Genomic DNA, 72,089 nt, shown 5'->3' with positions numbered 1-72,089 from the left:
TCTTACTCTTATTGCAAAATGATCAATTTCAAGTTCTTTCACTTGATAAACTGATGATCATGTCCACAAAGGAACTGAAATACATCCACTATTTGTTAAGAGTTGAAGATAGAACTTCAAGAGAATGGTCAAACATGATTCTTTCAAATATCAGAAAAAGGATACTGGATGATGGTCGATATTACTTTGGATCATATATTCCTACATACATAAATTTCAGAGGGCAAGAAGTCAACATGAAGAAAGGAGGAGCTATTATTGAAAATATTCTTACTCAGAGGCATATAACCATGAATCCTGATGGAAGAAAAACTTGTTATATGTCACTAGAAGACATGATGACAGAAAGAGATCAAATCAGAAATCTAAGAGCTGATATCTGTCATTTATCCGAAAATAGAGTATGAGAAGAATTTGAAGATCAAGCTTGAAGATATTTTATTGAAAAAGATTGATGACAGAGTTAAAGCTTTTGTTCAGAAATACTGCAGAATTTATCAAGAATATGAAGATCAAAGTCTAAAACAAAGTATGCTTTACACTACTTATTTTTGTCTATCTAGTTTTTGGCACTAGACAATTCTATTAGAATTTATGCTTATTCTGCAAAGCATAAATCGGGGAAGATGTTGAGAATTGGCTAAGTCGAGAATCAGGATATGTCTAACAATCAGGATATGATCAACTGTCAGGATATGATTATCAGTTGAAAGCTTCATTATCATCTATTGACAATCTATTCAGTTATCCGTTGATATCTATATATGAATATCCGTTGAAGCTACAGTATATATCCGTTGGTCAGCTTATCCGTTGAGAATGACTTGAATGACAAGTCAGAGCTGCGAGATAAATCAGAAGGTGCTGATTTATAGGATCGTAGTTGATTTAGATATGTATTGAAAGTAGTAGAGTTATATTATAACATATCTTGTAAATGATAGTGATTGATTGTAGTTGTGTAGTATATAAACACAGAATAGGTTATCACATAAGTGTGGAACTTGAGTATTCGCATAACCTAGCAGCTCTTAAGAATATTGTTCTTGAGAGAGTTTTGTAACAGTTTATTAAAGATTAATATAAACTGTTATTTGATTCATCTGTTCTTACTTTACTTTCATAATACATCGATTTTTTAAGTAATAGTATCCATCCCCCTTAAACAATTACTTAATTGGGCAACATATGCTTTTCTCATTGCTATTATAATTATGCTAGTGTGTGAATCTTCTCAGAATTTGCATATTATATCAATGAGACTACTCTCCTTAGGAACACTTGAGCTATTAATCTTTGTCAAGCCAACGGTGGATAGACATTTGCAGTTGATCAGTTTGATGAATTAATGAAGATCAAGATGATCAACCAACTATCACTTTTATTACCCAGAAGTAAATAACTTGACCTTAAATAAGTAACTTTTAGGGATCCCACTAATTATTAACCACCTTCTAATTTTAATTTCCAAAACTTAAGTGATCGAATTACAAAGAAAATAGTTAGAAAAACAAATCTTGTGAGTTGAGTGAAATAGAAGCCTTTATGAGACAAAACAACGGCACAAAACAACTGCCCTGTAATTCTTGAGTGCATCGCCTGGTTATCTTCCTCAAAGATACTAGAGTCTTGAATGAATATGTGAACTTGCCTCAAAGAATCACCTCACATACCAGTGAAGTTCAATGTGAAATAGTTATTTGCAATTGAGAAGCTCATCACTTGAAACGTTTTCTTTCCTTCAAAGAATGTTGTCAAAACTCAGTTTTGACTAAAACATTCTTTAAAGTTCAATACTTTCTTTGTAATCAAGTAGCTCAACTTTTTTGAGATTGCTTGCATTAAAATTAGCAATAAACCAGGTTCATTGTTAACACAAACATTCATAAAACACAATGCCTGCATTGTGCTTTCTAACTTATTACCCCCTTTTAGATTTGCCTAGAAGCTACCTGCTGAGATAGACCTTTATGATGCCACATCAAAATCAAAGGTTTCATCAATCTTTAGTGAAGACCTTGGATATCTAGCACATTTTACGTGCAAGTAGACCTGCAATGGCTACATGGTTTGAGAATGATATTTCTGAGGGAAAATCATTCAAATCCACTATTATTCAAATGGAGGTTCAGTTTAACTAAACAACAACCCTCATAACTATTGCCTATGATATACTTCACTGAAGTATTGAGACAATAAGTTCAACTAACTTGATTTATCAAGTTGGGTAATCCACATATGTGGTGGTCCCTCTCAAAGGGAACTAGCGTTTGAGAATGTTATTTAAGTGGAAGATACATTCAAATCCCCTCTAGTGTACTGCAGCTTCATGAAACTGAATCCACAACCACATGAATGCCTTGATTCTGAATCATTCCTCCTGTGAGTACAACTGTTCATTTTAGAATATGAGGCATTTCATTTTTTTGAGACAATGCCTCTCTTAAATTTAGATTGATGTGATGCTTGTTAATGAAGAGTCACAGCCCAAACTCATCAAATCTGAAAACATCTCCTCAAATACACCCAAAACAGCTCATCCAGTCTTCTCCTGAATGTTGGTTATCTACCAAGACCTCAAAATTAATGATGTAAATCTTAAATTCATGGTGAAGACATATTTTAAAACTGGTGTTCATTATCCACGAGATGATATATTGGAACATCAGTCTTTCATTTCAGTCATAAACAGAAACTGTGTTTTTCAAATGCTAATCAGTTCTTACAGTTTTTTAACTACAATGACATTCTCAACTGCTATCTCTTCTCTTCATCAATGACTATCGTTCAGTTGTTGAAAATTGTTGGTTCATAAATGGCTAATCTTCTGGAATAGCCATTTACTAGTAAAATTGTGTATCAACAGTTATCTTATGAGAGTTGATAATAGTACAATATGTAAATCTTGTACAGTTTTCTAAACACAATCAATTTAAACACTCTTAGGTATGACGGAAGGGAGTGAAAACACTGAGACTAGGAGACTTCTTTTTAAAGAAGGCAAAGAAGAGGAGTAAATGAGAGGCAGAACAATTCTTTCAGCTCTGCAAGTAAGAGATGAGTGTTTCACCTTAGAAGGTGATGGTAAGGGTGTGAGATGTGTGAGTCAGGGGAAGCCCCTGATGCAAGAAAATAGCGAACATGAGTGAAATATAGGTACAGCCGAATACTATATGAAGATCTTTTGACATTACATCAGAAGGCTGATACAAAGTACAAGCCAGGATGTCATACTCTACCTGCACAAGCCCATCCTCTACTTGAGAATGCTAACAAAAGGGGGGAAGTAAAGTTGAGTAGTTTAAGCTTAATATTTATTAAGTTAAAAAATTGAGAAAATTAGAAATATATAATGAGACGATTTGAGAGTCGTCACTTAAACGCTACTGTCTTTTCCTTTATATAGGTATATTGATTCTTTATTTTATAAGATTGAACTGCTATGAATAATTTGTTTAAAGATGTAACGATCCTTTTTTGTTGCTTTTTTGAGGAATAAGTTTTTCGTTATTTTAAATATAGTGTTTTAATTTTTAGGTGGAAGTCATGGATTTTTATTTATTGTATATCTGATTTTATATTCCAACCACTAGGATGTTATCTTTTGTGACCCAACGGTTGATATTGTTTTGGCGGTACCAGGACCATAATATTTGGATAAGATCCCATTATGCATATATTATATAATAAAGATATAATGTTATAGAAAAATCAAACTTAATAAATTTTTTAATATTTCATTTTTGTTATTGTTTACTTCTTTTTATTTTATTTAATTGTATAGAATATATTTTATATATATATAATTATTATTTTTTCCTTCTGTCTTGTTATGGATTAAAACTAATATATATGATTGCTGTATCTAATAATAAGGAACGTGAGCTTCAAGGCTCGATTTGGCTGCTCACGTGTTTCGTAGCTTAACTCTGCCTTTACGAGATGCCTACGTATCTCTGTGAATTAGAGAATCAAGCCAAAAAATGTAGTTCTGATCTGTGGGGTAAGGCCCCTTATATAGATGTTGAGAGTCCTTGAATTGGACTTGGTATAGGAGACTTGGTGGGCAAGTCTCATAATTAGAATGGACTTTGGAGTCCTAGATAGTAGGAAACTGATTCCTTATCCTTTTAGGTCCCCTTGAGGCCAATCTACAACGATTTATATCCCCACTAGGACTTATCTTAATAGCTGTTTTTCTCCCTTATTTATTAATTACGAATTTAATAAATAATCAGGGTTTTTGGGCCTTCTTTGTCTCATCAGGCCTGATCCGGTCCATCAGGCCTGATCAACATGTTAACCTTTCTGGTCTGAATGTCATACATCTTCTTATTGGGCCTTGGAGCCCAAACTGTAATAACTAATTATACAATCAGGGTTTATTCATCCCTATCATTTACCCCCCAACTTTTGGGAAATATTGATTAGGTTTTGCAGAAGTTAAGTCTATTCATTCCCTTACAGGGTTTCGCTTTTGCGTAAAGTGTGGAGCGACCTACACGTTTACAACGATTGTTCCTTTTATCCAGGAATTATCTTAATTTCCGGGAATTTTTCCCTTACTTCCGAGATTTTTCCCTAATTTTCTGGATTTTTCCCTTAACTTCTAGGATTTATCCTTAATTTTTGGATTTTTCCCTAATTTTCCGGGATTTATCCTTAATTTTCCGGGATTTATCCTTATTTTTGGGGATTTTTCAGATTTTCAGCCCTTTTTCGACCAGGATCCTAGTCGAAATTTCGACTTGGATCCTAGTCGAAGTAGGGGGCAGCCTTGCAATCCTGGTCGAAGAAGTTCGATTAGGATCCACGACCTAGAATTCGACCAGGATCCTAGTCGAACTTTCGACCTGGATCTAGGTCGAATACTCACCCCTTTTTTTATTCCTAGACTTGAGCCTATCGACTAGAACTCTAGTCAATATTTCGACCTGGATCCTGTTCGAGAACTCTTTGATTCTTATGCTTCCTGGTCGAAGGATTTCGACTAGGATCCACGACCTGGCTTTCGACCAGGATCCTAGTCGATCTTCGATCAGGGTTTTTATCTGGATTTTTTAATCCCCATTTTTGAAAAATGCTTGATTCCTTCGACCTCGTTCCTGGTTGAGGTTTCGACCTCAATTCAGTCCTGCTATTCCAGTAATTTTCGGGTGTCTGCTCGAAAAATTTTGGGCAGGATTCACGACCTGAATTTTGACCTGGATTCTGGTCTTTTTTACCCGTTATTTTCGGGTGTCTGCTCGAATGATTTCGGGCAGGATTCACGACCTGGATTTTGACCTGGATTCTGGTCTTCCACTAGCCTTCTTCATTGGGCTTTACATCTTTTAGGGTTTTAATTTAGGGTATTGTATTTTCCAAATCCTAATTGGATTTGGGCATGGCCTTCTTTTATTGGGCTTTATCAAATCCTACTGGGCCTCTTTATTGGGCTTCACTTCTTTTAGGGCTTTAATTTAGGGTATTGTATTTTCCAAATCCTAATTGGATTTGGGCCTGGCCTTCTTTTATTGGGCTTATTATACCCTGTTTAGAATCCCTTAGAATTCCCAGGAATATTCTGGAATATTCCTTTTTATGGGTTTTTTCCTTTGGGCCTTTGTCCCTAATGGGCTTTTGTCCCTTCAACTTCCCTTTTCCTCTTATATAAAGGACTGAGGAGAGGCTACTACTCCTCACTTTCTCATTTCTAAGTTCCTCTTCTTTCTCCTCCTGCTAAGATTCTCAGAGCAATAACAGCAAGTCGGAGCTCAAAGCCTTTTTTTTTAGGAGCGCTTCTTCAGGTAAAATCCTTCCCTTTACTTTTCGTGTCTATTTTTCCATTGTGTGCCCTTTTAAGATAGCCTGTCTACGTGCCCTTTTTTTTCAGATGGCTGACAAGAAAATGACTCGCTTGGCCAAGATGAACGTGGCTAGAAAGTCCAATGAATTTCCTATTCGATCGAGGTACACTTCCTTAATCGACATGATCAACACTCGAGGGGATGAGTACCCGTCTGATGCGCATCTGGACGCGCACGACCATATTAGTGCTTTGCGGGATCCCAAGGAGCTGGAAAAGTTGAGGAGCTGCTTCAAAATCAAGGAACCTTTCAAGCTGGTTCTTGCAGGTTCGGCCGATAGGGCCTGCCAGTGGAGGAAGGACGCATTATGCGTTTATAGGGATACTCTAAGGGCAGGTATCAGACTCCCTTTTCATCCGTTCATTCCTCTTTTACTGGCTGATGTGGACATCAGCCCTTGCCAACTTCCCCCTAATTCTTGGAGGCTTATTCTGTGCTATCTGTCACAATGTGCCAAGCACAATGTCCCCACTTCCGTTGCCGTTTTCAGAAAGATTTTCCAGTTCAAAAACAGCCCTGATAAAAGTCCGGGTTGGGTTTCTCTAAACCAGCGCCCTACTATTCCCCACATTGTAAACGGGAAGTCCATCCCTGATAACAACTTGGGGTGGAAGAAAGATTTTTTGTTCGTCGTTTGGGAGGGTGGCGATTAGGGCACCCTGTTTCGATCGTCCTTTGGGCTTGCCGTCGATGGGAGCCCAAATGACATAACTTTGTCTGAGGAGGAGGCTAGAGCTTTCAACCTCCTCACACAAGATAATGGGACTTCCCATTCTTGGGATCTTATCCGGGAGACCGTTCTTGTAGAACGCGGCCTCTCTCCCGTCCCCAAGAAAAGTAAGTTTCCTTCCTTATATCTCTTTTTTATTTTCTTCATTTTCTATTCCGCTGATTCTTCAACTTATCTCACTTGTTTGCAGTGGCTGAGAAGATTGAGGAGGCTACCAAGCCTAAAGACCTGGAGACAACCAGGATGAAGTGGGCTGGGAAGGTCTTTAAAGACCCGCGTCTTGGTGATCGCTTCCCTGAGTTCCTACTCCAAGCAATGGAACCAGGCGAGGAAGGCCCCAGCCAAGTTATGCGCACCAAGCAGAGGCCAGGGGCCTATTTTCAACCTGCTTGGGGAATCCGGGGCAAGGATTCAATCATTGGCAGCATGGCGCTTGCCAAGGAATGGTCTAAGCATTCCATCTCCCCGGTGGATTATCAAGACTTTGTCCTTCAACAGGACTTAGAGGGGAACGAGTTTTTCGGAGCCCAGGCTTTGGCGACGGTACGTTTTTTTTTTTTATGTCCTTCATACTTGCCCTTTTCGATTTTCTTATCTCATATTTTTGCTGCTTCTCTTGTAGGCTAACACCCATTTTCAAGGGGCGATTTACCAAGCCAAGGCTTGGAAGGTTGGCCTGGAGGACGCTAACAAGAAGTTGGAGGAGGCCAACCAGATAATAGAGGCCCTTGAAGCTCAACTTTCCTCTTCCACTTCTGACTTGGAAACGGCCCGGGCTGAGAATGTTATCCTGAAGGCTCAGAAGGATAAAGCCTTTGATGGCTGAATGGACACTCAGGAGTTCAAGGACTTGATGGTGGAGCACGATGCTCTCCTACATCCAGTTAGCTATAGAGAAGGCTGGGATGCTGCTGTGGAGGCCATACAAGATGAATTTCCAGAAGTCCTCGAGCAGTCCTCCTTTCCTTGCCCTGTGCGAGTTCCAGAGCTTGGGGGTGTTACTGAGAAGCTTGCTGATATGATCAAGGACGGCCCTTCAGGGAGCCAAGGCCACAAGAGAAAAGAGCTTGGGTCCAGCTCCAGAGAGGAGGAAAATTCTTCTGAAGAGGAGTTTGAGCCTGTCACTAAGAAGGTCAGGGTGGAAGAGCCTTCAAGAGCAGCGCCTCAGCAACCAACATCTCCCGCAGAGGGAACCTCTACAGGGACTTCGGAGGGGACGACCGAGACGTCCGAAGGGACGACTGAGACATCCGAGGAGACTTCGGATAGTGGTTCCGAGGAATCCCAGCCTTCCAAGGCCTAAGTTTTTTTTATGTATATCTTCTTTTTGAACTTTATTCATATCAGAACTTGTTACCCTTCGGGGTTATATTTCATATGCTGCTTTTCTTACTCGCCTTTCTTTCCAATACTTAATACGCGTTTAGGCATGAATTTTTGTTATACCCACACAAGGTATTATCATAACTTAAACATCCAAAGGTTGAAATAATTTCAAACTCTTAATCATGAAGTCTGGCTTTTCAAAACCTTACATGGTATGGGTTCGACCCTAATCAATAATAACTTAGACAATGTAAATTCTACTGGAATATAAAATCCTACGCAAGGAAAGCTTCAAGGTGCTTTTAAACCTAATTGTCACAATGACAAGTGAGAATCGTACTTCAACTATCTTACACGTAGTAAACCTTCAGGTTTTGTGTGTGTCAGGTTCTCGGGACTTCAAAACAATCCATAGTCTCCAGCTTGTAGGTTCCTCTACCCTGAACGCTCTTGACTCTGTACGGCCCTTCCCAATTTGGGGCAAGTTTTCCTTTCTGTCCTACACCAGAAGCTTCCACTTTCCTTAATACCAAATCTCCTTGCTTGAAGAATCTCTCTTTAACCCTTAGGTTGTAATAAAATGAAGCTTTTTTCTGGTATTCCACTATCTTTGCATGTGCCTCATCTCGCACTTCATCAATTAGATCCAGGGATAACCTCTGCCCTTCCTCATTTTCTTCTGCATTGAAAGCCCGAATCCTTGGAGAGGAATGTGATATCTTCACTGGAACTACTGCTTCTGCCCCATATGCCAACATGAAGGGCGTCGCTCCTGTCGTGACTCTACAGGTAGTCTTATAGGCCCATAATATGGGAAGTATCTCATCCACCCAATTATTTTTTCACTTCTCGATCCTCTTTTTTAGTCCATCCAGGATTATTCGATTTGCTACTTCCGCTTGCCCATTGACTTATGGGTGAGCCACAGAGGTGAACCGTAACTCAATTTCAATTTCTTCATAATACTTCTTGAATTCCTCATTGTTGAATTGTGTTCCATTGTCAGTGACGAGGATACGGGGAATTCCATATCGGCACATAATGTTTTCCCACAGGAATTGTGCAACCTGCTTAGTTGTGATCTTGGCCAAGGGTTTGGCTTCGATCCACTTGGTGAAATAATCAATGGCTACAATCAGAAACTTCCTTTGTGCTGTGGCCATGGGAAAAGGCCCCAAAATATCCATTCCCCACATAGCAAAAGGAATGGGCGAGTTGATAGAGGTCAGCATCTCGGGGGGTTGTCTAACAACAGGTGCATGCTTCTGATAGCGGTCATATTTCTTCACGTATTCTTTGGCATCAGCCATCATTTCTGGCCAATAAAAGCCTAAACGAGTTACCTTATGACCCAAGGCCCTGCCCCCCAAGTGTTGTCCACAAATACCTTCATGCACTTCTTCAAGAGCCAAGCGTGCCTCATCAGGCCTGAGACACCTCAAGTAGGGAACCACGAAAGATCTTTTGTAAAGAATCCCATCTATCAAAGAGTACCTTAGTGCTCGAACAGTTAACTTCCGTGCTTCAGTTGCATCACTTGGTAACCATCCGGTTTGAATGTGAGCCTTGATAGGATCAATCCATGACGTCCCCAGGCCTATGGGAGCCACAAGCTTAACATTTATGCTTCGTGTCTTCAAAACACGGAAGTTCACACTTCCTGAACTTTCTTCTATCTCAGATGAAGCAAACTTTGATAGCGCATCTGCCTTAGTATTTTCTTCCCTTGGAATGTGTTCAACATGGCATTCATTAAATTGGGTCATCACAGCCCTTACTAGGCGGACATACTTAGCCATCGTATCATCCCTTGCCTCAAACTCTCCCTTTACCTGGGATATGATCAGCTTCGAGTCTCCACGAACCTTTAAGTTTTTGACTCTAAGTGTCCCAGCTAGACCAAGGCCAGCTATCAGGGCTTCATACTCTGCCTCATTGTTTGTGGTTGGGAAGTCTAGCTTCATAGCATACTCAATTAAGAACCCATCAGGGCTTTGCAAAACCAACCCTGCTCCACTGGAATTTGTTTTTGATGCTCCATCAAAATAGAGAACCCAATATTCTTTCTCCTTATCATCATTCTCTCTGTGCCCATTATCGACTCCCTTGTCTTGAGGTATGGTATCTTCCTGCCCCCCGACTTCTTGGTTGGGTATGGTACATTCCACCACGAAGTCAGCTAGTGCCTGGGCTTTTATGGCCGTACATGGCTTATACTTGAGATCGAACTCTCCCAACTCTATTGCCCACTTAATCAATCTCCCACTTGCCTTGGGACTGTGAATGATATTTCTCAGTGGCTGATTCGTTAGCACCTCAATCTGATGAGCCTGAAAGTAAGAACGCAGTTTTCTCGAAGCCTTTACCAAGGCTAGAGCAAATTTCTCAATAGTTGAATAATTCAATTCAGCATCATGCAGAATTTCGCTGACATAATATACGGGTTTCTGGACTTTTAGCTCCTCCTTTACCAACACCGCGCTCAAGGCGCTCTCTGAAACAGCCAAGTACAAGAATAAAACTTCATTCAAAGATGGTTTGGCCAACAACGGGGCCTGAGCCATATATTTCTTTAACTCTTCGAATGCCTTCTGGCTTTCCTCATTCCATACAAAGTCTTTGATATTCTTTAGTGACTTGAAGAATGACAAGCACTTGTCTCCTGACTTGGAGATGAATCGTCCTAGCGCAACGACCCTTCCTGTGAGCTTCTGAACATCCTTGACAGTTTTTGGTGGTTCCATGTCCAGGATTGCCTTTATTTTATCGGGGTTAGCCTCAATTCCTCTCTTTGAGACCATCAATCCCAATAATTTTCCAGATCCTACTCCGAAAGCGCATTTCGTAGGATTCAACATCATCTTGTGGTACCTCAGGATCTCAAAAGCTTCCCTCAGATGGGTTATATGATCAGTCTTTACTAGACTCTTGACTAACATGTCATCAACATAGACTTCCATAGTCTTACCAATAAGATCCTTAAAAATTTTATTTACCAACCTTTGATAGGTGGCTCCCGCATTCTTAAGACCAAACGCCATAACAAGATAACAATAAACACCAAAGTCTGTGATAAATGATACCTTTGGAATGTCATCCTTGTGCATCTTAATCTGATTATATTCGCTAAATCCATCCGTGAAAATCAGCATCTCATGCCTAGCAGTGGCATCAATCAAAGTATCAATCCTTGGCAATAGAAAACAGTCTTTAGGGCATGCATCATTCAGATCAGTGAAGTCTATACACATCCTCCACTTTTCATTAGCCTTCTTCACCATTACAGGGTTTGCTAACCACTCCGGAAATTGAATCTTCTCAATGAAACCAGCCTCTAAGAGCTTCTCTACTTCCTGTTTTATAGCCTCTTGTCTTTCCGGGACAAAACTGTCTTCCGGCTTGGATCCACGTTTAGCTTGTGAGTAATCAACTCCGGGTCTATGCCTGGCATATCAGCTGCTGACCATGCAAATACATCACTATTTTCTTGCAAAAATCTCACCAACTTCCCCCTAAGGGGCTCCTCTAGTGTGGCTCCAATAAAAGTCATCCTCTCAGGATTCTCGGGGTCTAAAGGAACCGAAACCAAGTCTTCTGCTGGCTTTCCTCTCTTCTCGTCATTTTCTCGGACATCCGTATCTTCAATAGGAAGAACCTGCCCCCCCCCGACTTCATCTGCCCTCAAAGAGGCCATATAATAGTTTCTTGCCATTTTTGATCTCCTCTTTCTTCTCCAATCCCATCTCGAGTTGGAAATTTCATAACTGAATGATAAGAAGAAGGGACTGCCTTAAAGGCATGTATCCTTGTTCTTCCCATGATAGCATTGTAGGTCGAACTAGCCTTTACTACCACAAAGTCCAACATCTGTGTTGCTTGCCTTGGTTCCGTACCTATGGTGGTTGGCAACTTGATTATCCCTTCTACAGGACATTCTACTCCAGCAAATCCATATATCGGCATATCGGTTGGCGTCAACTGAGAGTCGTTATACCCCATCCTTAGAAAGGTATCGTGGAGCAAGATATCCACAGAAGCACCATTATCCACAAGGACCCTTTTAACTGGGCTATTTCCTATTATCGGTGTTATGACCAGGGGGTCGTCATGAGGAAACTTTACACCCTCTAGGTCAGAATCATCAAAAGCCAATGTTACTTCTGTCCTGGCCCTCTTCGGGGCTTCTCCTACAATATGCATAACCTCTCTAGTATATGCCTTTCTGGAATTTTTGGACAATCCAGCAGCAGTTGGACCTCCAAAGATCGTGTTTATCACAGGCCCTCGAGGTCGCTGCCCTCCAAAAATTGCATTTATAACCGGCCCTCTAGGTTGGGGATTCCGCCCCTGATCGTCTTGGTCCCTCCTACGATCTTCAAAGTTCTTCCTTCCATTATTATTCATGTCCCCTCCTTCTCTAGTATATTTGTTCAATCTTCCTTTTCGAATCAAAAACTCAATTTCGTCTTTCAATTGCCTACACTCATCGGTGTCATGGCCAACATCTTTGTGAAATCTGCAATACTTGCTCTTATCTAGTTTGGCGAGATCAGCCTTCAAGGGCTTAGGCCAGCGAATATCTCTATCTTTCTCAATCTCCATCAAAATCTGGCTTCTAGGAGCATTCAGCTTAGCATATTCAGTGAACTTTTGCCCAGGTCCTCCCTTCTTGGGGGTTGAATCAAAATTTTGTTCGGTTCTAGGATACTTGTCCTTTGCAATATATTCTAAATCAGTTTTCCTCTTCTTGTTTCCAGTGGGCTCATTACTTACTATGATCTTCCTCATACTTTCTTCAACCTTGATATACTTCCCTGCCCTCTCTTGGAGCTGCAACATGCTTTCAGGGGGACGTTTAGCCAAGGACATCTTGAAAAACTCATCCCTAGTTCCTTGTTGCAATGCTATCATGGCCACCTTATCATCAAGGTCCGGGACTTTTAAAGCCTCCTTTGTGAAACGATTCAGGTAATCTCTCAAGGATTCCTTAGCTCCCTGCACAATACTCATAAGAGATGCTAAACTTTTCTCATGGACTCTCCCACTGATGAACTGCTTAATAAAAGCCTGACTTAACTCTCTGAACGATCCAATAGAGTTTGGGGCAAGCGACTGTACCATCTTTGAGCCATACCTGACAGGGTTTGAGGGAAGGCCCGACACTTATAGCATCATTCACGGGTTGCAGCAGCAGTGCATTAGAGAATGTCCTAACATGATTAGCGGGGTCTCCCGTGCCATCATAGGCTTTGATAGTGGGCATCTTGAATTTCCTTGAGATATGGGCATTCATTATCTCTTCTATGAAAGGTGGAGTTGGATCATCAGGATCTCCAAGGGGAAGGAGATTGCTTGGATCAGTTCTTGGGGCGACAGCCCTTCTTCGTACCGGACCATCCAGGTCTATGACAGGAGGAGGATTCCTCCCCCTAGGAGGTATCTGGGGTCTGGTGGCCTGGTGAGCTTCCAAGTCACTCCTCAGCCTTTGGATCTCAGCCTCATGAGCCCTGATCCTTTCCTGCACTTCCTGGGGATTCGCCCCTTGGGTGCTTCGAGGGCGTTGCCTTCCATCGGCCATCGGCTCTTTGCCAGGACGTCTCCTTCTTGGGGCCACTTCATCATCCGAAGATTCGGAGTCTCTCTCAGTGTAAGGACCAGAAAATTCTCGATCCTCGGGGATAGGAGCCAAACCTCGTATATAGGGGGGCGATTGCCCTCGTGCTTCACTTCACCCAGCATATCCACTTCCTCCAACCTCGGGGTGAAGGGGCATCCCATAAGGGGGGTTAGTAGTAACAACAGTTGAGTATTCATACCCGACGGGTCGGGAATTCACAGGCATATGTACTTGTTGAACTTGAGGATTCGTACCTTGAATAGTCGAGGGAGTTGTCCCTTGTGGCTGAGGTTGAGTTGCCCCTATCTGGGTTTCCTCTTGAGGAAATGCATAAGTTGAGTGGGGAGGTATCTCCACGGTGGACGAAATCATCTTGGTTATTCCCGACGGTGTTCCTTCCTCCAGAGCTCTAGTTGTTCTCCGTGTTCTTGCCATGGTTATTGTTGTGCTTTCCCACAGACGGTGCCAAATGTTATGGATTAAAACTAATATATATGATTATTGTATCTAATAATAAGGAACGTGAGCTTCAAGGCTCGATTTGGCTGCTCTCGTGTTTCGTAGCTTAACTCTGCCTTTACGAGATGCCTACGTATCTCTGTGAATTAGAGAATCAAGCCAAAAAACGTAGTTCTGATCTGTGGGGTGAGGCCCCTTATATAGATGTTGAGAGTCCTTGAATTGGACTTGGTATAGGAGACTTGGTGGGTAAGTCTCATAATTAGAATGGACTTTGGAGTCCTAGATAGTAGGAAACTGATTCCTTATCCTTTTAGGTCCCCTGAGGCCAATCTACAAGGATTTATATCCCCACTAGGACTTATCTTAATAGCTGTTTTTCTCACTTATTTATTAATTACGAATTTAATAAATAATCAGGGTTTTTGGGCCTTCTTTGTCTCATCAGGCCTGATCCGGTCCATCAGGCCTGATCCGGTCCATCAGGCCTGATCAACATGTTAACCTTTCTGGTCTGAATGTCATACATCTTCTTATTGGGCCTTGGAGCCCAAACTGTAATAACTAATTATGCAATCAGGATTTATTCATCCCTATCAAGTCTCGGAAAAATAACATGTAAAATGACATGTTCATTAATATTCCTTGTGTCATTTATGGTTTTCACATGCTATGTTACGATTTTAACCAAATAATTAAATTGCTTTTGGGATTATTTTAATTTTTTAAAATCTTATTTTAACTATATCATGTGTTTTATATATTTTCATATTTTCTTACAAAAAAAATTATTAGAATATTATTATGCTATAATTGAATATTTTTTGTTAAACCATTTTCCAATTTTAATCAGGAGAAATGAAAGTAATACACACACAGATATAGATATATATATATATATGTGTGTGTGTGTATGTGTGTAAGTATTTTCCTTTATTACCTATATTTTATTGTGTCGTACAACATTAAATTACTTATTGGATATATTTTAGTTTTTATTTTTATATCTGATTTTAACTACATGTGTTTATGAATTTTTATATTTACTAAATTTTTTTTTCAGTTTATAAGAATATTATAATGCTATAATTGAATATTTGTTGTTAAACAATTTCCCATTTTTTATCGGGAAAATGGAAGTAGTGTATATATATTATTCCATTTATTACCCAATTTTATATTTTTTACCGACTCTTGTGCCTTACAACATTGTGTAAACTCTATTCTACCAAATACAAGTAGAATATATAATTAAGAGTAGTATTGTACAATATTATTGTGTCCGAAATACATGTAAAATATAATTATGAGTAGTGATAACTCCTGGTGGCTGGGCCGCTCCTTCGACGTCGTGCCTGGATCCTTCGCCGCTGTGGAGGTGTAGTTGTGGTGGGGTCCCTACAAAACAACACCGGAAGGGGGGTTTGAGTCCCGCGGCTCCTCCAGCGTGAGAGTAAGAACTCGCTTTTGGGGAAGATGAAGATAGATATGAATGAAGGTTGTTGTGTGTGTATATGAGTGTGAGAGAGTGATTAACCCCAAAACCTCACCTTCTTGGGCTATTTATAGCCCAAGGGTAGGGTTTTGGGGTTGGTACATTTAGATCATAGCCATTGGTTCTGGGAGCGGAGGACACCTGGCTGGAGTGGATGCTTTACACGTGTCAGTGCGGGACTGGCTGAGGAATGTTCTGAGGATCCTCTGACACGTGCCCTGATTATTCCCATGATTGATGTATGACAGTTGCCCCCATCACGTGCCTGGGTCAACGTCTCACGTGCTGGAATTTACCAAGGTTAGGCTTGCGGGACTGAGCTGGTTAGGAGTGGTAGTGTGTGGGACTACTCCTCCCAGGAGCTGCGTGGAGCTAGGAGCCTAGGAGTAGCCCTCCCAAGAGCTATATGGAGTTAGGAGCCTAGGAGTAGTCCTTCTAGGAGCTATATAGAGTTGAAAGCCTAGAAGTAGTCCTCCCATGAGCTATATGTACTATCATGTGCCCCCCACTCCCTTATGCAGATTTTCTGGATGGGGGAGTGAATTTGGGTTTGTTTGTAGAACATGAGTTTTTTATTGTTTTGTTAGAAGGATTTGAGCTTTTCTTGCCCCGAGTCCTGATTGCGGTGAGTTCAGCGAATCAGGACTAAGGTGTTTGCCTTTGGAAGGAGATGAGCTTTTCTTGCCCCTAGTCCGGATTGCGATGAGTTCGGAGAATCAGGGCTAAGGTGGTTATCTTTAGCAGGAGTTGAGCTTTTCTTGCCCCCCAGTCCGGATGGTGCTGAGTTCGGCGAATCAGGACTAAGGTGGTTGTCTTCGGATGGAGTTTAGCTTTTCTTGCCCCCCAGTTCGGATTGCGCTGAGTTCGGTGAATCAGGACTAAGGTGGTTGCCTTTGAAAGGAGTTGAGCTTTTCTTGCCCCCCAGTCCGGATTGCGCTGAGTTCGGCGAATCAGGACTAAGGTGGTTGCCTTTGGAAGGAGTTGAGCTTTTCTTGCCCCCCAGTCCGGATTGCGCTGAGTTCGGCGAATCAGGACTAAGGTGGTTGTCTTTGGATGGAGTTGAGCTTTTCTTTCCCCCAGTCTGTAGTGTGCTGAGTTCGGCGAATCAGGAACAAGGTGGTTGCCTTTGGAAGGAGTTGAGATTTTCTTGCCCCCCGGTCCGGATTGCGCTGAGTTCGGCGAATCAGGACTAAGGTGGTTGTCTTTAGCAGGAGTTAAACTTTTCTTTCCCCCCAGTCCGGATTGCACTGAGTTCGGAGAATCAGGACTAAGGTGGTTGTCTTTAGCAGGAGTTCAGTTTTTCTTGCCCCTAGTCCAGATTGCGCTGAGTTCTGCGAATCAGGACTAAGGTGGTTGTCTTTAGCAGAAGTTGAGCTTTTCTTGCCCCCCAGTCCGGATTGAGCTGAGTTCGGCGAATCAGGACTTAGGTGGTTGCCTATGGAAGGAGTTGAGCTTTTCTTGTCCCCCAGTCCGGATTGCTGAGTACGAAGGAGTCCGGACTTGAAAGTTGAAACGGTTTTGGGGATTTCCCCCCCCCCAATTATTTGAATTGTTACAGCTGTAAGAGTGTGGAGAGACGTGCCCCATTATTAGTTTTATTAATTACGGTTTTGATGGGCCGTTCAGATGTTGCCACGTGGCATGGCTGTTGGTATTTCACCGTGCCTATAAAAGGCACTCCTCCCCTCCTACTTCTTTTTTTACTTTCTCTTCTTTTCTTCTCTCGTTTTTTCTTCGTATTTCCTTCTTTTTCTTGCCGTCGCCGCCGTTTGGTGAGGATAGTTCTTGGAGGTTGCTTGTTTTTGCTTGGTTGTCCCCAACCGCTTCTTGATCTCGATATTGTAAGTATTGTTCTCCTTCTTTGTTTTTGATTTTGCCTATGTATTAAATTTTTGCCTCCTGTTTTCTTTTGTATCGCTTTGTTTCGTAGGGTTTTTGTGTTTCTTGTTTATAAATATGTATGTATACGTTTTTTGGCATATTTTGGTGTTTTGATTTTGTTGAATCGTGTTTCTGGGATTAGGGTTTTTTGTTAAGTCCGGACTTGATTTGTTAGTCCGGACTAATGACTTGTCTGTTTTTGTGCTATTTTGCCCTTTGTGTTTGGGGTAATAGGCTAGTTTTGAGTCCGGAGTGGCTTTTAGGTTTTGGGTTTTGGGTCTCCGGACTGTTTGCTTTTGACTTGTAATAAAATTGAACATAGGGTAGTCCGGACCATGTAGCTTTCAAGATAAATAAACTGTAGGGTTTTTAGACTAACCTTTATCACTTGTTTTAGGTTTATGGTCCGGACTAAGGCGCATGCCAAAGCTTACATAACTTGATATCTGGGGCCATCTGGTTCGGATCTTGAGTCTTCTGTTGATTCTGAACGAGCTGGGATGGGGAAGAAGGCTTCCACTTCAGACTCTGAAGCCATAATGAAGCTTTCAGTTGCTAAGATTTCTTCCAGAAAGGTACCTTGCAGTCCGGAGGGTCTTTGGGTGGAGAATCTATGGTACTTTATTAGTAAGAGTGAGGAGATAAAAGATAGCTTTTATTATAAGAGCATTAGGTCCGGATATGCTAGGCAGTCTAATGCGGGTCTGGGGCATTACGATAGGGAAGCATTCGACAGGAAGTTTGCTGATAGCATAGTGTCAAAGGAGCACTATGAGCTCAAGGATGAGTACGTTGCTTTAGATCATGCGGCTCAGGATTCTGCAGTCCGGACCGCTTTTCAACTAGACCCCCGGATCGAGTGGAGATGGCCGACTCCGGATGAGCGGGTTCATCATAGGCCGACTGATGGGTTTGTTCCAGTGTGGCTGGAGCATCTCCGGTCTGGATGGAATCCATATTGGCATTTGTTCTTGAAGCATTTGTGCAAGTACGTGTACAAGCTCTCTCCGATGCAGATAACACCAAATGGTATAAAGTGGATGACCTGGTTTATTGCTACTTGCAATCAGTTCAAGGTGCAGCCCACGTTCAAGCTATGACATCATATCTTTCACCTGGTCCGGTCCAGTCAGTTTCCTCTCTATGAACTTCGGTTCAGGGCTGCGGAGTGCGGGTATGGTGACTCCTACAGGCCTGTAATCCAACAATCTTCTTTGAAGTATTGGAATGGGGAGTTGATCATGCTCCGGGGATTAGACTTATACTATCTTCCCCATATTGCTTCGGATGGAGTCCGGACTCGCTTCCGTAGGGATGTACTCCGGGGTGAAGCTATCCGGTTGATGTTTGCGTTTTGTGAGTGTCTGGGTTTCCAAATGACCTGGGACACTTTCATGAATCATAGAACTATGCATAGACTAGGCTGTAAGTAGTTTTCCTTTTTGTCCGGACTTCTTATATGTTTCTTATATGTCTTCATTTGCCTTGATTCTTTATTGGTTTTGACTTGTGTTGTTGCTTTGTTCGTTTGCAGGTTTGCCGCAGTACAATCCGGATATGTCGTCTTCGGCATACAGTGCTTGTATAAGGAATTGTGTTTTAAAACCGTAAGGTAAATAATCTTATTTTTTTTAAAAAAATACTTAAATGATTATACTTTTGTAAATTATTTCAAAAATATCATTTTTGAAAAAAGAATATCTTAATGATGTTACTTTTGAAAGAACCTCATATAATCAAAGAAAGGGTATTGACGAATAATCTCCATGCGGATTTTTCTGCCTTCAACTTTATCATGTAGAGAATAAATTACTCTTTCTTTTTGTTTTTTTCTAAATAGATAGAATACATTAAAAAACAAACAGAATGGTACAAAGGACGTACAAGCAGGATTCAACTATTTAAAATCAATCTCTAGAGAAGAGATTGCGACTAGGAAGCATGCCTAATATGGGCAGAACAATCCAAAGACAAATAGAACTAAGCAATATAAAAGTACATAATAGGTCTCTATTACATAAATAACTAGGGAACCAAGCGTAGTCACAACCATAAAACCAACTGTTCCGCAATTATACAGGTTTTCTCTATGGGCCAGTACTGATAACTAATAGTAACATAATTGTAGTGTTGTATAAAGCTACAAACTGGACTCAAATGAGAATATAATTGTAATAATTCCAAATAACCGATCAGGGGTTTGCATATTACACACCACAGGAAAGCAAGAAAAATAAATCAATGACATATCTTCACATATGCATATGCTTGTAAAGTGGGATGGAATGAGCTGTCACTAACACTGCGTCAAAATCTCAACACCATCCTCGGTTATCAAAAGGGTGTGCTCGAACTGTGCAGACCAGCTTCCATCCTCTGTAACCACTGTCCAATTGTCATCCCACATTACGGGATTTATACTACCTATTGTCAACATAGGTTCTGCAATAACATCATGTCATCATACTTACAGAAAAAAAAACTAATAATTCCAACTCAAAATATGAAGCATAGACTGTTGGTTCAAAAGATTTGAGAGTCAAGCAAGTATCTGATTCTCAAAACAACAACACAAGTTGCACTTTATTATTTTTTCCTACAGTAAATTGCAGTTGCATCATTTACATGGATACTTCTCGTGTTTGCAGACTCATCAACCTGCTTTCAAACACAAGAAAGTAGAAAGAGCATGCGTTGCACATAAATTAATATAATAACTTTCTACCCAGTCTTTCTATTCTGAAAAATCCAAAACAGCAATCAGATCCCTTCCCGATGTATCCCCTCCCATCTTTCATTCCCTCCCTTACTATAGTCCTCAAACCCATCACCTGTGGAAGTTCTACAGCAATTAACTTCCAAGGCCTTAAGTGTACACCTGACTACCTGAGCGAAGTTGATGCTAAGTGGATAAAACCAAAAACATTGAAAAAAACAGACACAAACAAAATTGGGGGCAATTTTTTATTTCTGTCATAAATATTTGAAAATTGCACTTTACACCCTAGAACAATCAATTAAAAACAATATTGTACCATAACTTTGAGAAAAGTAGTTTGCTACCCTAAAATGCAACATTCACCCTCTAAAAACTATACCTATCGATTTTGCAGAATACGAGACTATGAAAAAGTAAAGAGTTCTCAAACAGCAGCAATTCTCAATGCAGTTGAAGTGGATGGCTCCTTAACGCTATTTACATGAACACTTCACTAACTTTTGCAATATAAATATTGCTCAACTGATTGCAAGATTTTCAATAAATATGAGGTATTAATCCCACAAGGGGTGTCCCACCAGTATCGAAGAATTAAAAAATGCCAGTTCATGGCATCAAAAATTACACCTATCGATTTTGCAAAACGAGACTATGAAAAAGTAGAGAAGTTCATAAAACAAAAGCAAAAAAAATTCAGTGCAGTTGAATTGGATAGCTCCTGAACGGTAATTACATGAACACTCATAAAATGTCGCAGAAATTACTAAAGGGAGAATGTGGTAGTAGCCAACAACCCTCCCTCCCTCTCTTGCGTAGTACAGTTGAACCGGATGGTTCCTCAACGGTTTTTAGCATGAACAATTCATGAATTGTTGCACAAATTACAACAGGGAGAATGTGGTACTAGCCAAAATCCAAACCCTAAAATAATAAAATAAAATCCGAATTTCAAAAGGAAAAATCAATTTTTTTATCACTAAACTATTAGTTCTTTATAAACCTACCACCCAACTTACATTTTTTTTGTCACACATTACATTTCCTTTTCATTTTAATCCATTTCGTTAATTTTGTATAAAAAACGTTAATTTTAGAATTTTATTTTGGTTAATTGTTTAAAAATTTTGAAGTTATGAATATAAAGATCGTCTGGTTTTGAATTTGCATGTATTTATTTCTTGATTTTTGGGTTATAATTTTGTGTTCAGATGAAAAGTTGGCGACACTTGTGTTCTTCATTTTTTTGACCGATTAAGTGATTAATCGTTAGTATAAGTTTGTGTAATAGTCTTGTATGTATTAAGTTTTTTTTGAGTTTTTAATCATTTTTGCTATGACAGGATTTTAGGATTTTAAACTCATCAGAATTTTTTATTAGAACTCGACCGAATCATTGAGAAACACTTTGGTTGTGATTGTTGTTACTAGATATGAATTGTTGAGTTTTTATAGAGTGATTTGGACTGAAAAGTTATAGAAAACAGAGTCGATTTGACCATGAATTCGCTTGGCCGGAAAAATGATAGTTCACCAGAACGGTGCCGATTTCTGGACTGCCCAGATTCTGGCAACTGTTTCTTCATTTTCCGGTTATTTTAATGGAAATCAGTCAGCCTTAACGGAATGTGGTAAAATTCAATACAAAAGTAACGTTAGTTACAAAAAAAATAAAAATGTAAGTTGGCTGGTAGGTTTCTATAGAAATAAATAGTTGAGTAATAAAAAAGTTGATTTTCCCATTTCAAAAAGAACAATATATTTAATTTTAGTATTACTTGATAATGATATACATCTATATATCAAATTCTTACTTCTAATTAAATTCATTGGTACTTAAATGAAATCTACTTCTAAATTTAATACGTTTTAATTGTGTCACCTATAGTTTATTATCACTTTATCAATAATTCTTAAATCATATATGGAAAGAAAAAACACTACACGACATCTAGTAATAAATGACTGCTAGCCCAGTACATGCTTCATCATCTTCAAAGTTTAATTTTCCCTACTGATAACTCCATGGCTGCGTATAGCCTCTTCTCTAGATCATCAAGGATAATTCGATTTATCCTCTCTACTTGAGGGGAGTCCAAGGTAAACCTTAGGTCGGTTTTGGGTTCGGGGATCGGGGATTAGCACTCCCCGGCCCCGAAGTGACCCGATGGCCATCCCTATCGACAGATTTATTTCAAAACACTTTAATAACTCATATTATATAGTAAAGGACTAAAGTACCCTTAGTACATAAACTATAATACTATTACTAGCTTATCATATTAGCCCATCTGACATACATACAACTCTAGTTTGTCTCAAAACAAATTTAAAATGAATAATATCACAAATTGATTGGTCACATTCGTGATAGATCCTGCATCTATACATATGAGCCCACAAATCAAAACTTGTCAACTCATGTTTTGTGGTTAAAAAATGGGATACCTAATGAAAATTACAATTGTATCTATAGATATCCCAATAATTGGAAACAAGATTCTAAATACAAGTAAAACAACCATAAGATAACTGTAACTGAATATTTATCTCCTGCCATAATCAATTAACGAAATTATTATCTAATCCTATTATATGTATACAAATACTAAATTCATTACAACTCTTTGATCCTTATAATAATAATTTATAAACAATTGATTGCATAATACTCCGAATCATTATCTTCACCATTAAAGAAACTTGTCCTGCAATTTATATATAAATTAAGAATCAAAATATCACGAGTGACGAAGAATATCCCAATTGCAATTGTGTAGCCCAAGCATAGAGTGCATAAGCATTATTATCGGAAAAGGCATAGCCAAAAACTTTGAAACCATTGTGGACTCGAAAATTTAATCTGGAATAATAAAATCAATGACCTGCCAAATACATTTATCATCAATTTCTTCTTCACAAAGAAAGAGAATGCTTCATTTTTGGCTCGGTTTCAATATTCCTTTCAAAAAGCAAAGAATTTAATCCAAAATCGTGCACTTGTGCTTTTTGGTAATGCCTTTAAAACAATATAGTCACAACTTTGCTGCAATTTTCCACAAAAAAAAATCAGGAAGAATTGGGCAGTTTTGCAGTTTAAGGATTTACAAGTTTCTGAATATTCAAGGGTTGTATAGTATTGCAAGTAACAATACAAATGGATTACTGGTTGCTGTTGATAACGGCTGTTTGGCGGCTCTTCTGAATACGCTGCTGGGTAGAATACGGGGAGTATTGTGGTTAAATTTTAAGGCTGTGATACCAATTGATTTAGGACAAGGGTGAAGGAAAGGATAATAGAAGGGGATATTGTCCTATATCCGCAAATAATTACTTAAACACAAAATCCTTGGATTTATGTCAAAGCATTTTTCATTACAAATATTCAACTATTACTAATAATGTTGATTACAATTGTATATATAGATATCTTAAAACTTGAAAAACAAGATCCAAAATAAAAGAAGAATAATCATAATTGAAAGCCATATCTGGATAAATATTTACTACCATTGTTAGGAAATTTATATCTAATCTTATAATACATACACTAAAATTTCTTACAACTAATTTACCCTGCAAACATATATAAATAATAAACAATAAATTGCATAGTTTCGTAATCGTAGTTCTGCATAACACTTATATACTGTTTGGTTGGGGTGAATGGAATAAAATTACTACTAATTTATGGGTAGACATTCCTAAGTTTCATTCCTTCCTCCATGTAAACTAAAGCACAAACCTTCACTATCTCAATCCTAGTAATGTTTAACAAATCTCATCATTGAAAATTTGCAGCATCTCCTTTTTCTTCCACTCTTCGGTCCTAACTCCATTTTTCTTCGGTAATTTTTTCTAATAATTTTTCAATCCATTCCGTTCTCCCAAACAACAGGCATTAAAAATATCTAAAATTTGGTTGACAACTGAGTGGCTATTGTAAGAAATATTTTCGCAAGGTCCACAACAAAAGACATAGCTCTACATCTCTATATTTCTACCTTCAATTCAAAGAACCCGCGTAACAAGATTCAACAGACAAAATATAGTACGTGCAGCTCATAAATGGAATTGTATCAGTTACCAGGGACATTTTTAATTTCGGAAATAAAAGTTTAAGTCATGAGCAGAAAAGAATGGTAAGGTGCAAAAAAAGGAGAGGAAGAGAAAAGCTTATTTTAACAAGGGAATTGCTCAAATGAGAACTCTTACTATTGGTGAGAACTGAGATCCAATCTCAGCCACACATTTTTTACCTAAATTAAATCAGAACCACACAATTTATATTTTAAATTCTATTCTCTATATTTCATCCCTCATCCACACCCCCACCCCCACCCCCACCCCTCAACCCCACACCCACCCAGCAGCCTCTGTCACCATCCAGCCGCCACCTCCTCGTCGCCTGAAAGGTGAAAACGACATATCTGTACATTTTTATCTCTCTCTCCCTCTTCCTTCACCATCACTCTCCTTCTCTCTCCCTCTCTCTCCTCCCTCTCCTCACCAGACTCCAACTCTCAATTCCGACAAGCCCGGGAAACAGATCGTAAACTACTATTTCGATTTCATATTACACATATTTTTTCCCATTTTTGTTGATTTTATACAATCTAGTATTACTTGATTATTCTCCAATGGTGATATTTAATATATTAGTGATCCCGGTGGTGTTGGTGTGTGCTGGTGATGAAGACGATGTGATCTAATTGTAGTGGTGAAAATTGTAGGATGTGGTTGGAGTGATTAATAATTTGATTTTTGTGTTGATTGTTTGTGATTGGTGATGATTAATGATGACGTTGCGATGATTATATTGGTATAGTGGTCGGAGTTGGTGACTAGATCTGTTAGGAAAAGATAATAGCTGAATCTAGTAATTTTTTATTGTCGACGGTGGTTTTTCATTTTTTGGTGGTGATTTTTCATTTTCTGAAGATGATTTTTGGTTTGACGAAGGTGATTTTATGTTTGACGGTGGTGATTTTCTGGTGGTCGCCAGAGGTGGTGGTGGCCAGAAATAGTGGACGCTGAAGGTAATGGTGGTTGATGGGTGGTTGAATTAGATAGAAGATAATGAAACATTAAAATATTAAAACATTAAATATTAAATAACTGGTGAGGGATCAATATTCAATATGATGTATTAAATGAGTGGATAAGATTAAATCTCATCTCACAATAGTGAGGTTCTCATTGGAGTAAGACCCATTTTAATAATTTCCACGCAACGTGAAAGAAATTAATTAATGAAATAATTACCCTAAAATAGATGTTAGTGATTTTTGTTGGAAGGTTTGTAAAGTAAAATGGAATTAAATAATAAAAATGCAAATTTTGCTAAATTTCAAAGTACAATGTAAGAACTTAAAATGAGAATGGATCAGATACAAACAGCAAGTTACTATTTAAGTGCCTATACACTACAATGCATGTAAGTAGTTAATATGACACTAAATATGCATGACTATAGAACAATATTATTACTTGGGCATTTCATGAGTACAGACCACTAGAGAGAAGTCAAAGGGAAATACTAAAGTTCATCTGTAATTCTATATCCTCCAAACGCACTGCATTATGTGAATATAAGCATATAAAGTACTTCTAACAGGTTATAGAAATTGCTTTACCGATGGTGAAGGTCTGGTTTAAAACCATGCTTCCACGATCATTGTTCCCTGCAAAGAACCCAGAACACACAGAAATAAATTGTGTGAAGGTGGAGCTTTCTAGAAATTGCACACATCGATGCAATTCTGAAGAAGATGATAACAAACACAAAATATAAAATTTTGGGAGGAGTATTACTGAAGTGTAGTATAACTGGATCAGAGTGGAAAACACGTCCAACTCCATGGCCTACGAACTGTTGGACAACCCCGTAATGGTGTCTATCAGCATGGTCACTGGAGTAAAACAAGATTACAAGAAAATATTAGTTTCGAGTTTCTTTACATACATGAGACATCAAACCTATTACATAAATAACATTAATAAAATTGGGGAAAAATAATTGATGAGGAAAGAGTCCCCATAAGTTTTACGTACTGAATTGTTTTGCCAATCTTCTTGAACTCCACACCAGGTGCACAGATTGATATCGCTTTGTCTAGGCTCTCTTTAGTTACCTAGGACATAAATGCAAAAAGTCATTCTTCTTCATCCTGATTTTTCTATCAAGTTTTTTGAAAAAAAAATCGAAGGAACTTAGAAGGAAAGCTTCACATATGCATTTGACATACCGAGGGAAACAGGGTAGACCAAAATTCAACATGCAGTTCTTCATAAGAAATTTGAATTTTCAATTTAGATATAGGAAGCTAAAGATGTGTATTGCTAAAATTAGTCTAAAGTCAATATATTTATATTGGTAATATGTCCTACCAGGACTGTCCAGATAGTCACATTCAACTACCTTTTCAGATAACAAGATGTTAGTTTTCTGTTACTTTTCGTCTTGAGTCTGTCAGAAAATTCTGCACCCTTCCATTTAACTTGTTTTAGCTTTTTCTTGTCTGATATATTTTAACAAATAAAACTAAAACTAAAATGCACCAAGTGTTATACTCACCACGATCAAATTTTGGTTCAAGAAGAGATGGTCATCAGCAGTGGCGGAACCAGAAAATGACGATAGGAGGGGCGAATTTGAGGCAATTTTTTTAAAAGAAAATCATTAAAATAATTATTAAATATAAATATTTGTTTTATTAATAACTATACCACTAAATTCACCAATTTTCAGTGGTATCACAAATTTTTATTTGAAAATTGACATAAACTAAATATTACTCCCTCAGTCCCTTCCACTTGTTTACATTTCTGAGCAAGTGTCCGACACGACACGCATTGTAAGGTACATAAAAAATATAGTTATGTAACTTATTTTTATAATTTTCTTTTTCTGAATAAAAGTTAAATATTTTAATTTGTATTAAAAAAAACAAAATTGTAAAAAAAATTACAGAACTATACTTTATATGCACTGCTGACGGAGGAATTTGGTATCAACAAAGCTTGAGGTTCGTCACCGGAATCAAGATCTACGATGGTGGTTCTTCCCCTAAAAAGTGAGCGGAGTGTGGTGGTTGTGATGAATTGGGGCTGAGATTGCTTAGGGTTGCTGGTGGCTCCTTATGGCTCTCGCTTCCGACCCCTTACAATTTGCCTACGTATCTCTATTTATAGGGAATCAAGCCCATGTAGTTCTTGGGGAACAAGAAATCTAATGGGCTTAGACTTCTTATTCCCAGACCCGGTCCAGAATCCATCTTCCGCTAGCTTTAGGAATGTCCAACTATGAGGCCCAACCGCGATGGCCCAAGGCTCGTTTGTAATCGCAGGACTTCACGGATAATGCATCTCCCTGCGCAAGGATAACATTCCGCTACAGCTATCTCCCTTGAATTACGAACGCAGGTATAGCTACGGTTCACCCCAAATGCCAGACACGTCCCTGTCCCCCGAATGAAGATAACCCACCAGATAGCAGGACAGGTGATCCCAAGCTCTTGGGTGCAAAGTGCAGGATGACTCCAAAGTTCTCCAACGAGGACACCCGTTGAATACAAGAACAGAGTTCCCAAAGCACACACCAAAGTTAACCCCGCATCCCCAACGAGGACACCCGTTCAATACAGGAGAAGGCCTTCAATCATCAGGCATACCCCTGGAGGCCTTCAAGCTTTTCATGGACATCCCCCTCCTTAACCGTCTCAACAGGAGGGAATTCTTCAAAGAGTACCTGCAACAAATACGTTAGTGAAAATAATCCTCCATTGCTCCTTCCACGCTTGTATTGCTTTAAACTTACTCTTGATCATGCATTCTTCACACATAGGACGTGTCCTGAACGATTGGGCGCGTCCTGACCCTACGAACTCCACATATTGCTATATCTTCCAAGTATCTCTATTTGCTTTGTCTTGAATGAGAACAAACTCAACCATCCTAAAGTGTGCATCTCCAGGAGGCAGGACTCGTCCTCCCCTTGTAAAATACACATATTCTCCTTGCATGGCAACCTTATTACATGTACAGCTCATCCCATTATTTTTACTTATCAAGGCGCGTCCTGCGCCTTGGGCGCATCCTGCGCCTTGGGCGCGTCCTGTGCCTTTGGCGCGTCCTGCGCCTTGGGCGCGTCCTCCTCCTTTCAATATCTTTCTCACCATCTCTTAACATGCCAACCCAAAGTACAGCCTACACAATCATGGACTCATCCTACATATACAGGGCGCGTCTTCGCTTCATACAATGCAGACCAAAACCTAATTATTCATCTTCTTGCCCCAATTCAATTCCAATTGACCCGTATTTGATCCGAGATGATCCAATACCAAATTTTGGCTATAACAACTACCCCCGAATTCCATATGAAGTTGGAAACAAAATTGGAATTCTAATATCTACATCCAAGCAAAAATTTGTGTCATCCCCCACTCGTATGAGTATGCGTCTTCTGCATCTTCCTCTATGAGGCGCATTCTCAATTAAGGCTGCGTCTTCGGAATCCTATCCTCCTTATTGACCATGACGGTGTGCCCTCACTCTTTGCCGCGTTCACAAGTGTCATTCACATATCTTTCCGCCTTCACCTATAAATACTCCTTCTCTTTTTGACAACTTTAACCTTGATTTTTCCAGAGAGGCTTACCACTTATGAACCACATCTCTAAGCTAACATGAGCTAACTCGGCGTAAGAAACAAGAGATATTATACAAAAGTGTGCACTTCGCATACCTTGAAAAAGCATAATCAATTAACAAAGATTTGAGAGTTTTCTCTAACTTTTTCATCCCAATATTGGTCTCCTATGGACGCGCCTTAAACTGAAAAGGTCATCATAAGAGGGCTCTCTCTGAGGGAAGGCACAACCAGAATAAAAGACTAGCTCTCTGATCTTCAAGTAATAAATAATCTTTGACGCAAGGAGGACGTGCCTTGTCGGTGATAGTGATCCTTCCACCGATGACACAATACCATTCTATATTTGATTTCTTGCTTCTTTCCAAATCATGACTCCAAACCGTTGATCTCACCTTTTCCACAAATAGTGTGATTCATTTATTCAAATCAAAGTCAAAACTTTTACGATATTCTTCAATCATCTATTTTTAGAAGGCGCGCCCTTTAAAGTGGCGACGTCTTCCTCAAATAATTAAACATCATTAGAGGGCGCGTCCTCTTTACGAGGAGCGTCTTGCTCGAAAAATTTAACATTCTTAGAGGACGCATCCTCAATGAGATGAGCGTCCACGTCGACAAGGGTATCATTCTTGGAGGGCGCGTCCTCTATGAGAGGAGCGTCCACCTCCACAAGGGGAATCATTTTTGGAAGGCGCGTCTTCTCTAAGAGGAGCGTTTACCTCGACAAGCTAACATCCTTGGAGGGCGTGTCCTCTCTAAGAGGAGCGGCTTATCTCGACAAGGTCTTCATCCTTGGAGGGCGCGTCCTCTCTAAGAGGAGTGGCTTATCTCGACAAGGTCTTCATCCTTGGAGGGCGCGTCCTCTCTAAGAGGAGCGGCTTATCTCGACAAGGTAACATCCTTGGAGGGCGCGTCCTCTCTAAGAGAAGCGACTTATCTCGACATGGTAACATCTTTGGAGGGCGCGTCCTCTCTAAGAGGAGCGACTTATCTCGACAAGGTAACATCTTTGGAGGGCGCGTCCTCTGTCAAAGACGCATCCACCTCGACAAGGGAAATCATCCTTGGAGGGTGCGTCCTCTGTCAGAGACGCATCCACCTCGACAAGGGTATTCATCCTTGGAGGGCGCGTCCTCTGTCAGAGACGCATCCACCTCAACAAGACAAATCATCCTTGGAGGGCGCGTCCTCTGTCAGAGATGCATCCACCTCGACAAGGGTATTCATCCTTGGAGGGCGCGTCCTCTGTCAGAGACGCATCCATCTCGACAAGGGAAATCATCCTTGGAGGGTGCGTCCTCAGTAAGAGATGCATTCACCTCGACAAGGGAAATCATTCTTTGAGGGCGCGTCCTCTGTCAGCGGCGCGTCTACCTCGACAAGCTAACATCCTTGGAGGGCGCGTCCTCTCTAAGAGGAGCGTCTTATCTCGACAAGGGTATTCATCCTTGGAGGGCGCGTCCTCTGTCAGAGACGCATCCACCTCGACAAGGAAAACCATCCTTGGAGGGCGCGTCCTCTGTTAAAGACGCATCCACCTCGACAAAGGAAATCATCCTTGGAGGGCGCGCCCTTAGTAAGAGACGCATCCACCTCTTATAGAGGAGCATCTACCTCGACAAGGGTCTTCTACAGAATCTTCATGTAACAAAACTAAATCAAATATCAATATTTTTAGAAGGCTTTTATCTTCAACAAAGCTCAAGCGATGCAGAAACTATCTCTTCTTGAAACATCTCCCAACGAGGCATCTCACGAAGTGGCATCTGATAAAGGGCATCTCATTCTCAGAGACATTTTCTTGAAGTTGAGCGTTTCCTTAAACATGAGTATTTTTCCGACCTTAAGCATCTCTCTTATTTTTAGGAAAAGCCATGTACCTTACTCATGTGGCAATATGTAACACCACAGAACTAATGAGAGGTAACCTACCCCCGAGCATGCACCTTGTCAAAAGTACTTTGTAGCCTCATCTTCCTCATCTGAACTAATGCAACTCCCACATTCCCTTTTTGCTAAAGACAACCAGATGACCTTGGTAATCATATCGAAAGAAGAAGCCTTAACATATGAGCCAGATATGCTCAGGGCGCGTCCTGAAAACTCACTAAGATTATTAAGGATGTGAGGGCGCGTTCGCTGAAACTAAACTCTCGACATACTAGAAAGATCATTGTACTTCATTTGCTTCTTTATAAATCATGTATGTAATGTCGAGGAAGATCACATGGGTATTTCAATGAAGGCACGCCTTGAGAGAGATAGCCTTGGAGAGTTTACTTATAACTGTTGAGGATATAACATTACATCCTTAGATGGATGAGCTCATTCATGTCCTGGGGCCTCACCTTAACAATCAAGGGGCGCGTCCTAGGACTCATGGTACCTCTACTCTGATAGATTCTTTTCTCCTGAAGTTCCAATATTATGATTCTCCTTGTAATCAATAAAGTTAACCTTACCATTAATATTATTTTGAGGGCGCGCCTTAACGAAAGGGCGCGTCTTGAAAGACGAGGAAGTGGTTCCACCCGAGCCATTCTTGAAGCAGTGATTATAACTCATGATCATCAAGACATATTCATTGAAAACTTCCATAGGCTTTCTCTTGTGGGGGCGCGCCCTGGGAGGGCAATTCTCCACTGAATGTTTCACATGCAGAGGGCGTGCCTTAATATATTGTGACGCAGCGCTTGGTAATTCATGAGGTTTTTTCCTGATAAGATTTCCTACAAGCAATAAACACAATTAATATGAAACTTGGAATGTTACCTGGAGGACGCGTCCTAGAGGGACGAACGTGTCCAGTCGGTGAATTCTCCTGGAATTTGTTGGAAGTCGTCTGGCCCCAAATTTCTTAATCAAGGCGCGTCATAAGAGTTTGTGGGGATTTTCTCCATGCCAAGTCTCTTTCCCAATCCTCTTCCTGCACAAGTCCCAGAAACGAGTAACGAAAAATATAACGAAACTAGTTGAGTGTTTCCTTGAGGGATAGTCTTAGAGGCGGTGACTAGCTCATGATAGTAATGCCTTCTTCTTGGAGTGTTCTCCTCCCGATCGTCCTCATATTTGCGCCTGATTAAGTCTTCTGATCTGAATATTGTTCTCAAATGTTCTAAATCAAATAGGATTGTTCAGTCTTCTTGTTAGAATAGGATTCTCCAATCTTCTAAATGGAATAGGATTTTCCCATCTTCCAGATCGAATAGAATTCTTCAATCTTCCAATTATAATATGATTCTCCAATATTCTATACCATATAGGTTTCTCCCAATCTTCTTAATGGAATGGGTTTCTTGCAATCTTCTAAACCAAATAGGATTTTTTGGTAAAAATTCGCAGCTGCAGTTTTCCTCTGTTTCGGGGTGCTCAACTTGGATTCTCGTAGCCAAATCATCTCTGAATTAAAGAGAATTCAATAAGCTTCGCGTAGGATGTAAGATCGTCCAAATCTGACTTACGGAACTCAAGATAAGGCCCAAACAGTGTAAGTGAATCGCTTAACCCATTAAATCCGAATTTCGCATCCAACTTCGCTCCTTCATGGCTATGGCTATGGCTGAAAACTTCAACCCCCATGGCTGGAAATCATCATCCATGAATCTCCGTCATAGTCGTGGATACTACATTCAAATCTCCTTCGACCCCACTAACCGAAAATAGTTATTCACGGATCTCCTTCGTGACCGTTGTTTACAAACTCCTCCGTGGCTTTCCTTCAATTCCTGCGTAAAGAACCTTCATCGTGATGAGACATCTCTTCCTCCTGAGATTATGATCTTGATCAGCACCCCTCCTTCTAGCGCCAATTTGTTGACGGAGGAATTTGGTATCAACAAAGTTTGAGGTTCGTCGCCGGAATGAAGATCCACGATGGTGGTTCTTCGCTGAAAAAGTGAGCGGAGTGTGGTGGTTGTGATGAATTGGGGGCTGAGATTGCTTAGGGTTGCTGGTGGCTCCTTATGGCTCTCGCTGCCGACCCCTTACAATTTGCCTACGTATCCCTATTTATAGGGAATCAAGCCCACGTAGTTCTTGGGGAACAAGAAATCTAATGGGCTTAAGACTTCTTATTCCCATGCCCGGTCCAGAATCCATCTTCCGCTAGCTTTAGGAATGTCCAACTATGAGGCCCAACCGCGATGGCCCAAGGCTCGTTTGTAATCGCAGGACTTCACGGATAATGCATCTCCCTGCGCAAGGATAACATTCCGCTACAGCTATCTCCCTTGAATTACGAACGCAGGTATAGCCACGGTTCACCCCAAATGTCAGACACGTCCCTGTCCCCCGAATGAGGATAACCCACCAGATAGCAGGACAGGTGATCCCAAGCTCTTGGGTGCAAAGTGCAGGATGACTCCAAAGTTCTCCAACGAGAACACCCGTTGAATACAAGAACAAAGTTCCCAAAGCACATCCCAAAGTTAACCCCGCATCCCCAACGAGGACACCCGTTGAATACAGGAGGAGGCCTTCAATTATAAGGCATACCCCTGGAGGCCTTCAAGCTTTTCACGGACATCCCCCTCCTTAACCGTCTCAACAGGAGGGAATTCTTCAAAGAGTACCTGTAACAAATATGTTAGTGAAAATAATCCTCCATTGCTCCTTCCACGCTTGTCTTGCTTTAAACTTACTCTTGATCATGCATTCTTCACACATAGGACGCGTCCTGAACGATTGGGCGCGTCCTGACCCTACGAACTCCACATATTGCTATATCTTCCAAGTATCTCTATTTGCTTTGTCTTGAATGAGAACAAGCTCAACCATCCCAAAGTGTGCATCTCCAGGAGGCAGGACGCGTCCTCCCATTGTAAAATACACATATTCTCCTTGCATGGCAACCTTATTACCTGTACAGCTCATCCCATTATTTTTACTTATCAGGGCGCGTCCTGCACCTTGGGCGCGTCCTCCTCCTTTCAATATCTTCCTCCCCATCTCTTAACATGACAACCCAAAGTACAGCCTACACAATCATGGACGCATCCTACATATACAGGGCGCGTCTTCGCTTCATACAATGTAGACCAAAACCTAATTATTCATCTTCTTACCCCAATTCAATTCCAATTGACCCGTATTTGATCCGAGATGATCCAATACCAAATTTTGGCTATAACATGCACCTTAAAATGTGTGTCGGACACTCTCTAAAAAATGTAAACAATTGAAAGGGACGGAGGGAGTAATCATTATTTTGCATTTTTTATGTTAATAAAAATGACAGAAAGTTTTAGTTATGCATTTACTTATCAAAATTAATGTTCTAAAAAAGTTGTTTAGCAGACAATTATATAAATGGTAGGTGATCTTATATCCTCTAGTGAACTTTAAAATAAAATGTCAAAGCCCGAACAAGGCCCACCGAACTTATCTTTTCCTTTCCCTTAACTTTGAAAGTGAAACTTTGATAAAAGTAGCATATAAAGATTTACACTTAATTTTTAAAGATTAAAATTGTATCTAAAAATATGCAGAAGAGTATATAATATTCAGTAAAAATTTGGGTGGGCAAAAAGAATCAAAGAAAACCAATTTTCCAACTTCGCTTATTTATCACAGGACACCAGAAAAAGTTTTCCAGCCCCCCTGAGGTTCCGCCAGTGTGGATAATATAATTTAGGATTTCATATTGTATATACAGTACTGTGTGGTTAACCAATTTAATTTATTAAATAAGGAGCTTGGTTAACCAAAAAAGGGAGGACCGAGGACTAATAGAGATTCTCCTCCCGAATTTAGATGTTTACTAACTCAATGATTAGGTTCAATGGAATATTTTCTTCCCATCATCATATCGGCACTGCAATCAACATTGAATGCTACTGTCTAGGACACAATCAGAAAATTTTAAATGTCTGTGCCAAATAACTTCATTAGTCTTGGTCAATTAACAAGTACAACATCAGTGTTTTATTAATCACGTATATTAATATACAGAGTAATATATTTTATAAGACACTCATACACCTACTTTGTCTTCAACAAGGTTTAACCCTCGACCTCACCTAAAAGGGAGGAAGGAAAATACCGCTAGACTTAGAGGTCTCTGGTACAGAGAGCATATTTATCCTTCAGTGTTTTATATTTACTGAAACAAGCCGAATCTGGTATATGTTCCAAGTTAGCACATCTCAAGCTTCTCACTTTAGCAAATCCCAAGCTAAAGTATGTAATGAACCTAGTTGATGCAAAACATTTGATAATGTATTTGAGAAAGAAGCGTAAAGAAACATACGTCAACAAGTCAACAGGAGATAAAAGAGAGGTCAGTAAACAGGGAACATCAAGTAAAATCTGGGGCATATCAGTAAATGCAGGACGTAAGGGTATAAGGGTATAAGGGAGGAGTAAGGAGAACATTAGGGTTATTCTGAATTGTGTAATTTTTTCATATTTTCTTGGGAGAGAATTGGCCTCTCGAAAGCCAATTGCTGTATTGATACTGATTCAGTGTTATAATTAGTAAGTTCATAACAAGTGGTATCAGAGCATTGATCGTAGATGGGGCCGCCGATGGTGCCTAAAAGGGTGGAACAACTTGAAGAGAAGTTTACGGATCTGGAGAAGGAGATTTCGGAGATGGTCTCTTAGGCAATAGATAGAGCAGTAGAAGCGATGCATCATTCGCTTTCGGAGATGTTCAGGAACGTTGATAAAGCTGGGGATTCTCAGACAAGGGAGTTGCCTTCAAATCAAGTAAGTCAATCTTCGGATACTCCTCCTACTCGTGCTTTAGTTGTTGATAAGCTGGGTAGAGTGGAGAAAACAGTTGGTGATAATAGTAAGGATTTAGAACAACCACATGTGTTAACACCTGCAAAAAATGTCATTTAATTGTTTGATTTAAGTTCCCAGACTAATTTTATTGTTTTCACTGTTGAATCAAGTAAAAAACTATTAATAGAGAATTTGTGTATCCTTTTACCGGGTATAAATCGATTCAAGTTTATAAGCTTCATGAGAATAAATATGGTAAGTATCATGTGAAAGCAAGATCTAAGTAAAATGAGTAATGTTCAGTTTCATGAAAATAAGTGGCCTGATAACATTATCCCTTATGGAAAATCTTATAATCTTTATCCAAATAGTGTGATGGGGATTGTAATGAAGAAACAGGAAGATGTGAGTAAAAACCAACTTCTTTACGTAGATCTTTGTCAATGAGAATGAATCTGTAGCAACCGAAGATTATGGGAAATGAGGATTACGAGAATGGAAATTTCGAAGAAGCAATACCTTTGTATGATGTTGCTATAGCTATTGATCCAAAATAGGTTGCATATACGAGCAACAAAAGTGCCGCGTTGACGGCACCAGGGAGGCTTGTTGAGGCTATTTTCGAATGCAGGGAAGCAATAAAAATTGACCTCACTATCAAAAAGCTCATATAATCGTTTAACCTCAGATTAGGAGAGGCAGAAAAGGCGATGTATCATTTCAAATGTGTAGGTGCAGAAGCTGACCCGGATGTTTTGACTAAAGTAAGAAATGTGCAAGTTCATCTCAACAGGTGCCCTGATGCTAAAAGGCAACGCGATTGGAATGGTCTGCTAAAAGAAAGCAATCTTGCTATATCTGCCGTTGCAGATACTGCACCATTGATATTTGCTCTAAAAGCAGAGGCCTTACTGAAGCTGAATAGGCACCAAGAAGGTGTGATAAAGTCTTGAGAAAGGGCCTTAATTTCAATGTCAACGAAAGTACAAAATATTTTGGTCCTATTGTCCAGGCAAGTTTATTGGTAATCCGGGCTCAGGTGGAAATGACAACTGGAAGATTTGAAGATGTTGCTGCTGCAGCTCAACGTGCAACAAGGCTTGATGTAAACAACAATGAAGAAAACACAGTTAGTAGAAAAACTAGAGCAGTGGTTGCAGCGAGATCCAAAGGTAATGAACTCTTCAAAGCATCACGACACACAGAAGCATATAATGCATATGGGGAGGGACTTGATTATGATCCTTACAATGCGAGCAACAGAGCTGCCTGCAGATCAAAACTTGCAGATCAAAACTTGAAAAACTTGAGAAAGCAATTGATGACTGCAATGCAACCCTCAGGGACCGACCTTCATATAGAAAGGCTATGCTACGAAGAGCATATTGTTATACCAAGTGTGGAAAATTAGAAGATTTGTTACAAGATTACGAGATATTATATAAAGAAAATCCTGATAATGAGGAGGCGGCCAAGGCCACAAAGGATCTTCAGGCCAACCTCAAGAGACAACATGGAGGAAGCCTTGACATAAATAATAGTAATATCAGTTGTGATAGTGATCGTAAAGATACTCCAACTTCATGCGAAGAACAATTCAGAAATTGCATTGCGGCCTCTGGTGTATCAGTGGTTTTATTCTATGATGAAGAAGAGAATCATATATTGCGGTTCATGGAGCAACTTAAAAAGAGATATCAAGCATCAGTCAATGTTTTCCAGATGAATATGGAGCCTAAAAAACTTGTAGAAGCAAGAAACGTACAGGAGGGAAACCAAGTTCAAGGGGAAGTACTAGTCAAATGGAAGGGTTTACCTAGAAATGAGGCTACCTGTGAGGATGCTTTGATTCTCAAACACCAATATCCATCCTTACACATTGAGGACAAGGTGTCTTTTGGGGCAGGGGGTACTGTAATGAACCTAGTTGATGCAAAACATTTGATAATGTATTTGAGAAAGAAGCGTAAAGAGACATCCCTCAACAAGTCAACAGGAGATAAAAGAGAGGTCAATAACACAAGTCCAGGGGTAAACAGGGAACATCAAGTAAAATCTGGGGCATATCAGTAAATGCAGGACGTAAGGGTATAAGGGAGGGAGGAGTAAGGAGAACATTAGGGTTATTCTGAATTGTGTAATTGTTTCATATTTTCTTGGGAGAGAATTGGCCTCTCGAAAGCCAACTGCTGTATTGATACTGATTGAGTGTTATAACTAGTAAGTTCATAACAAAGTACCTAATGTAATTGCTTAATTGCATCAAGTATAAGACTACTCGGCATACACAGTAAAGGATAACAGGACACTTTTTTAAGTACAAAAAAAATTGAAGACAAAAAAACAGATACCGTCCGCAAAACTAGCACAAATGGTTCAGGTAGAAAGACAGCTTTTAAATTCCTCTTTACAAGGATGCAAAGTAATTTATACCTAACAGACTTGCATCACAAAAAAAACTAATGTGTATATTAGTTTAATATAATAGACTGCCTAAACCCGTCCATATCTGTACCTCAACCAAAAAGGGAGGAAGGAAAATACCGCTAGACCTAGAGGTCTTTGGTACAGAGAGCATATTTATCCTTCAGTGTTTCATATTTACTAAAACACACTGAAGCTGGTATATGTAGCAAGTTAGCACATCACATCTCAAGGTTCAAATTTGAGCAAATCCCAAGCTAAAGTACCTAACCTAATTGCTTACTTGCATCAAGGATAATACTACTCGGTGTACACAGTAAAAGATAACAGGAAACATCTTTTTGTACAAAATAATTGAAGATTTAAAAGCAGATACCCTCCGCATAACTAACAGTCTAACACAAATGATTCAGGTAGAAAGAAAAAAGCTTTTAAATTCCTATTTACAAGGATGCATAGTAATTAATAGCTTAGAGACTTGCGTCACAAAAAAACAATGTGTATGTTAGTATAATTTATTAGACTGCCTAAAGCTGTCCATACCTGTACCAATTTTTTGGCTTCATCGTCAACTTCTCCACACAAGAAGGTAGCTGATGTATCACCATGGTAACCCTGCATATAACAAAGCAGATGAATTCATAAATGTGCTGAAACCAAAAATAAGAACTACATGTTTATATATCGGTGCCCAAAGATGGTGTTTTCAATTGTTAGCTAGCCTACAAAACATTTCTTTGTTTTAACCTCTTAAATCATGGATATCTAAAATTAAAGAACATGATTATTAACGTCACATTTATACTAAATTTTTTATTCATATATTAACTTGTTGATGCAATTGATTTGTGTAGAGTGTAGAAATCAACTCTATAGATTATAGATAGGAAGTAAAGAACGTCAGGAATCTTAAAATTAATTTACGATAATCTATATATATGGTATGCCAATACTGAAAATTGTAAATTTATATAAGTTATGAAACATTGAAAGTTAATGAAGACAGATCCAAATACCATCAATTAGATACTGACAGAAACCACTAAACTGCATCATATACAGATAACATTTCCATCAATTAATGGATGCCAATTATAAATACGAAGAGAATGTTTGTTGTATAATAAAAATAATCTAAAACATTGCTTACATTTAGATATACTGTTACATCAATATTGATAATATCACCATCCTGAAAATTTTTTAAAAAAAGGGTATCAGCTAGTTTATAATTAAAAAAAAAAAAAAGAGGATTGGGTGATAGAAAACCAGTATTTGTGGTTGAGTAATCCAAACCTCAAGTGCACGTGAATCAGGGATTCCATGGCAAATGCATTCATTAACTGATGTACAGACACTCTTAGGGAATCCACCATAACCAAGAGGTGAAGGATAGGCTCCATTAGCAACAATCATTTGGTGAACTGCTTGGTCAATTTCATCGGTTGTAATGCCTGGCTGCGAATAAGGGGTTATACGAAGAGTCAGGTTGAGAGAATTAATAGTAAAAAGGAAAACAAGGAAGCATAGTAGGAAAGTGAGGAAATAAAAAGAGGGAGGAGGAAGAAGAAAGCATAATATAATATAATGAGGAAGCATAGTGACCATGACTAAAGTCCCGGCATGCTGTAGAACATGAGCAGCAAGCCTCCCTGAAGCTCGCATACAGTGTATTCCGTAGTTGTCATGTAATTGTGGTCCAGAAGAAATTCCAGGGGGGATGTTAAGATTAACATAAGGTGGAAATAGTATGTGATCTGGAACAGGTCGAGGAGGAGACAAAGTTCCTTGTCTTAAACGTTTGGTGGACAGATGTTGTGTTTTTCTGGTAACAAACAGATTAACATGGGTCCAATCCTATTCAATTGGATACGCAAGTAGAATTAATACAAACACAGAAAATAGCAACATTCTTACCTGGTGGTAGTGTTCAAAAACAAATCACGCAAGTTGTTGGTGGTGGTGCGGAGGGGAAGACGAGAGCTTCGGGGAACAAGAGAGGAGCAGCAGCGGCGAGTGGCAGTGGTAATAATCATATTCTTAATATTATTATTCATAAATTATATCTATTATTTATATTCATAGATCATCCTCCTAATAATTCTATCACTCTCCCTCCTTTTTTTCCTTTGTCCGCAGCTCAATCTCTTATCTCTTCCTTCCGTCCCATTCAATTGTTTACATTTTTTAGAGAGTATTCGACACGCATTTTAAGGTCTATATAAAGTATAGTTATGTAAAAAAAATTTACAATTTTATTTTTTAAATAAAAATTAAGACATTCAACTTTTATTCAAAAAAATAAAATTGTAAAAATAAGTTACATAACTATACTTTTTATGCACCTTGTGCCGGACACTTACTCAGAAATGTAAACTATTCAAGGGAGTATAATATATGGCAACCAAGGGTAAAAAGAGTAATTTTAATGGCTACAAAATCTCGATTTTGCCCTTTTATATTGAAAAATTATAGAAATGTCATTATTACATAATTTTTATTAAAAAAAATAAGTAGAATTGGCATATCATAGGAATCAAACCCCTTACCTTCTACTCACAAATTTCATATCACTACCGCCATGCTATGTAACTTTTTGAGTGCAAATTTAAATTCTTATGATATATATATTTAATAAAATTAAATACTTTTTAATTTTTTTTTGGATTTCTTTTCAAAAAAATCGTAATTCCATTTAATTCAGTGTGACTTGTGTTTATCAAGTCAAAAGTATTCGGTTTAATCCGGGAGTGCTTGAAATGAGTATTACGATAAAAGAATCAAATATATTAAAAAGTTAACTTTAGAAACTAATTCATTAGCTCATCTCCAAGAGTCATTTTAATGGCTATTAAAACACGACTTTGCCCTTTTGTGTTCAAAAATTATAAAAGCGTCAACCTTGCACAATTTTTATTAAAAATAAGGAGAATTTGGTTATCGAATAGGAATCGAACCTTTTACCTCATACTTACAAATTTCATGTAACTGCCATCATGCGGCATTACTTTTTGAGTGCAAATTAAAATTCTCATTAGATAAGCCACTCCATCTCCTTTTATCAAATTCTATTTTTTTACTTTAACTTTTGATTAAATAAAATGTTGGTTTATATAATTTATGTGACTCCGCTTTTTTAGTTTTTGTAGTTTTATTCTATAATTTCGAAAATGCCACTACTTTGTTATTTAAGCAAAAAATATATTAAAATGTGTTGGTATGAGGAATTGAACCCATGACTGAATTTTCATCTTAAAACCATGGTACTATAATGAATTTTGAATTTATTATAAATTTTTTATTAAAATATTATGTTAGGTCACACAACACTGTAGAAGGGGGTTGAATGCAGTGTTATTACAATCAAATCGATCTTGAACACAAGTAACAGTAAACAAATATATTCAATATAATAAACCCTGTTACAATGGAACTGTTCTCTCTTGGTGATAAACAAATATCACTAAGAGCTTCTAGGTTACAATGTATAATCTTCTCGATAATGATAACACATATAGTGTAAACCCGAAATCTGTGTTTATATAGTACACAGTTACAAGATAACTTCTAATTGATATGGAATATAATTTTGTCTCCTAAAATATATCAATCAGATATCTTCTACAAGTCTTCCAGTCTTCTAACTCTTTCCATGCATATCTTATTTTGTTTTAGTATCAATCTTCTACTGTAAATCAGCTTCCTTCCTTAACTGTAAGTCCTCTCGCACTTAAGTTCTGATATGACCTTAAGTTCTGATATGAAGTTCTGACTTCCAGTAAGTCCTATTTCCAGTAAGTCCTGATTTGTCCTGTTGTTAATTTTTAAAAACTAAACACAAATCATATTAGACATGACATCTCAAATATATCTAACAATCTCCCCCAACTTGTAAATTATACAAAATATACAAGTTAATAGATTTGATGATGTCAAAAATATTTAAGTACAAATGCAATGAGAGTTTAACTAGAGAACTAACTACAACTTACAGTCCTTGTAGCTTTTACCAATCTCACTGAGTCAATCTGAAACCATGATGATTCTTAACAAAGTGTGATATCAGCTTTTCTTCTTTAATCCTCAGGACTTGAGAGAGTGTAGTCTTGACTTGCTTCATCTCTCCATTTTGTCTTCCAATTTGGTAGATTGCAGTCCTCAAAGCAGAGATATGGTTTCTTTTTAAATCATCATTCAGTCTTATTACCCTAGGATGAGAAGAATCTTCATTGTAACAAAGACATTTCTCTTTCAGTATCTCTTCAAGCTTAGCAGAATTCTTCTTCATTGGAATTTCACTTCCATCATTTTCAACAATATTAGGAACAAATTTTGTAACTCTTGAACCAGAAATTCTTGCTTTATCTCTGATGGTCTTCAATATGAACTTTGACCATCTCCTGGTAATATCAGACTTTACCTCTAAAAGGTAATGAAAGAATTGAAGTTCTTTTAGTGATTTGTTTAGCACATCTGATTCTATCATTTGATATGTCCTTCCATCTTCAAGAAATAGGATCAGATTTTCCTTAACATAGTGCTTGTTATGAACATCCAGTACCACTTGAACAGATATAACTTTATCAAGATGTTTCTGTCTAACATCTTCAAGAGGTCTGTCAGTCAATAAAAATGGATCTCTAGTAGCAACTTCAACTCCTGTTTTAATCTTTGCTTCATTAGAACCTAGTCCAGCCCTGTCTCTTGGTTCTCTAGCATTTAACCCGATAGTCATGAAAGTAGACAGCAGTTGGCTTTGCTTTGGATCTGATGGTTTAACATTTTTCCACAAAAGTTTCTTTTTATCAGCTACTTCCATTTTGTCTAAATCAACTTGAGCACTGTCTGAGGTTGACTTGATGACTTTATCAGAACTTGTTGTTTCTTGCTGTTCTTCACTCTGAACAACTTGAGCCTTGTCAGAGGTTGTCTTTGATTCTTCATAAATCTTCTTTCTTTTCAAGGTTTGAACATCTTTATCTTCAGCAAGAATATCATCAGTACTTTGAACAATTTTGCACACCGGCTTTATCAGAATTTGAGGAATTTTCATCTCCAGCGGCTTGGTTGGTTCATCAACTTTTCCTTTCCTTTTGTCTTTGGGATCAATCTCAGATTGTGATCTAGTCTTGGCTTTAGATGCCTTAGTTTATGACTTCTCCTTGATCAAAATGCCTTTTTCCTTAGGCCTTGGAGGTTTCTTTGCAACAGAAGCTTTTGGCTTTAGATTATTTTTTTCAACTTTAAATCTAGCTTCTTCCTCCTTAAGATTTTTTAAATCCATTCCTGGATTATGCTTCAGAAATAATCTTCTAGCAATATCCTCATCAAGTGTTTGAATCTTGGGATGCTTGTAGTAGACAGTAGTCTGCTTTCCCTTGAGCTTCAGATTTTGCATGAACTTTTGAGAATCTTGACTTCCACCTTGTATCAGAATATCAAGTTTTGTCAGACTTTGCTCATCAGAACTTGATATCAGATTTTGAGTTTCAGTACTTGCTATCAGATTTTGAGTTTGAGCAGCTTCAGAACTTGTCTTCTTTTGAGTAGAAGATTTGCTTGCATCAGTACTTAGTTTCCTTAAAGAAACTTTAATGCTCTGCCCTTTACTTTGAACTTGACTTCCACCCTTGCTAGGGTTTCCCTGGTCATCCGCTTCATCATCTTTCTTCTTCTGTAATTGATCATTTGATCATTTGGACTTAACTATCTTCTCCCCCTTTTTGGCATCATCTGATAGTAGGAGTGAGAGAAGAAGTTTTACTGAAGATTGAATACCATTCAATTGAGCCTGTTGAGAAGCTTGATTTTCCAGAACCTCAGAAATTTGGGCCTGTTGCTTCTCTTGAGTTTTCTCAATTGCTTCTACCTTTTCAGAAATAGGTCTGATAAACCTCTTTTTGTCAAGCTTGGTCTCCATTTCTAGCTTATCAGCTTTTTCTAGAAGCTTATCAACCTTTTCTTGAGTTTTACAGTGTAGACCTTGAAGATTCTTGGTAGATAGAGCAGTGATCTTGAACTGTGTCTTGACAACAGAATTTATCACAAGCTCATCAGCTTTAGCAATGTGCTCTGTCAAAACTTTAGAGCTTGGAATGAAATCAGTTTCATTCCACTTCTTGGTCCACTCTACACCTCTGTGAGTATCCTCCCAAGGAACAGGTGTAGCTTGCTCAACAAACTTCTTAACCAATGCTTCCTTTCCCAGAATGGGAGCTGGAGTATCAACAGAAAACTGTCTTCAGAACTTGAAGAAGATTCATTATGTTCTGACAGCACTAGAGTGTGTGATGCAACTGGAGATTCAACAACAACTTTATCTAAATTCTGAGCATCAGAATTTATTTCCAGATTTGATGTAGATGGTATAGATGGTATCTCGGCATCAGCATTTAAGATAGGAGAATGAGTTGGAGATTGATGAGTTTATGTTGGTGGAGCTTCCAGATAAAGAACATTGGGTATATTCAGATCATGAATATGTATTTCAAATTTTGTAGCTTGTTCTTCAACATCATCTGTAGCTTCAATAGGAGAGACAGGAGGTGTTACCACTGTATCAGGAACAGTGTCTTGGTCTTTAGCTATAGGTGGAAGAGATTCAATGATAATTGGCTCTTTTGAGATCAGAGATTCATGATCTCCTTCCTCAGCTTCAGTTGTATCCTCAGATGTAGGCTTAGCATTATACCTCTTTGCCCTCATTTTCTTCAATCTCCTTGCCAGTGAAGGAGTTGCTTTAGCAGAAGAATTTACTGATCTATTTCTCTTCAAAGTATCAGAACTTTGAGCTGCAGTTTCTTTCTGAGAAGTAACATTCTCAGCTTCAATTGTCACAGGTTCTGATGTATGAACCTGTGCTTCCTTTTCAAATGTAACTCAGGATATGTCAATTCAAATTCAATATTTGTTTGTCAAATCAGCATAAAGTATTAGTAACCACAATTTTAAATTTCCCTACCCCGATTATATGTATATATATAACATATTTATATATTAAATTTAATTAATTATTATAAAAAATATGATTTAAAATATTATATTATTTTTAATATAATCAAAAATTAGGTTGATCAATTTTCTTACATTATAATTTTTAAGTATTTTTTTTTAATTTTTCATTTCATTATATTGTAAATCAAATTTAATATGATTTTCTATAAAAAAAAATATGAGATATTATTAATGTTTTTGTATAATACGAATTAGAAGATTGTGTTATTTTGGAAAGAACTTATTAAAAATACAAAATTATTATTTTTAATTATATCCTGAATTCCCACGGGATTCCCCATTCAAGTGAGTATCGGAAATAAAAAGAATCTCCGTTCGGGGATCGAGGATAACACTTCCTGACCTCTAAGTGACCCTATGCACATCCCTACAAACAAACTACAAATATTTTTTGTTATAATAATATAGTTTTAATTTTTTTTAGTAATTAGGTTTATATACCTTAAACTAAGTGTCTAATTTCAAAATTTTCGGAGTGAGCGAAAATCAGATTTTATGATAAAAATAAGTTTTCAGCACTTAAGTTACCTATATGTACGACGAGAAAAAAAACGACAATACAATGATAACTTTTATGTCATCTCATTTTTATTGCATATTTATTCATTTAAAATTTTACGAAATGTAATTGAATTTTTAAAAACATATTATTCATTATTATGTAATTGCTGTATAAATATTAAATAAAGTTAAAATAATCATTTACCGTATTTGAAAATTAATTTTTATAAGCACAAATTCGTCCGAGATAATATTTCAATATAACTACAGGTCGTGCCTCGCACGGGCTTTTACGCTAGTATCCTAATTTATAAAATGACACATGTTTTAAAATAAAATATATTTTCATCACTTTACAGGAAGTGTCAATTAGATTTCTAAAAACTATTAATGCATATAGATAGATGCATACACGTACGTGAAGTTATTGCTCACACACGTATTTAATTTTACATACGCAGTTTTTACAAAATATCAAAAAGAGGAAGATTGTGAGATACAGTCTTTTTCGTAGGTTTTGATTATTTTGTTTAAAATAATTATGTGGGAAATTAAATTAGAAATCTAGGAATTTTACTAAATCAGATAGTAATCCTTCCCTAGGTTTGTATTTGTGGCATTTTATTAGAATGAAGTCAATATCGGTATATCCGGAATTTTATCCCTAAAACATTTTTCGACGAAACTTAAATGACATAATTTTGGATAGATATATCAACTTGATGATATGATTTAATCTAAGTTAATTTTGTCAAAAAAGAACAGGCAACGGCTAAATGCATAAACATCGAGAATTTTCAAAACACCCCTTTGACGAGCTTCAACTATCAAAATTATTTAAAAGCATGTCGATCATAAATTTTTTATTCTCAAAAATACTTATATATTTATTTGAATATAAATATCAAAGTATCTTGGCAAAAGCCATGCAAACAGATTAAATACATAGTTTATTCCGAAAAACCCTGATATGCTCATTTATCCGAATAAAATCAATATAAATTCAAAGATAATTATTCCTTCGACCTCATAGTCATTATTATTAATGGAATATTATGTTTGAACATTTATCAAGTCAAAACTTTTGCCTGAATTGTCGGTAAAGACAAATGATCTTTTCGGTCGTTCTAGAAGGTTGTTTTAACGTTCGAAAAATCCAAAATGATACTTAAAAATATCTTTTTGACTTGAAACTTGGGATTTAATATAAATATATTTATTTCTGATATTGGTTGGAATTTCATTATTTCTAGAGAATCCCTCAAGTTTCATATTTTTTAAATGATTTTTTTAATTTAATAGAAAAATACATTTTTATTCGTCATTCTCGTATTTATTCGCTTTATTTTTGGGATGTTTAAATATGGAATAAGTGAGGAACGTTTTGTATGATAAAATAAGTTGTACAACAGCTCATGGATGTGTGCAAATGTCAACCAACAATTTTCCTTGATTTATTTAAACACACTTCCTCACATGCATTTTTTAAGCCATTTTAAGCAAGAAAAATTCTGGAGTTTTGCCATCCCAAACTCTCTCTTTTGCATTAGCAAAAGTCTCTCCAAAGTCTAGCAAGCAAGTCTTTTTATTTCTTAAGTTTCATATCTTTAAAATCTTGTTTTTGCCCCTTTCTTGCTCAAATCTCTCACACCGTGTAACACTTACTTAGGCAACTTAAATACCACTTTCTTGCAGCCTTTAAGTGTCCCAAGAACCTCCCAAAAGTTCATTTTTATTGTTCTTACTCCGGCCACTTTACGGTAACTTTTCGGGTTTGTTTTGGTGTATTTTCGGCTTCGATCCTAACTTGTATCTCTAGTGTTAGGTAATGAATAACACACAGAGGGGGTGAATGTATTTTAGTGTTTTTATGCATTTCTTGATTTATATTTGGTAATGAACAAAGTAAATTGAATCTTGTAGTGAAATGTGCTAAGACTGAAGTTTAAATATAAAACAGTTATAACACAGATCTTTCACAACTCACTTAATTTTATATTAAAATTAAGAATGTCTTGCTACAAAATTTCTAGGCTCTTTGTAAATAAAGAGCTTAGTGTTATGGATAAAAAACTAAGGTTATTATTTGTTGTATTTATTACTAAGATTCGGGAGCTCAAGGCCTTTAATGGCTGCTCTCGTGTTTCGTGGCTCGATCTGCCTTTACGAGATGCCTACGTATCTCTGTGAATTAGAGAATCAAGCCAAAAAACGTAGTTCTGATCTGTGGGGTGAGACCCCTTATATAGATGTTGGGAGTCCTTGAATTGGACTTAGTATATGAGACTTGATGGGCAAGTCTCATAATTAGAATGGACTTTGGAGTCCTAGATAGTAGGAAACTGATTCCTTATCCTTTTAGGTCCCCTTGAGGCTAATCTATAAGGATTTATATCCTTATCGGGACTCTTCTCTATAGCTGATTTTTCCCTTATTAATTAATTACGAAATTAATTAATAATCAGGGCTTTTGGGCCTTCTTTAATCCATCAGGCCTGATCTGGTCCATTAGGCTTAACCTTTCCGGTCTGAGTATCATATATCTTTTTATTGGGCCTAGCAGCCCATACCTTGCAGTATTTAATTATACTATCATAATTTATTTATCCCTATCATTTGCCCCCCAACTTTTGGGAAACATTGATTAGGTTTCGCAGAAGTTAAATCTATTCGTTCCCTTACAGGGTTTCATTTTTGCGTAAAGTGTGGAGCGACCTACACATTTACAATGAATCTTCCTTTTATTCAGGAATTATCTTAATTTCCAGGAATTTTTCCCTAATTTTCTAGGATTTTCCCTAATTTTCTGGATTTTTCCTTAATTTTCTGGGATTTATCCTTAATTTCTGGATTTTCCCTAATTTCCTGGGATTTATCCTTAATTTCTGGATTTTTCCCTAGTTTCCTGGGATTTATCCTTAATTTCTGGATTTTTCCCTAATTTTCTGGGATTTATCCTTTATTTTCTGGATTTTTCCCTGGATTTATCCTTAATTTCTGGATTTTTCCCTAATTTTCTGGGATTTATCCTTCATTTTCTGGATTTATTCCTTATTCCTGAAAATATTAGTATTTTTCAGAAATTATTTAAGGAATTTCCTTATTTTTCTGTAATTTTCCAGGAATTTTTCCCTCCTTTTTCTTCTTTTTTCTTCCTTTTCTCTCCTTTTTTTTATACAGATTTCGACCAGGAATCCATTCGACCAGGATCCTGGTCGAATTAACCTTCATATTGCCCTGGTCGACAGGATTTCGGGTAGGATGGTTTCGATCAGGAATCCTGGTCGAATTTCGGCCAGGATTTGTCCCCCCCCCTTTTTTTTATTTCAATCAGAATTTTTCGACCAGGATTTCATTTCGGTCAGGATTTCATGCTTTTTGACCGAATTAGCCATCTTTTGTTGCCCAGGTCGACATAAATTCGGGCAGGGTCCATTCGATCAGGATTTTACTTTGCTTCCTGGTCGACAGGGTCAAAAAATGTTCTGGCAATTTGGTTGAATGAAACAGTTATTTCCCCTTTTCGACCAGGAATTTCTGGTCAGGATCCTTCTCTTGACCGAAATAGCCCCTTTTTCAGCCTTGGTCGAAGGAAAATCGATCTCAATGCAATCGACTAGGATCTTGGTGCAGGTTCTGATCGAATTGGGTCAGGCTCCCCCCCCCCCCTTTTTTTAATTCTTTTACCTTGAAGTTGGGCCATACATCTGGGGTGGACTCTCTTGGGTCCTTGATTTGGGCCTGGATTTCTTGGGCCTCCCTCTTAATGGGTCTTCATCCAGGGCCCATTTCTTAAATCTGGGATTTTGTCTGTCAACTAATTGGGCCCTCTTTCTGGGCTTTCTTGGACTGGGCCTTTATCATGCTTTAATATCCAAAGCCCATTCAAACTTGGATTGGGCTTTAACTCTTAAGCCTGACTTCCAGAATATTCTGGAATTTCTATATCATTCCAGATTTTTCCATATTTTTCTAAGATTTTTTTAAAATAATCTGGAACATTCCAGATCCTTCCATTTTTGGGCCCATATGGGCTTTTTTGAGGCCCAAATCCCCTTCTTCTTGGCTATAAAAAGGTGGGATGAGAGTGTGATTCCTCACACCTCTCATTTCACTTCTCCACTCATCCTACAAATTTCTCCCTCTTCTCTTCCTTTAGTTTTTTTTGGCCACTCCTCCCTTCAAGACTTTCAGGTTTTCTAGGCTTTACTAATGGCTGACAAGAATTCCGAGAGAGCGGCGAAGATTGCCTCGGCTTCAAAACGAGGTAAGGATATCGAGATCCGTTCTTCGTACATGTCTTTAATTGATATGATTAACACTAGGGGGGATGAATATCCCTCTACTGCACATCTCGATTCTTTTAATCATTGTAACACTTGGCACAACATTGATTTCAATAAACTAATTGCTCGCTATAACGTCCTTCCTCCTTTTAGATTAGTTTCAGTCTCTGGTGGTGACCGTACTTACCACTGGAGACCCGACACTCTCTTCATTTACACAGATGCCCTTAATGCTGGGCTTAGGTTTCCTTTTCATCCTTTTATTCCTCATCTTTTGGCTGATTTACAAATCAACCCGTGTCAGCTTCCTCCAAACGCCTGGAGGAACATTCTATGTTTTATGGTTTGTTGTCTTAGGGAGGGCTTTCCTCTTTCTGTAGCTGTTTTTAGGAAGGTCTTTCAGTGTTATAATAGTTCTTCCAATATCTGTGGCTGGGTCTATGTCAAGCAAAGGCCCAAAAGCAAACATATCTTTAACAGCGCCTATATTCCTGATAATAATCAAAATTGGAGGAATAGTTTCGTTGGGTTACGTTGGGAGAATGGTGACTGGGGCACACTTTTTCGATCTTCCTTCGGGAAGGTCAGTGATGGTAGCCTCAAATCCATTCACTTAACTCCTGAAGAAACTATTATTTATAATGGGCTTACTCAGGATGATGGCACCACCACCAGCTGGACTCTCTTAGAGGAGTTTTCCCTGATTCATGTGGGACTATCCTCTGTTTCTCAACAGGGTATTTTTCTTCCCTTCTCAATTTTACTTCATTTCATGCATTATTAACATCACTTATTTTGTCCTTTGCTTTGTTTCAGCTGCTAAGGAGATTAACGAGGACAATGTTCCTTTGGTTGAAGAAATAACTAGGATGAAGAAAGCTCGGCTCGCAGGCCTAGACACTCGGGGAAAGGCCACGGAGCCTATCTTTTTGAAGAAGCACAAAGAGCCTATAGGGGAGGCTTTAACTGAAGGAGCTGGAGGCCATGGTGCTCCTATCACTGCTGCTGCCCCTACTGCTGCTGCCACAGGCGCCTTTCAGCCTCTCTGGGGATTCCGCCGAGGGGACACCGTAGTTGGTTCCACGAAACATGCTTGGGATTGGTTCTACCATAGCGTGACTCCCAAGGACTTTACTGATGTGGTGGCCACCCCTGATCTTGAGAGGATTAAGCTCATGGGAGCTCAGTCTCTGGCTTCGGTATGCCTTCTCTTTTTTGAACTTATTTTTCGTTCTTGTAGCATTTTCTTGCCTTATACTTTGTTAATTGCTTTGTTTCAGTCTAACGCCTACTTTCAAGGCGCTGTGAGGCAAGCCGAATCATGGAAGCGGGCTTCTGATAAGGCCGATAATGCCCTCAGGAGGCAACAGAAGAAGTATGCTACCCTGGAGAAGAAGCTCAAGCGCAAGGAGGAAGAACTCGGAGAGTCTAACGCCGAGCTGGTGGTACTTCGGGCGGAGAAGGATAAAGCTATAGACAACTATCTGGACTCGGAGGAGTTTGCCCAATCCATGAGGATTAGGGATGATTTAGTCTTTCCCGGGTTTTTTAGGACTGGTTGGGACACGGCCCTTGGGACCGTGAACGAGGCTTGTCCTGATATTAACCCGGCGGACTACATCTGCCCTGATGACGAGGCTTTGCTACAGAGGTTTCGTACCCGAGTAGTTGTCTCAGACCATGTTCCTCAGGATCCACTCCTTCCTCCTCCCGAGTCTTCTTCCAGACCTGCTGAGGACGACAACTCTTCCTCCTCCTCCGAGACGACAGAGACATCCAGCGAGAGTGGAGAGGACGATGATATGGATGCCGAGGGCACCTCAGCTTCTTAGAGCTTTTTCAGCCCTGCGTGGCTTGTCTTATTTTCGAGACTTTTTTTTATCAAATTTCTTGTAATATTTATCTGATCTTATTTTATCACCTTTTATGCTTGCATCCATGCATTTGGTTTTTATTCGTTAGGCCACAAACATACTTTGAAGAATTTATGAATTTCATAAAATTGTCTGGGATTCATCCCTTACACAAGTCTTAATAAACTTCGTAATAAAACTAAAGCATATAAATCCTAAGCAAGCAAAGCTTCAAGGTGCTTTTCAACCTACTCGCCATCCGGACGAGTGAGAATCGTATCCGGCTGCCCTATACATGGTAAACCTTCAGGTTTTGTGCATGCCAAGTTCTCGGGATTTCAAAACCATCCATAGTTTCTAGCTTGTAGGTTCCTCTACCTTGAACACTCTTGACTCTGTACGGTCCTTCCCAATTCGGGGCAAGCTTCCCTTTTTGTCCTACACCAGATGCTTCTATCTTCCTCAAGACTAGATCGCCTTGTTTAAAAAACCTTTCTTTGACCCTTAGGTTATAGTAGAATGAAGCCTTTTTCTGATATTCTACTATCTTTGCATGTGCCCTATCTCGCACTTCATCGATCAGATCCAGGGCTAACCTTTGCCCTTCCTCATTTTCTTCTGCATTGAAAGCCTGAATCCTTGGAGAGGAATGTGATATCTCTACTGGAACTACGGCTTCTGCCCCATATGCCAACATGAAGGGAGTTGCTCCTGTCGTGACTCTACAGGTAGTCCTGTAGGCCCATAATATTGGAAGTATCTCATCTACCCAATTATTTCTTGACTTCTCGATCCTCTTCTTTAGTCCATCCAGGATTATCCGATTTGCTACCTCTGCTTGCCCATTGGCTTGCGGGTGAGCCACAGAGGTGAATCGTAACTCAATTTCATTTTCTTCACAATACTTCTTGAATTCCTCATTGTTGAATTGTGTTCCATTGTCAGTGACGAGGATACGGGGAATTCCATATCGACACATAATGTTTTCCCACAGGAATTGTGCAACCTGCTTAGTAGTGATTTTGGCCAAGGGTTTGGCTTCGATCCACTTGGTGAAATAATCAATGGCTACAATCAAAAATTTCCTTTGTGCCGTGGCTATAGGAAAAGGCCCTAGAATATCCATCCCCCACATGGCAAAGGGAATAGGCGAGTTGATAGAGGTCAGCATCTCGGGGGGTTGTCTAACAACTGGTGCATGCTTCTGACAGCGATCACACTTCTTCACATATTCTTTGGCATCAGCCATCATTTCTGGCCAATAGAAGCCTAAACGAGTTATCTTATGAGCCAAGGCCCTGCCCCCCAAGTGTTGTCCACAAATACCTTCATGCACTTCTTCAAGAGCCAAGCGTGCCTCATCGGGCCTGAGACACCTCAAGTAGGGAACCACGAAAGATCTTTTGTAAAGAATTCCATCTATCAAAGAGTACCTTAGTGCCCGAACAGTTAACTTACGTGCTTCAGTTGCATCACTTGGCAACCAATCGGTCTGAATGTGAGCCTTGATGGGATCAATCCATGACGTCCCCAAGCCTATGGGAGCCACTAGCTTAACATCTATGCTTCGTGTCTTCAAAACACGGAAGTACACACTTTCTGAACTTTCTTCAATCTCAGATGAAGCGAACTTTGATAGCGCATCTGCCTTAACATTTTCTTCCCTTGGAATGTGTTCAACATGGCATTCATTAAATTGGGTCATCACAGCCCTTACTAGGCGGACATACTTAGCCATCGTATCATCTCTTGCCTCAAATTCTCCCTTTATCTGGGATATGATCAGCTTCGAGTCTCCACGGACCTTTAAGTTTTTGACTCTAAGTGTCCCAGCTAGACCAAGGCCAGCAATCAGGGCTTCATACTCTGTCTCATTGTTTGTGGTTGGGAAGTCTAGCTTCATAGCATACTCAATTAAGAATCCATCAGGGCTTTGCAAAACCAACCCTGCTCCACTGGAATTTGTTTTTGATGCTCCATCAAAATAGAGAACCCAATATTCTTTCTCCTTGTCCCCATTGTCGATTCCCTTGTCTTGAGGTATGGTATCTTCCTGCCCCCCGACTTCTTGGTTGGGTATGGTACATTCCACCACGAAGTCAGCTAGTGCCTGGGCTTTTATGGCCGTACGTGGCTTATACTTGAGATCGAACTCTCCCAACTCTATTGCCCACTTAATCAGTCTCCCACTTGCCTTGGGGTTGTGAATGATGTTTCTCAGTGGCTGATTTGTTAGCACTTCAATCTGGTGAGCTTGAAAATAAGGACGCAGCTTTCTTGAAGCCATTACCAAGGCTAAAGCGAATTTCTCAATAGTTGAATAATTCAACTCTGCACCATGCAAGATTTTGCTGACATAGTATACGGGTTTCTGGACTTTCAGTTCCTCCTTAACCAATACCGCGCTCAAGGCGCTCTCTGAAACAGCCAAGTACAAGAATAAAACTTCACTCAGAACTGGCTTGGCCAACAACGGGGCCTGGCCTATATACTTCTTTAACTCTTCAAATGCCTTCTGATTTTCCTCACTCCATACAAAGTCTTTAATGTTCTTTAATGACTTGAAGAATGACAAGCACTTGTCTCCTGACTTGGAGATGAATCGTCCTAGCGCCGCAACCTTCCTGTGAGCTTCTGTACATCCTTGACAGTTTTTGGTGGTTCCATATCCAGGATTGCCTTTATTTTATCGGGGTTGGCCTCAATTCCCCTCTTTGAGACCATCAATCCCAAGAATTTTCCAGATCCTACTCCGAAAGCACACTTCGTTGGATTCAACATCATCTTGTGGTACCTTAGGACCTCAAAAGCTTCCCTCAAATGGGTTATATGATCAGTCTTTACTAGACTCTTGACTAGCATGTCATCAACATAGACTTCCATAGTCTTTCCAATAAGATCCTTAAAAATTTTATTCACCAACCTCTGATAGGTGGCTCCTGCATTCTTGAGACCAAATGCCATAACAAGATAACAATAAACACCAAAGTCAGTGATAAATGATACCTTTGGAATGTCATCCTTATGCATTTTGATCTGATTGTATCCGCTAAATCCATCCATGAAACTCAGCATCTCATGTCCAACAGTGGCATCAATCAAAGTATCAATTCTAGGCAGCGGGAAACAGTCTTTGGGGCATGCATCATTCAGATCAGTGAAGTCTATACACATCCTCCACTTTCCATTAGCTTTCTTCACCATTACATGGTTTGCTAACCACTCCGAAAATTGAATCTCCTCAATGAAACCAGCCTCTAAGAGCTTTTCTACTTCCTATTTTATAGCCTCTTGTCTTTCCGGGGCAAAATTTCTTTTCTTTTGTTTCACTGTCTTCCGGCTTGGATCCACGTTTAGCTTGTGAGTAATTAACTCCGGGTCTATGCCTGGCATATCAGCTGCTGACCATGCAAACACATCACTATTTTCTTGTAAAAATTTCACTAACTTCCCTCTAAGAGGCTCCTCTAATATGGCTCCAATGAAAGTCATCCTCTCAGGATTCTCGGGGTCTAAAGGAACCGAAACCAATTCTTCTGCTGGCCTTCCTCTATTCTCATCATTTTCTCGAACATCCATATCTTCAATAGGAAGAACCTGCCCCCCGACTCCATCTGCCCTCAAAGAGGCCACATAACAGCTTCTAGCCATTTTTTGATCTCCTCTCTCTTCTCCAATCCCGTTTCGGGTGGGAAACTTCATGACTGAATGGTAGGAAGAGGGGACTGCCTTGAAGGCATGTATCCCTGTTCTCCCCATGATAGCATTATAAGTTGAACTAGCCTTTACCACCATGAAATCCAGCATCTGCGTTGCTTGCCTTGGTTCCGTACCTATGGTGGTTGGCAATTTGATTATCCATTCCACAGGACATTCTACTCCAGCAAATCCATATATCGGCATGTCGGTTGGTGTCAACTGGGAGTCGTTATATCCCATTCTTAGAAAGGTGTCGTGGAGCAAGATATCCACAGAAGCACCATTATCCACAAGGACCCTCTTAACCGGGCTATTTCCTATTATCGGTGTTATGACCAGCGGGTCGTCATGGGGAAACTTCACACCCTCTAGGTCGGAATCATCAAAAGCCAATGTTACTTCTGTCCTGGCCCTCTTCGGGGCTTCTCCAACAATATGCATAACCTCCCTAGTATATGCCTTTCTGGAATTTTTGGACAATCCAGCAGCAGTTGGACCTCCAAAAATCGTGTTTATCACTGGCCCTCGAGGGCGTCGTGGTCCTCCAAAAATTGCATTTATAACCGGCCCTCTGGGTTGGGGATTCCGCCCCTGATCGTCTTGGTCCCTCCTACGATCTTCAAAGTTCTTCCTTCCATTATTATTTCTGTCCCCTCCATCTCCAGTATACTTGTTCAATCTTCCTTTTTGAATCAAAAACTCAATTTCATCTTTCAATTGCCTACACTCATCGGTGTCATGGCCAACATCCTTGTGAAACCTACAATACTTGCTCTTATCTAGCTTGGCGGGATCAGCCTTCAAGGGCTTAGGCCAGCGAATATCTCTATCTTTCTCAATCTCCATCAAAATCTGACTTCTAGGAGCACTCAGCTTAGCGTATTCAGTGAACTTTTGCCCAGGTCCTCCCTTCTTGGGGGTTGAATCAGGGTTTTGTTCGGTTCTAGGATATTTGTCCTTAGCGATATACTCCAGATCAGTTTTTCGCTTCTTGCCTCCAGTGGGCTCATTACTCACTACGGTCTTCCTCATGCTTTCTTTAACCTTGATATACTTCCCTGCCCTCTCTTGGAGTTGCAACATGTTTTCAGGGGGGCGTTTGTCCAAGGACATCTTGAAAAACTCATCCCTGGTTCCTTGTTGCAGTGCTATCATGGCTACCTTATCATCAAGGTCTGGGACTTTTAAAGCCTCCTTTGTAAAATGATTCAGGTAATCTCTCAAGGATTCCTTAGCTCCCCGCACAAGACTCATAAGAAATGCTGAACTTTCCTCATGGACTCTTCCACTGATGAATTGCTTAATAAAAGCCTGACTTAATTCTCTGAACGATCCAATAGAATTTGGGGGCAGGCGACTGTACCATCTTTGAGCCATACCCGACAGGGTTTGAGGGAAGGCCCGACACTTTATAGCATCATTCACGGGTTGCAGCAGCAGTGCATTAGAGAATGTCCTAACATGATTAGCGGGATCTCCCGTGCCATCATAGGCTTTGATAGTGGGCATCTTGAATTTCCTCGAGATATGGGCATTCATTATCTCTTCTGTGAAGGGTGGAGTTGGATCATCAGGATCTCCAAGGGGAAGGAGATTGCTTGGATCAGTTCTTTGGACAGCAGCCCTTCTTCTTACCGGACCATCCAGGTCTATGACAGGAGGAGGATTTCTCCCCCTAGGAGGTATCTGGGGTCTGGTGGCCTGGTGAGCCTCCAAATCACGCCTCAGCCTTTGGATTTCAGCCTCATGAGCCCTGATCCTTTCCTGCACTTCTTGGGGATTCGCCCCTGGGGTGCTCTAGGGGCGTTGCTTTCCATCGGCCATTGGCTCTTTTCCAGGACGCCTCCTTCTCGGGGCCACTTCATCATCCGAAGATTCGGAGTCTCTCTTAGTGTAAGGACCAGAAAATTCCCGATCCTCAGGAATAGGACCCAAACCTCGTATATAGGGGGGTGACTGCCCTCGTGCTTCGCCTCGCCCAGCATATCCGCTTCCTCCAACCTCAGGGCGAAGGGGCATCCCATAAAGGGGGGTTAGTAGTAACAACAGTTGAATATTCATACCCGACTGGTCGAGAATTCACAGGTATATGTACTTGTTGAACTTGAGGATTCGTACCTTGAATAATCGAGGGAGTTGTCCCTTGTGGCTGAGGTTGAGTTCCCCCTATCTGGGCTTCCCCCTGAGTAGATGCATAAGTTGAATGGGGAGGAACCTCCACGGTTGATGAAATCACCTGAGTTGTCTCTGATGGTGTTCCTTCCTCTAGAGCTCCAATTGTTCTCCGTGTTCTCGCCATGGTTGTTGTTGTGCTTTCCCACAGACGGCGCCAAATGTTATGGATAAAAAACTAAGGTTATTATTTGCTGTATTTATTACTAAGATTCGGGAGCTCAAGGCCTTTAATGGCTGCTCTCGTGTTTCGTGGCTCGATCTGCCTTTACGAGATGCCTACGTATCTTTGTGAATTAGAGAATCAAGCCAAAAAATGTAGTTCTGATCTGTGGGGTGAGACCCCTTATATAGATGTTGGGAGTCCTTGAATTGGACTTAGTATAGGAGACTTGATGGGCAAGTCTCATAATTAGAATGGACTTTGGAGTCCTAGATAGTAGGAAACTGATTCCTTATCCTTTTAGGTCCCCTTGAGGCTAATCTATAAGGATTTATATCCTTATCGGGACTCTTCTCTATAGCTGATTTTTCCCTTATTAATTAATTACGAAATTAATTAATAATCAGGGCTTTTGGGCCTTCTTTAATCCATCAGGCCTGATCTGGTCCATCAGGCTTAACCTTTCCGGTCTGAGTATCATATATCTTTTTATTGGGCCTAGCAGCCCATACCTTGCAGTATTTAATTATACTATCATAATTTATTTATCCCTATCACTTAGCTTCTTCTTTGAGAGAATACAAGATTTTTCTTATCTCAATTGTTACATCTAACAAAGCATCTAGGGTTTACTTTATAGAACAGTAAACACTGGTTATTACACAGCATGCAACAACATGTAATGAACCCTATTTTTGGATAATCAAATATTTCTATTTCTAGCTTAGTGTATCTTTGCTAATCTTACACGCCTGTGACTTTGCTCTGCCAGTTAATCTTGGCCCTTCATCTTGTACTCTTCAAACTGCTTTTGTAGACTTGTCAATCCAACTGATTAGATTGTTTGTTGCTTGATAATCTTGAATAATGAACTGGTCTGCAATTTGTACTTTGAGTTTTACCTCGAGATCTCTAGTTAGGCATATAGAAAACTTGACATCTCGATAAGTATAATGGCTTATCGAGATCTCTAATTACTCCATAGTTGTTTTGACTTGTAAAGGTCTCTGAGTTCTCTATAAGAGAATTAAGCTTGTCGAGATCTCTCAGTTTCATGTCTTCACTTTGACTTATCGATATCTCTGAGATCTCTAGTGATATTTTGACGTGTCGATATCTCAGAGATCTCTAGTGATATTTGACTTGTCGATACCTCCAGAGTTCTCTATTAAAGGAATGACTTGTCGATATATCCAATCTTCATGTCATCAATTTGGCTTGTCGATATCTCTGAGTTCTCTAGTAGCTTTCCTGACTTCTCGATAAGTCTTTTGGAGTTCTCGAATGACTTCTCTATAATACTTAATATGTGACTTGTAGGGAACTTGACTTAAAATGTTTTTCCCAAAATAGATTTATTCAACTCCAAGCTTCTTCATAATTCTTCTGAGGCATGATCTTCTTGATCTTCTTCCAGATAGAATTCTTAGGCTTGATACTGTTTATAGAAAAAGACTTCAATCTGCTCTTGAACATTTTTACAGACTTAAGAATTACAATACATAATGCAAACAAAGATTATTATACAACTTACTTAGGGTTGTAAATTTGACTTAGTCTTGTTAATGTACAGGCATGTCTTGCACAACAATCTCCCCCAATTTGTGAGAAGATTGCTTAACATAAATGCATACCTGTTAACAAGACTAACCCCAAGCTAATATGGAAAATAAGACTAACATATAAAAATTGAAACAGTTACAATTATTTATACATTTAGGTAAAAACTTTTTTTGCTTCTGCTTCTTCTCTAATGAGATCCTTTAAGTACACAAGAATTTCTAGTTCTTCTATGATTGGAGTCCCACTTAGAGCTTCCACAAGCTTGAGTCTATCTGGCTTTGGATAGCCATCTAGTATATCAATCCTAAACTTTGCAAATATGCCAGCTCTTACATTAAGCATTTTTCCATCCTTGAAAATTCTACTCATTCCTTTTGCCTTAAGCTCTTCCAATCTTTTTATGAACATTTCAATCTCCTCATCATACTTCCTTTTTCTTTCTTCATATTCAGCCTCATTCCTTGCTCTTCTTTCCTCCCTTACAATCAACCACTCAGCCAAAACTGATCTCCATGCTCTTGTAGCAGTATCCTTATCTTTTAGCAAACTTATCACTCTCTTATTCTGTGGGAGAGAGAGAGAGATTCCATTAAAGTACAACCAAGAAATGTGAAGGACCCATCTTCATAGTAGATTCTTACTTCCCTTAGAGTTACAACCCAAACTCTAACTATTTCCTTAGCTAGTTGTTGAAAATAATCTTCATCTAAGATGCACCAATTCAAAGGTAGAAAGTCACTTTGCTTGAAACAGTTCCAGATGGCCCTTTTAGTAACTTGTACTTTTTTAGCATCCTTAACCTTCTTAGGTTTCCTCCCAACAGTTTTATAGTGAATTTTGATTGAAGGCTTGTCATAAGGTAAGTTTGTGAGTTTCTTGAGAGATGTTTGGCTTGAGGTGATTGGTATTTTTAGGAAGGTGTTGGCAGTTTGTTTGTATAGGAATTTTGGCTTATAGTTTAGAGGTGGTTTGATGATTGTGGTTGTTGGCTTTGAAGGTTGAGCTAGATTTGTTTGGATTTTTAGGGTTTGTTGTGGTTCCGAGCCATGATGCATTTGCTTGCTTCTCCTTTCTCCTCTCCTTTTATCGTCACCATCCTTCTTCTCATCCTCCTTTTTCTCTTCTTGATTCTTTTCCTTGCTGCTAGTTGCTTTAGAAGCTTGACTTGGATTTGAGCCAGAAGGCTTTTGTTTATCATCCTTCTGCTCATCATCATCCTTGTCTTTTCTTAAATTGTATTGAGTATTTGGCAACATGGTGTCAGCATTTACAAGATATCTATCCAAGATCTTTATCATCTCCACATCCTCCTGCTTCTTGTTCCTTTTGTGCTTAAGATCAGACTGTAAAGTCATGATCAGCCTCATATTTGATCTGACACAGTGTTTAGAAACAAGGAGATGTTTGGCTTATTTGGTTGTTGGACATATATAGACTACTCGTTTGTTTGGATATAGATAGGCTTCAGGAAAAGCTGCTATATGTGCCCATTTTGAGCTCATGGAGAAGTTGAGTGTCTTCTGGAATAACTGGATTCACTCTGTCAATCATCACATCCAGTTCAGATGCTCTTAAAGTTTAAAGATTTGCAAGAGTCACCTAAAGACGCCTGTCCAAACCATAATCATTAATGTTCATAACAATCCTTTTCTCCAAAAAGTCATCAATTTTCACAACCACTGCCCTGATAAAGTTGATGTTCTTGGCCAAAGCTTTCTTGTAGGTTACATAGTTATTTTGAAGAGACACTCTTAGTGCTGTAAGAAGTTCACTGAATTCCTGATCTTGATTGGGTCCTTCTATAGCCTTTAGAAGTCTTTCTTTTCCAACATCAACTTGGGAAGAGCTTTGACCAACCTGAATAAGCTCTTTAGATTTTACTTTAGCATCCCTAGATTGTTGAATCCTAGCCTCAATCTCCCCCTTAGTCTTGGTGACAGGCATGCGTAGGGGAGTTGGTAATTCTGGTCGTATTTGTTCAGGTAAAGAAGGCAATGGTATATTGAGCTTCCCCATGATGGCCCCCAAACCAACATAATTCTGTATTTGGAGATTCTTGTGAGAGTCAACAAGGTCTGGATATCTGATTGTTGAATTTTGACTAGAGAAGTCAAGGCTTGAACCTGAGCATTGAGAGAGACATTTGAGGTCTGCAAGTCTGAGACTTGTTGTTGAAGAGATTGGATTTGAAGATTTGTTGAGGTTGAGATATGCTGATATGAGCTTGTAGAAATTGAGGAGCGAAAAGTTGCTTCCACAGCTTGTTTGATGCCATCCATAAGCAGTGCAAAAGGCTCATATCTTGATTGGTGAAGCTGGTCCAACTTAATATTTGCATCATTTGAATTAGTGATTTGTTGTTGGACCACTTCATGAAGAGCAATGAAGGATTGTTTGAGATTTTTGACTTCCTTTTCAATGGTAGTTAGATCCATCCTTTTTATTTGATCAGTAAAGTGTTTGAACTTGGAAGTGATCTTGATCTGTGATGGTATAATCTCATCAATTTTCTCTTTCACCAGTTTCCTGATTTTGTCTTCATGGCCAACCAACTTGAGTTCTACTGCTTTTCCAAAAAGATGGAAAACTTTAAGTTGAGCGTTGGAAACTTTATTAATGGCATCATAGACTTTATCAGGAGCCAGTGCTTTAGCATTGCTACCCAAAATAGTCAAATAATCTTCCTTGAACTTAGTTAAAACACCCTTCATTTCCAGATTGTAGTCCTTGTTCAGCCAAGCATCACAGTTGCCATCCTATTCAGCCTCATTAACAATTTTGTCTTGTTATTCTTGGATATCTGTTTTATAGGAGAGCATAATTGCTTGATAGTCCTAGTTAGACATATCTGATGTCAGCAATTGTTGAGAAATTTGGGCAAGTACTGCAAGCTTATCTACCCTGAACTCTTCAAGACTTGATTGAGGTGCAGCTTCTTGGAGCTAGTTGGAGACAAGATGTGGTTGTTGAGGTTGTGAGGTTGATGGTTGTTGTGAAGGATTAGAACCTGTGACAAAAGCCACAGTTTTACTCACAGATTGCTCTGTGATAATGACAAGTTATTGTTCCACACTAGTTGTGACAACCTCCAATTGAATTGGAGGGGATTTGACTGGGTTATTGTCATGTGTACCAGTCTCAAACCCTTGTGCTTTTGAAAAGCACTGTCACATGAATGTGATAAACTTGCCTCTCCCATAGCATGGTTATTGGAAATTGTACTCCTAGCATCTATTTCTAAAGCAATTTCTACTAGGGTTTTGAGGGGAGTTGTTCCTGGAACAGGAACCTCCAATTGAATTGGAGAGGATTTAGATAGCTCCCCCTCAGGAGTACTACCCTCAAACCTAACATCCTATGAAGGCTGATTTGCACATGAAGGTGGATTTGTAACATCCATGGGGTCTTCAGTAAAAACTGATGAATTCTCCATGGTTTTGATGGTGTCATCAAGGTCTACCCCATCTAGTAGCCTCTCACCATCTGATTGTAGTGTCCGGGTGGTGAGCAATATTTCTTGAACCAAGTCACTTGAATGAGCTAGTACTTGGGAAATTGATCCAAGTACTGTTTATGAAGAAGAAATTTGAGATATTATGATTTGTTCTTCAGTAGTGAGTGTTGGCAGCTCCCCCTGAATGGATGAGGGAACTTTAATAGATGTGCTCTCACTGTGTGTGCCATCCTTATTTCTTCTACCATACACTTGAATTTGATCAAGTGTTGGCTGTGCACACTCTTTACAAGGTGCATTGGGGAGAATGCTCTTTTCAATAGAAACACCCTGTTGAGAGGATGCTTCTAGAGTCTGTTTAGGCCCCATTTGTACAACTGCATCCTTTTGGAAGGATACAGATATGGTTTGAGTGGTCAGCTCAGATTTCTTATCCTTCTTTGTCCTCTTGACCAAGGGTGACTCGGCTTCTGTTTGTTCCTTACCACTCTCATTCAAAAAAGTTAAAGTTATATCATTTCTCTTCTTTTTACTCACTTCACCCTTTTGAGAGGATAAAATGGTTGGTTTCCTAGCTGTTAATGGTTGTGAAGGAATAGTGTGACGCCCTCCAAACCCGGTCAGAAGTTTGGGGTCCACAACACACACACACACACACCAATTTTAACCTGTTTATGAATATAATAATATATATACAATGACCCGACTTACCATATTCCACGGATTCACGCAGTTTAAAGTATGCCCACAAGCCACAACCTTATTTATATTACAAACGTACCAAATCCCAGTTTATTATCTTCCAACAGAGGTTTGAACTTTATTCCATCTCAACCTAGATACCTAACTCGCACACTTGTCCGGGGATCCTCGCTACCATCAGTTTCCTTTTTCACTGGAAAAGAATATAAACTGATTTGCAAGAGTGAGCTAACTAGCTCAGCAAGTCACAATGACAGTTACTGAGATTAACAATGATCAATTAAAATGATATAAGGAATCAAGTTTACTGATAAGCAATGATTAGAATTGGATATTTACTTTTATTTTTAAAACCAAGGTTAGGCTGCTGATCAGTCACACACTAACCCCGAGAAAAGCTCCCAGCTTTGCTCTATATACTGGATCCAAGGCACATATTGGCCTATTATGACCACGAATATGGTCCGACCACGAATCTGGTCCATATTTAAAAAAAATTAAATTCCAAAATAAAAATATGATAAACAATGTAAATTAAAAAGCTGAATCATAAACAATATTTATCTCGAAGCAGAGGGTGATTCAGAATTCCAAGAAGGTATAATAATGAATCATAAAGGTTGGTTGTCAATTTAAGAAAGAATCAGAAAGTAGAAGACCAAGGGTTCAAGGGTTCCAAGGATTGGTCTTCAGTGAAACAAAGCATAATGAAAATTCGACCCGCCGCCCTTAATTCCAGAATTCGGTGACGGCTGGTTTTCCGGCAAAGCCAATTCGTGGAAATTCAGGAATCGTTTGGTACTATTCTGTGTGCCAACTAATTCCAAATCGAAATAGCAACTCGGGTGTGTCTTTCTTTTTCGTTCATAACCCTGGGACCTCGTTCTCCGGCATAATCGCCATTAACGCCGACGAAGCTTCAAGCTTTTCCGGCGGGTCGATTCCGGCAGCCAACAGAGAAAATAAATACATGAATTGACTTATTTTTGAACGATCTATAAGCTGATGTTATTCAATCAAGCCCAGAATCAACGAAATTAAAAATCCCAAATCGAATTAAGAACATTCAAATAATTAAAACCCTAATTTCTTTAATCCGAAAATCAAACAATAATTTGGGCATGTTATTTAACTCAAAATTTAACATATAATATACCAAAATAACCAAGAAGAAAAGATCTACATGATTATGCCATCAAATCTTATCAAAAATACCAAGAACAAAAATTCTTAATTTAATCCATAAATAATTCGAAATAAAATAATTAAATAAGAAAAATACCTTGATTTCTGCACAAAAAATAGATGGTTGATTCATAAATTATTTTTCGAGAGCTTCGATTTGATATATGGCATGCTTGAATCGAAGTTCGATAACGCCTTCGTTCAAGAACGTAACGTTTAATTAGGGTTTTCTCTGTATTTTACAGGATTTTACTGACTGATTATGACTATACGAATAAAATAAAATAATAAAAGGGCTATATATATTTATGGAATATTGAATCGTGTTGGATTGTATTGGATCGTTAAATTATTTGCTTAGCCGCTAAGTAACTACAAAAATGATCCGTTTTGATACCTGTATTGGATAATTATCCAAACCAGACTTCTTATAAAACACTTTATACGAAAATAATGTAATAATATCCCTTCTTTCGAGAATACGGGTTTTGTTGACATATCGAAATGATTATCGTATCGAAAATTGTATGCCGGGACGCGTACAGGTCAAACCGTAATCCGGATTGTAAAAGTTAAAACATGGAAGATGTTCTGAATATCCAGATTAGGTTAGGAAGGAGTTTTCAGAAGAGTTTCGGGTTGTAAAAACATAAAACGGTTGAGGTTGGATGATTCCCGATTTTATAAAATAGTTTTGTAATTATATAGAAAATAATTAATAAATTCATAAATCATTATAAAATCATATAACGATCCAAAAATTACCAGAAAGATATCATAAATATCTATATTTTATTCTGGACATAATAAAATTAACATACTCACATTTAATCACATATAAACACCTAAATATCAATATCAATCAACACATAATTCACCAATAATCATATAATAATCATTTATTGATAAAATAATTACACGCGATATCCGGATATTACATCCTCCCCCCTTAAAAGGATTTGTCCACAAAATCTTCTAAGTAAACAACTGAGGGTACTTTTCTCACATATCACTTCCTAATTCCCAGGTTGACTCTTCAACCTTTGGGTTTCTCCATAACACTCTTACTAACTTTATAACTTTATTTCTCAATATCTTTTCTCTTTCTTCTATAATCTCCATTGGATTCTCTACATACGATAAATCTACCTGAAGTTCTATCGACTCATATTCGATTACATGCTTAGAAACTGGATTGTACTTCTTAAGCATCGATACGTGAAAGACATTATGAATGTGTTCCATGTGCGGGGGTAACGCTAATTCGTAAGCTTCCTTGCCGACACGTTTTAGAATTTCAAAAGGTCCAACCTATCTAGGACTCATCTTTCCTTTCTTTCTGAATCTTGACAATCCTTTCCACGATGACACTTTCAGTAACACCAGATCTCCGTCTTCAAATTCCATATCCTTTCTTGATTGATCTGCATACTTTCTTTGACGATCTTGTGCTGTAATTAGCCTTTTTTGGATGACTTCCACAACTTCTTTTATTTGTTGCACTAACTCAGGTCCAAGTATCTTACATTCTCCAACTTCTTCCCAATACACTGGTGATCGACATTTGCGTCCATAAAGGGCTTCATAGGGAGGCATTCCAATACTGGCATGATAACTGTTATTGTAAGCAAATTCCACTAAGGGCAAATGCTCGTCCCAATTTCCTTTGAAATCAATGGCACAAACACGTAATATATCTTCAATAGTCTGAATTGTTCTCTCGCTCTGGTCGTCCGTCTGCGGATGATAAGTCGTACTCATGTTTAACTTAGTTCCCAAACATTCTTGAAAACTTTTCCAGAATCTTGAATCGTTGATCTCGATAGATACAATAGACACAGGGACTCCATGACAGACTACTATTTCCTTCAAATATAGGTGAACTAACTTGTCCAGCGAGAATCTTTCATTAATAGGCAAGAAATGAGTTGATTTGGTTAGTCTGTCTACTATAACCCAAAGAGCGTCGTGGTTCGCTTTCGTCCTTGGTAAACCAACTATGAAATCCATAGCAATGTGCTCCCATTTCCACTCTGGAATTTTTAACGGTTGTAATAATCCACTTGGTCTCTGGTGCTCTGCTTTAAAACTTTAACACGTGTAACATTTACTAACTCATTCCGCAATTTCTCTTTTCATGTCTGGCCACCAATAAATCTCTTTCAAATCTCTGTACATCTTGGTACTTCCGGGATGGATTGAATATCTTGAGTTTTGAGCTTCTTGTAGAATTTCATTCTTCAATTCTGTCACTGGCGGAATCCAAATTCTGGAAGAAAATCTGAGAATACCTTGATCATCCGTTGGAGTGCATAATTCTTCTCCAATCAAATGATTGATATCCTGATCCATTATTTCCTCTTGATATTTCTTTATCTTCTCTAGCAATTCTGGCTGAAATGTCATACTATACATCTTTGCTTCATTAGGCTTACAAATCCTGACTTCCAATTCCAACTTTTGAAATTCCTTGTATAATTCTTCTAGTACTGTTAACACGTTCAGTCTTTTCTTTCTGCTTAACACATCTTCCACTACATTCGCTTTTCCTGGATGATAGTTAATTGTGCAATTATAGTCCTTGATCAACTTCAGCCATCTTCTATGTTTCATGTTAAGTTCCTTTTGCGTAAATATGTACTTTAAACTTTTATGGTCCGTATAGATCTCACATTTTTCTCCATATAGATAATGTCTCCAAATCTTCAAGGCGAATACTATTGCCGCTAGTTCCAAGTCATGAGTAGGATACTTTTGCTCATGAGGTTTCAATTGTCGAGATGTATATGCAATAACTTTATCATACTGCATCAAAACACAACTTAATCCTTTATGAGAAGTATCACTACAGATTACGAAATTTCCTTGATCATCTGGAAATGACAAAACATGTGTCGTGATCAATCTCTTCTTCAATTCCTGGAAACTTTCTTCACACTTCTCATTCGATATGAACTTCTCAATTTTCCTGGTAAGCTTCGTCAAAGGCGTTGCAATTTTTGAGAAATTATGAACAAATCTACAATAATATCCCGCTAATCCCAAGAAACTCCTCACTTCTGTTGGTGTTCTTGGCCTTTCCCAATTCATAACAGCTTCAATCTTCGTTGGGTCCACTTTGATTCCTTCATGACTTGCAACGTGTCCTAAGAATTGAACTTCTTGTAACCAAAACTCATATTTTGAAAACTTTGCATATAACTTCTTCTTTCTTAAAATTTCCAAAGATATTCTTAGATGCCCCGCATGATCTTCCGTTGACTTTGAGTAGATCAAAATATCATCGATAAACACAATTACAAACTTGTCCAAATATTCCTTGAAGATTCTGTTCATCAAGTCCATAAATGTTCCTGGGGCATTGGTTAATCCAAAAGACATCACTAAGAATTCATAATGACCGTACCTTGTTCTAAAAGCTGTTTTTGGTATATCTTCAGATGTAATCTTCAATTGGTGATATCCAGATCTCAAATCAATTTTAGAGAAATACTTAGCTACTTTCAGCTGATCAAACAAATCGTCGATTCGAGGTAAGGGATACTTGTTCTTGAGAAATAAATGATCGAGTTGGTCCCAAATCTACTAGCACTTTAGCACATAAAGAATTCACAGTAAGCGTACATACCACAATATCAGTTTCCATGATAGTATCCTTCAAAGACATGTCATAAACTCTAGCTCTGGGAGGTTCATTCACTGTTGGAGTAGCTCCCATGATTCTCAGTGTATTGTTGACTAGAACTGGTGTCTTGCAATCCCTTGCTATATGTCCTGGCTTTCCACACTTGAAATATGTATACCCAATTGCTGTAACTTTTCTTGCCTGATTCCTGGTAGGCTGATCTTTGTTGGCTTGCTCTCTGGCTGCCTGATTACGGCACTCCCTAGAATAATGCCCCCTCTGGTTGCATCTGTAGCAGACCACATTCAGCTTATTAAAAACTCCTTCATGTTTCTTTCCACAGACTTGGCAATCTAGTATAGCTGGCCTCTGCTGGGTTGGCTGGTTCCCAGTGGCTGTACGGTTACCTTGTCCTCCATTGCCTGTCTTTTGCCTGTTAAAATTCCTTCCAAGCTGAAACTTTCCTTTCATCCGATTGAAATTTGGAATCTTCCCTGCTTAGGACTGTCCTTCATTCCCTTCAAACTTCCTTTTCTTACTTTCCTTCTCTTTCTAAGACAATTCACTTTCTGTCTCTGCAATAATAGCCTTCTGCACAACTCCCGCATACGTGTCCAATTCAAATATGGTCACCTTCTCACGAATCCATGACTTAAGACCTTATTGAAACCTCTTGGCTTTCTTCCTATCAGTGTCCACATATGATGGTACAAACCTAGAAAACTCTTCAAACTTACTTTCATAATCTGCCACTGACATATTCCCCTGCTTGAGCTCCAGAAATTTCAATTCCATTTGATCCTGAACAAACTGAGGGAAATACTTTTCTAAAAACAACTCCTTGAATCTATCCCATGTAACATCATATGTACCTTCCAACACTTTAACAGTTTCCCACCAGTAGGTGGCTTCATTCTTCAGATAATAACTCACAAACTCAGTCTTCTGCTCCTCTTTCACCTTGACTAATGCAAATGCCTTCTCAATTTCTTTCAACCAGACTCTTGCCTCAATAGGATCTACAGAACTCTTAAACTCCGGTGGATTCACTTCCTGGAAAGTCTTAAAGGTCATCTGAAGATTAGTCTGCCTCTATTGTTGTTGAGTCAGGTGGACTATTTGTTGAGCCAAGATCTGAAGAATCTGGGCTACAGTAGGGTCTATGGGACCTGGATTGACATTCTGGTTATTACTGTCTTAGGTGTTGCAGTTATTGTTGTTGGTTTCTTCGTTTTGGTTGGTAGAATGGTTGTTTCTTCTGGGAGGCATTTTCTGTAAAGAGTCAAACAATTCATTTAGCTTTTAAATCAAATCCGTTTTATGAAAAGTTTTCTTGTAAAACATAATATCTCTTTTTGAAAGCATTTTCAATAGTTGAGCTAAGTAAATTGCATGCTTCTTTACAGAATGTAAATAGTTTGAAAATAGGGTACATGTTATCGCAAGAGTTTATAAAACAGGTATAGTAAAGTAATGACAATGCTGGAAAAGGAAAGGTATTGATATATATATATATATATGTCAAAGTTTGGTGGTACAAGCCCAAAACATTTTATTAAAGGCAAAGATACAATAGGTTTATCCATTATTCAGCAAGTCTTATTTACTTATATGCCCACCAAAAGTCTGATAATACACATTACACACTATTATACATATATCAATTATCACATCATTCCTATTGTGTAGCTTCAGGGAAACTCTGGTCCACCAAGCCTCTCCAAATCCTCCATTACCTCTCTGGCCCACCTCATAAGAGCGTCTGGGGCTTCATACTCACAAGTAGCTCCATGAAGTCTAGCCTCAAGTATCCTCCGGGTCACCTGAATCTCATTCTGAAGCTCCCTCACATTTCTGTCAACATCTATGGTCCTTATAATGTATTATAGCTCCTGGATCCGTGCCAACATGGCTTCTCATTCCCAAAGAAGAGCCTCATACCTAGTATCGAACAGGGTGTGAAGTAAACTAAAAAGAAGCACCCGCAACCGAATGTCCAGTAGAGTCAGAATCAGCAAGAAGAGGTCCTCGAATAGGTGGTCTCACACCAGGAAGTAGAATAGCTTGCAGTGGTGCAACCATCGCAACATGTATTATAGCTGACACCGGTGGAAGAGCAGGATGTGAATCAGATGACGGTCTTTCGATTGAAGGCTCTGAGTGATCAGAGGATATTGAGATAAAGGAATCTGCCATCTCTGCTATCTGGAAATCACGTTGCTATATAAGAATCTTGAATCTCGTCATGAATCACACTAAAATATACTATTTAGTCACACTCAACCTCTCGACATTCTATTTCTTTACTTCTTTATCTTAATCTTAACCCTCTACCTATTCCCGACAATCTAAACTTGTGACAGTGACTTTAAACTTTAGCTCTGATACCAAACCTGTGACGCCCTCTAAACCTGGGTCAGAAGTTTGGGATCCACAACACACACACACACACACACACCATATTTAACCTGTTTATGAATATAACAATATATATGCAATGACCCTACTTACCATATTCCACGGATCGACGCAGTTTAAAGTATGCCCACAAGCCACAACCTTATTTATATTACAAACGTACCAAATCCAAGTTTATTTATCTTACAACGGAGGTTTGAACTTTATAATAAACTATCAACACAAATTAAGCCAAACATCATCTGCTAGTTTATTCCATCTCAACCTGGATACCTAGCTCGCACACTTGTCTGGGGATCCTCGCTACCACCAGTTTCCTTTTTCACTGGAAAAGAATATAAAGAGATTTTCAAGAGTGAGCTAACTAGCTCAGCAAGTCACATTGACAGTTACTGAGATTAACAATGATCAATTGAAATGATATAAGGAATCAAGTTTTGCTGATAAACAATGATTAGAATTGGATATTCACTTTTATTTTAAAACCAAGGTTAGGCTGCTGATCAGTCACACACTAGCCCCGAGCAAGGCTCCCAGCTTTGCTCTATATATTGGATCCAAGGCACATATTGGCCTATTATGACCACGAATCTGGCCCGACCACGAATCTGGTCCATATTTAAAAGCAATCAAATTCCACAATAACAATATCATAAACAATGTAAATCAATAAGCTGAATCGTAAACAACATTTATCTCAAAGTAGAGGGTGATTCATAATTCCAGGAAGGTATAATAATGAATCATAAAGGTTGGTTGTCAATCAAAGAAAGAATCAGAAAGTAGAAGACCAAGGGTTTAAGGGTTACAAGGATTGGCCTTCTGTGAAACAAAGCATAAGGGTTGGTATATAAAGCGATTCAATATCAAGAATCAGTATGTGGTATATATGTATTTGAAAGAGATATGTCTTAAGTCCAATCATGTATGAGGATTTAGGAATAACTTTTATGTAATCTATTTTGATTTCATTGATATTAATAAAAGACTTGTTTTGTTTCTAATTGAGGGCTCTATCTATTTTAAGTGTTTAAATAAGATATACCACAGTTTAGAGTAAAGCTTTTTATGGATTGTGATGAGATCATAATAATGAGACCTAGAAGATGATAACTCTAAACTTAAATAGTTCCTGGTCGTAGGATTACTAACTGGTAATTAATAATCCGCAAAGATCGGTACATACTACGCTTGCTTCATTATGAAGGATGTCTGTTCTCATAGACATTTGTGTGGTGACACTATAGCTAGTATGTAGGTGCTTACTATAGAATAAGTTCACTGAACATGACTCACACAGCTGAACAACTGATGGAGTTCATTCACGTGTCAGCAGTTGTTCACATAGTGATAGTTGTACAAGTATTCTTAGACTTGAGGTCATCATAGTCATCTTGTGTAACTGAACTATGCTTTGGTTTAGTTCTTAGTCTCCAGGGACAATTATAAGGGATCTACTGGGTATAGGAATTTGTACACGAAGATAGTGTATGATCAATAGAGGATCTACCCCTTCCAGTGAAGGAAGAGAATGTTCAATGCTGATCCACTTATGCTAGTTCAGGAATCTCT

At 38.8% G+C, this 72,089-nt stretch overlaps 1 protein-coding gene across 4 annotated transcripts; it reads right to left on the bottom strand.

Moving 5' to 3' along the window:
• Positions 1 to 19,347: 19,347 nt before the first annotated feature.
• Positions 19,348 to 39,994, bottom strand: LOC141689922 (methionine aminopeptidase 1D, chloroplastic/mitochondrial). Of its 4 annotated transcripts, none has more exons than XM_074494447.1 (9): positions 39,800 to 39,993; positions 39,488 to 39,707; positions 39,179 to 39,340; positions 39,033 to 39,074; positions 38,426 to 38,497; positions 26,128 to 26,207; positions 25,888 to 25,985; positions 25,710 to 25,757; positions 19,348 to 19,781 (listed from the first exon to the last, which is right to left on the bottom strand). In XM_074494447.1, the coding sequence occupies exons 1-9, from the start codon at positions 39,937 to 39,939 to the stop codon at positions 19,654 to 19,656; spliced, it is 990 nt and encodes a 329-aa protein (XP_074350548.1). In that variant the 5' UTR covers positions 39,940 to 39,993; the 3' UTR covers positions 19,348 to 19,653. The 4 variants fall into 4 exon arrangements, with proteins under 4 accessions (XP_074350548.1, XP_074350547.1, XP_074350549.1 ...); XM_074494446.1 differs by having other exon boundaries at positions 19,348 to 19,799; positions 39,800 to 39,990; XM_074494449.1 differs by lacking the exon at positions 19,348 to 19,781 and adding an exon at positions 22,458 to 22,781 and having other exon boundaries at positions 39,800 to 39,994.
• Between the last annotated feature and the right edge of the window lie 32,095 nt (positions 39,995 to 72,089).

Source organism: Apium graveolens, chromosome 10, assembly GCF_009905375.1.
Source record: "Apium graveolens cultivar Ventura chromosome 10, ASM990537v1, whole genome shotgun sequence".
Classification (NCBI taxonomy): domain Eukaryota; kingdom Viridiplantae; phylum Streptophyta; class Magnoliopsida; order Apiales; family Apiaceae; genus Apium; species Apium graveolens.
Note: the sequence above shows the minus strand (reverse complement) of the source record. Positions and strands in the feature narration are given on the sequence as shown.

Coding starts and splice junctions, on each gene's coding strand:
- LOC141689922 (XM_074494446.1), bottom strand. CDS start 39,939: ATGAATAATAATATTAAGAATATGATTATTACCACTGCCACTCGCCGC. Junction 39,708..39,799: donor TTTTTGAACACTACCACCAG/GTAAGAATGTTG, acceptor GTTTGTTACCAG/AAAAACACAACATCTGTCCA. Junction 39,341..39,487: donor ATGCCGGGACTTTAGTCATG/GTCACTATGCTT, acceptor CCTTATTCGCAG/CCAGGCATTACAACCGATGA.